The sequence below is a fragment of the Pezoporus flaviventris genome, unplaced genomic scaffold, assembly GCF_033815535.1.
Source record: "Pezoporus flaviventris isolate CSIRO_AGI_PZ_B2104156 unplaced genomic scaffold, CSIRO_AGI_Pfla_v1 ptg000070l, whole genome shotgun sequence".
Taxonomy (NCBI): Eukaryota; Metazoa; Chordata; class Aves; order Psittaciformes; family Psittacidae; genus Pezoporus; species Pezoporus flaviventris.
The window spans coordinates 4,336,578-4,408,666 of record NW_026892618.1 but is presented as its reverse complement, the minus strand read 5'-3'; the positions used below and the strand labels follow the sequence as shown (position 1 = coordinate 4,408,666).

The window sequence follows — 72,089 nt, the reverse complement described above, 5'->3', positions numbered from 1 at the left end:
ATTATAGTAATTTTTGATAATTTTCTGATTACACAGGATAGATTCAAAAGCAATGTCATATAACAATCTGTCCTCTTCAACCTGTCAGACAGAACTTTTGAAAAAGTAATGTGACTGTTCTTCATGTGGAGATGGGTGTTTTTTTGAGATGCATCAGCAATTTTTTTAATCAAAAGGTAGTAATTTCATAGTGAGGAATAACTTCTGTCTTCTGACTACAGCAATTTTGTTAAAGAGCAAATGCTCACTTAAAAAGAGCTGGAATTCATATTCCAGCCAGGCAGTTCTGAAAATGAAAGACTACATCTGTAAGAGAATTTGGGAACCTGAACGCTTAAACAGGCATCCAATGGGATTCACAAAAACTGCAGAGCAAGCAGGTAACTGACAAGCAAAAGAAATCTTACTGGTTCCAGTTTGGATTCACTTGTACCTTTTAAATATTACATGATATTTAGGAAATATTAGACAATACGCAAACCCCAATTCTCCTTTTGAAAAAAGCCAGTAATATACCTACACCTGGTTTATATCATGTACAGGATATGACTTTCATGAGTTAACCCTTTTAGTGATTATATGAAAATGGGTTGCGAATGTGATTTGTCATGCAGTTTCTCAATAGGATGCAGGAATGCAAACTATTTACATCTTTCTAGAAATATTTTCATTTACATTTTGCAACTTCCCTTTTTAATGTTGTTTGAAAGGAAAGATTCAAGCGTCTTCATTGCTTTTAATGTGCTCCTGCAAACTACCTCAACACTGCTTGAAACAGTTTGTGGCTCTTAATTTATTATCTATGGCAAAAATCCAATTTTTATTCCAGTATTTTTTTTTTTTCAATTCCACATTTAGAAACTTGAACAATATTTTGTTTGACATTGACTGACCAATCTATATTGTAACAGATGTTTAATATGGTCCTTTCATGTGAGCCATTCAGTATAATCTCTGAAGATGGAAACCGTTCAGAAGGGTACATATAAAAATCTGTTATCCTAATTACTTATGCTGTAAGTGAAAAAGCCAAATTGATTAGCTTACACTCTATTGTGATTTTTCAAAGTCTCATATTTAACACGCTCTTTCTTAAGTTACTCTAAATTTGAGTTAAGGGTAAGGCCCAGCAGCCTTTCTTATGACTCAAGAGTATGTAATACTTCACTTCAATGGAATCACCTGTAGAATATAATGCAGTTTACTGCCAGGAAGATTATTAGACTCAAACTTTAAATGCCTTAGTCATGTTGAAGACTTGCTTCTGTAGATAGAGAAGAAAATCTGTTCTCTGATATCTGAGTCACAACATGCTTTCTGGATTACTTTTCCAGTGGACTTTCCAGTGTGGCCCAGGAAAATAAGAGTTGAAGTACTGGAAATATATCATTCCTAAAGCATATATAAGTATGTAATCTTAATTAATTTCTTATGTTACCAGAGGTATTCAAACGTACTTTAGAAAAGTGAAACTTAATATTGCCGCAGGAACAAGACAGGACAAATGGAAAGAAGGAAGGGAATTTTGTTATTCCCTGGCCACGCTTTTCATCCTGGAAAAAGGATTTGCACCATATAATAGCATTAAATCACCTGTTCCTGTGAGTAAATTCATAAAACCCAGGCTATTAGTAATGGAGATTGCAGACAGTAAAATACATTGAAAAGATTTCTTTTTAAATTTCTCAGTTAAGTGTAACAAAATTGCTGTAAAATATTTTGTCTGAAATACTCTGTCCCATGTTATGCAAGGCAGGAAAGTGTAATTATTTTTATGGATTCCTCCTCATTTAGCTGTACAGGGCTTTTTCTTAGGAATAAAGGGGTTTTCCTTGCAGAAAGTATTCTTTACCTTTTAAAAACTGCTGTGTATAAATGTACTAGTGAAACCTGGCTTATAACAGCTAGCATATATAAAATGATTTAGCAAGCTCATTTCATTATTTCATTTCACATAATGCCATTATATGATTGGTTATTATTTCACAAACAGATGGCATGTCTAACAATGGTGTTAGAAATCTAATAGTTATAATAGAGGCTTAATTCACATGCTACACAATAACAAGTGGACTCAGCTCTTCAGGGAAAAGGTAATGGAAAGATTTAAGTATGGTATTCAAATCCTGGAAACATAAAGTTCTAAGGATATTTATCTTAGGAAGCCTTGATTAATCACTAAGCCTCATTAAATATTTCAGGGCAAATGAGTTACCTTACATTTTAATTTTCAAATGGGGAAAACTAAGCAGTCCTTAAACTAATGAACTTTCAAATGCTTCTATCAGTCTTCTAACAATGGCTGTAGGTTAGGTATCTAGTTGGTTGTTTGATATCATGAAATTAGATGTTTCTTTAGCCTTAGCTTCAGATGCCTTATTTACATTGAAACTGGGGAGTATGTTTTCCTGCTTGACTTGAAAAGAGGAACTGTATTTATGAAAGTATGAGGCTTCTTAAAATAAGTATGTCTTATGAAATTGGGTGCTTTTCATGTATGTATGTATGTCTGCCTGTCCTCACCTCATCACTTGTGAATCCATTTGCTGCTTTATATCAGATCTGAAAGAAGAGGAATAGCCCTAAAATGCAAAGTTCTTGCAGGTTCTGTGGAAGTAGCAAACTGAAGTGCTAGTGTCCATGCTGTTCACATGGGAGAAACTTGAATATCTAGCTAATGGGAAACCTTTGATTATTGCATTTTATTAGAAAGAAAAGCCATGGGAATAGGAAAATAGTAAAACCGTATTTGCTCCTTCAGGTGCTTCTTGATTAAAACATGAAACTCCATATTAACTAAAGCACATAGGTGTCTGCCACTTCAGAGTAACCCAGTGCACGCTAGCTTGTGCTGTTACCAGAGGAGAAAGCTTTGCGTTCCAGCTCTGTCCCCTACAGTGAAAAAAAGCCTTGAAAGTCCTTTTTTTTTTAAGGGGAATGAAAAATGTCTGTGGGAGATGGCAGGTTTTAGACACTTGTGGCATCAGATGAGTAGAAATAAAGATCTGAAAAAAAAAAAATTACAATTGAGATGTCATAAATACTATGTCACATCTGTAGTGGTCAGTTGTGGGGGATTCTGCAATGTGGTTTACTTACTGTATATGCAGACCAGCACACCCAGGGTGAACTAAATGTATGAGGTTTTGATGACTGGAAGAAGGTAACTCATTCTCTGAGGATTCATTTTTGTCTCCTGCCTTCCACTCTGACTATGCATTTTGCTTCAAAGGCTGCAAGAATATTGTGACTGATTTGCTTCCAGATGTTTGATTCAAAGCCTTTTCCCCTGGTAATTAGTAATACCTAACAAGGCTTAAAAGAAGACTTTCTAGCACTTGATTTTTAGTACTTGACTGGTTTCCCAATTATTTCTTTCTACAGTCGAATAGGTTATAGAATGCTTTCTTGGAAAGCATGATGACTTCTAACCCTAAATCTATGCCCAGTCTCAAATAATTCCTTCTTTCCACGAATTAAACACACATTTCATCACTGGGCAGACTGACATATGAGTCAACAAAGTTGTGAGCAAATATTGACATGCTACTGTCTTATGTTACATACTACATATAAAACCTTAAACAAAGGTTACCTTCTCACCTACATGTATATAAATGGAGATTACTCTTTTTCCTGGACACAGCTATTTGCATGGGGCAGAATTCAAGTCAATGAGAAACAGAAGGTTTGTTTTACTACTAATAGCTGTATTTTTGAGAATGTGACTAAGCACGTTATTCATAACTGACCAGAAATTTGCACAGAGCTAGCAAAGCTTTAAATGTGCACATATTTACAAGCTTTCCATACTGAAATGTGCATGTGTAAATAGTTTTGTTCCTCTGACCCCCTACAATCTATTCAGGAAGCGCCAAACGACTTTCATTGCACCCTAGAAGTTCAAGGACAACTCTCTGAAAAAAATGATGCTGGATGTGTTCAGAGGTGGAACTGTTCTTTCACAAGTATTTTTTTTATTTATTTCATAAGTATTTTTGTTCCAGACAGCACTATCATTGACACCATGCAAGGGTGGTTTTGCTCCAGAGCAGACCTAGAAAGAGGTATAAAGATTACTGCGTTCCAGTCACAGTGAACTTAAGGAAATCTTGTGTATATTTTTGTTCTGTTTGTTTTTTTCACTGATAGTCAATGTTCTTCTCATTACGCTGATGTGTGTATCTCATGGGATCTGCCCAGTCTTCTGCTGTGACCACCAGAACTGCTTAGTCTTGTCTCAGTCTCATATGTTTCCTTGTTCTGTTCCTGTCATGGTTGGTGTCCTTAAGTCATGGACTGCTGGCTACTGATTGTGCTGTTATCACATTATATTAGAAGAAGGTTCATGAAAAATACTGAATAGCAATATTACTCCAAGAAAGTGAGATGACAAGCGTTGACTAGCAAATAACAAACCCTTGTTTCCTTTCCCACCCTTTAAGTGACAGACGTTTTCAAATGTCATCACCAAAAACCTGTTTTTCTCAAGTCGCTTGAAAAGACTCAGAGATGGTTTATCACCAAGATGTCTGTTCAGGTGATTTTTGCATAGAGACAGAATACTTTCTGATCTTCTGGCAGACCGCCATTTCAGAGCACTTATCACTAAAAGCAGTGGACAGATCCTTGGCTAAACTAAGCATATTCCTGCTTATATTTATAGATGTAGGCACATTTAAACTGCATGAAGAGTTGTATCAATGCTTTCATTGCAGTTAAGTATCTAGCAAGAGCAAAAGAATTAAGTCTTTGCATGGGAAGGAAATTGCCCTGAATTACCTAGTGTCTGAATTTTTTCTCAAACAGATTATTAGTCTGTGTTCCTTACAGTATTTCACTTCAGAGCAGGGAGAAAATAACCCCTCAGCCTTATACATCAAGATTTCTTTTAGATTGTTCTTGGATACCATAAAATAATTTTTTTTTGTTGCCTTTGGGTTCAACATGAGGAGAAGTCATCCCACTCAACATCTGTCAAAATATTATCCTCAGACAAATCTGCAGGGCTTTCACCCAAAATTCTGTTCTCATATTTGCACAGCTCTGCACTTGTCCTTTCCTCCTAGAAATAATGATTGATTTAGCGGGCCAATTCTATGTTCTGTGTTTAATTAAAGCATACACTGTCCATCTTTTTGCTATACTGTCTTCCATGTTCTAGAGCTCTGTAAAGAGTTTATAATTGGTGTTGTAAATAAATTTCCCCATTCCAGGATCTTGTTTCTTACTATTAACCATGTTTTCTCACCTTCAGAACAAAGCTTTGTAAATCTACTCATCCTTTATTATAGACTTCCTATTTCCCTATCAAGGCTTCTGAATTTCCCCCTTCTCTGTTTTTTCTGACTTCAAAGATCTTTGGCTTTTATCACAGAACGGTTTGTGTTGGAAGGGATCTTAAAGCTCATTAAGTTCCACCCCCTGCCACAAGCAGGGACACCTTCCACTGGACCAGGTTGCTCCCTGTCCAGCCTGGTCTTGAACACTGCCAGGGATGGGGCAGCCACAGCTTCCCTGGGCAACCTGTTCCAGTGCCTCACCACACAATAAAGAATTCTTTCCTCATACCTAATCTTAATTATAACATTTTTTTAAATAAATGTTATTTATGATTCTTTTAAGTCTGACAGAGGAATTCTGCTGGTCACTGAAGACTCTTCTATGTTCATGATGACTATTTCAAAAAAATAATGGCTAGCTTTTTTCCTGGATAAACAAATCCAAAAGTACCTGGCAACTGTGAAGAATATGACATGACTGACATTCCAGCTATCCTGGGATTTTGCTTCTGTAGCTACTGTAATTAATAATTATGCAGTCATTAGGATTAAATGAAAATGTCACACCGATGCTCTTCTTAATGAAGTAGATTTTCATAAAGGTGACAGTGTGTCTTGCTTACAAGCCAATGTGATGACAGCCATTATTTCTTCTGTGTTGACTGGTGTGGTCCAAATTTTCTATGCTCCTAGGAGCAGCAGCAACATGTGCTTGAGTCATCTGGCTATATAATCAGAACATGAATATAATTATATACACACACACACTCTTGACCCATGAGTGCTGCTGCTGCTGCGGCACTCTCCCTGCAGCATCTCAGGCCATTGATCTGCTCTGGCTGCATGATGCTTCCAGGGCAGGGACTGCTTTTATACTGGGGTCTTACCCTGTTGTGGAACTGGAAACAGTTCCAGCCAAGGAAAATCCTGATCTAGGTTCATAAAATGCTTGTGTTGCAGTGACCTAACTGCAGTTGTGCTCATTAACCCTTTTCCTTCCCAGACACTGTGTATAAAACAGGCACTGGCTTCAGTGTATTTAGGAATCTGATTTCCCGACTTGACTGCAATTCTAATATAGTTAATAAAGTTCCTCAGAAAGCTGAATTACCCAACTAATGATACATTTATAGTATCACAGTATCACAGTATCACAGTATGTTAGAGATTGGAAGGGACCTCGAAAGATCATCTAGTCCAATCCCCCTGCCGGAGCAGGAACACCTAGATAATGTTACACAGGAATGCGTCCAGGCGGGTTTTGAATGTCTCCAGGGAAGGAGACTCCACAACCTCCCTGGGCAGCCTGTTCCAGTGTTCCGTCACCCTCACTGAGAAGAAGTTTCTTCTCAAGTTTAAGTGGAACCTCTTGTGTTCCAGTTTGTACCCATTACCCCTTGTCCTATCATTGTGAGATAATATTGAAGCTGTCAGTCAGCATCCAGTGATTCTGTATTAATTAAGAACTTAAACTGTTTTTGCACTCTTCTGTATGGCTTAAAATAGTGATTGTTTTAGTTTTTGTTTCAACTGCACAGCTTCTCCTGATCTACTTCTCATTAAAAGTACCAGTACAAATCCTTCCTTTCTTATCTGGCTGGCAGTTTCAGAATTGTCTGTTACATAAAATACAAACAAATTTTGCCCTATTAATATCAACCACCTACCTCCTGAACATCTGATTAATCCATCTCATCTGTGCCATTCAAAAAAATACCTATTGCCATGGCATAATTAAATGTCTTGATTAAATATAATTTGATTTCATTTGAAGGGAATTATTCTTTGTGGTGAGGGTGGATCTTAAGGAGCATTTAGGAAAATCAAGCTAGCTACTTAACAAGCTAGTAGGGGATCTAATGGTTGTAACCCTCTGAGAAAGCAGTCTTTACACTAAAGAACATAACCACCCTATGCACGTGGTTAAGGTGCATGGCTTGAGAAGAAAATATAAGTATGAAATGATGGGGGAAAAAAATTCTACAAAATGAGAGCATAGAGTCTTGCTATAAAATGATAAACCTGGGACAACTGCTGTGGTCACCACTCGTGTACCATTCACATCTGAATTTTTGGTTTATGTAAATAGGGTTATAGAGCAGTTGATACACATGGATGCTACTGCCTCCAGTAAAAAGACTGAATTAGCAGTAAAACACTTAATCCTCTTTCAATGAATTTATTGCTGTGAATATAGCACAAGAAAAAACATGATGAGTCTAAAACTCCTTGAAAACAGACGCTTAGCTATTCACTTTCCTTAAAAGCTGTTGCAAAGTAGCGTCTACCTGACTTTCAGTGATTTCTGAAAATACAGAATACATGTCAAAGGAGGAAAATAAGTACTTTTTTATTATGGCACTGACACAAAATAGTGTCTTAACATGAGGAGTTAATATAGCTGCTTAATATAGAGACATAATTTATCATTCTTAATTAGAAAGTCATTGAACTGATTTTCTACTTTTCTGAGAAAACTTGATAACTTCTGATAAACCTGGCTTTAATCTGTTCATTTTGATTTATTGTAAGGGTAACAGACCCTTTCAATCAGTGGTCAAAATGGGAGAAAATAAATATAGGCTAAAAACTGTAGTAAATTGTGGCAGATAATGGATTTGGAGGCACCAAACGGATTCTTACCACTTGAGAAATACAGATTGATCTGAAAACTGTAGCAAAAGTATTTTAAAATGAGACTCTTGGCAATGCGATTGCAAACCTGTTGGTGTCATGGGTATGTGACTGATTTCTAGCAACGTTTGCAGCATATCAATCTGCTGCATAGGCAGCTTCCCCAGTTTTTTCCAGACTACTTTCAGTCCTCCCCATTATACCATAGTCTTTGACATGGTGACTAATGACATATGTCAAGGTTGATCTTTTGCTGCCCTTCTGCCCTTCACAGAGTCTTTGCAAGACACTGAAGGTTCATTCTCAGGCTGAGAGTTATCCCCAAGGCCTTAGTCAAAATGTTTACGGATGGACCCAGTTCCAAGCACTTCCACTACTGTGAATACATGACATGAAGAACTTACTTCATACCAGCAAATACAAAAATCCCTTTAGTTCCTGCACTTCCCCAGTAATTCACACCTTCCACTCACCCAGATAATTTAATCTGTGGAAGCTTTAGGACTCTGTTTATCATCTCTCCCTTTTCTCACTTATTAGACAGGTAAAGTTATCTCTCTTTCCTTCTGCCTCTGTCCCATCACCCACTTAAGCCATTTAAATCCTTCTATTCTTTTTTCCTTCTGCTAAATCCCCAGGTTCAAGGTCCTGTGTGCTACCTCTTAATGTTTCTAAGTATATCCAACACTAAGGTACTGGAGTGTTCTTGCCAAGATTCAGTAAAGCCACTGAAGATAACATTTTTTTGCCCCTTTTCTGCTGCTTCTGCCTATGTAACAAAATGGACTTTGTGCTTTTTCCCAGTCTTCCTGTAGGTTCAGGATCACATCTATAAGGAATTCACCTATAAGGAGGTGAATAGGTCAGACTAGTAATCTGTTAAGTTTTGTTTGCCATTTTCAACACATACTAGTTTGGGGTTTTTTTTTAGAGGAACTGTATCATCAAATTAATGTTTTTTTCTCTTCTAATGTCAACTCTTGTTTTTTAGACTTTTTTGAGACTTGCCTTAAAGGAAAAACTAAAATAATGAGTCTTGTTCTACATCTAAACATAGTCATAAACCACTGTCATAAACCATCTGCTGTATAAGCCAGATCTTCACCTCTTCTCACAGGTTTCAATTTCATTGTCTGCTTTGTAAGAGTGTTAACAGGACATTATGAAGATGAGGCACTCAGGGAAACAACCTGTACTCAAACCCTTAGAGCTCTAAAGATGTGGCCTGGATTTTAACTCCAATTTGGACTTCTACAGTGTGCTAAAGCAATGCAGAAAACAAAGGGTACTTGTGCTAAAGCAATGCAGAAAACAAAGGGTACTTGGTGTAATGCAAGTTGAACAGGAGATGGTTAATCATAAGCAAGATATTCAGCAATGTATCAGCAGCATTGAGTATGAAGAAGAATTGTTTCAATGCCATCATCACATTTGTTTTCCAGGTTCCCAGTGCACCAACTGGTCCAAAACAAATGCCACTGAACTCCAAACTATTTTGTAAAAGTCTATTTCTTTAAATTAGGATAAGTTTTTGCCATTTACTGTAAAAGAGGGTATTTATGGAACCTGTTACCAGTATCACTACTACTATATAGGTTGCTGTGGCTTACTGCATGCTTCCCAGATACAGAAAGGATATTCTGCTGCTTCTGTGGAGGACAGTTACCTGCATTTTCTATTTCATTCTTCAGTGTTTAGTGCAACTTTAGATGCATCTATACATATAAAGTAGAAATTCACAAACCCCACTCTTCTCTGTAGGGCAGTGAAGACTCATTCTGTTGCCCTATGAATATCGGATTTTGTAAATTTCTACAAATACTCTTTAATACCCAAATTTAGTATCTGCCCAGGATCAGCTTTAGTATTTTCTGAATCTCTCCTCAACTACCCCAGCTTGTGAAGTAAAACTAAATAATGTGACTTCTGTGTTTGGTAAGTACCAAAAAATCTATCCTGTGATATGCTGAACTAAATTTCAGCCCATAAACCACCAATATTTTCATGCTGGAAAATCACAAGTGGAAAACTTAGTTGCTTTGATATGAGTCTTCTCTTCCAATATGTGCTTAAAATTTTAAATTATTTTATTGTGTTGCATAAGGAAACATAATTTGATTATTTACTTTATAAAAGGAATTATTTGGGGTTCTTTACAATCTGTTAGAATAGATAGTCTGGAAAATAAAAGACTATTTAGGGGAACTGAGTACAGTTCCGGTTACCAAATGACACCAATGATCAATCTAAGTTCATTTCCATACAAAATGCAAATGCTGTTTTTCAATCGACGTTAATTTTTCTTTTTCATTTTACTGTCAAAGTCTAACAGGACATTTATAGGAATGTATTTTAGTTTCCTCTCCTAGATTCAGACAATCTGCAATTAATCTAAGTAAAATATGCCCTAAAAATTCATCCTCTCACCATGTGTTTTCTGTTTAGAAATGTGTTAGAAAAGGACTAATCAGTAATTTCATAAATTCAGTGAAACAGATTACAAGATCTTTTATCTTTTTCCCTGTTGATTACAATTTGTCATGACTAATTTAATTTTGAGTGTCTATAACATTTTAGTGGCCCCAGCTTGTAAAAAATATAGTTTATATGACAATTTTTTAAAATTATGTTGATTATTTGTACTTACTTTGTACGCATTAAAATTATTCTACAAGTGATGGGTATGACTTTTCAAGTAGATTTCAATGCAGCAACAGAAGATGCTGAAGTAGTGTTTTACCCTGCCTTAGCCTGGGAAGGGCAAAGGCCAGAGCAGCCCTGTGACCACTCCAAGGGATGCTGTCTGCAAGGCCCACCAAGACAGCTCCAAGCTTGCTCTTTTCTGGCTCCTCCAGTGCTCTCACTGAGCTGTTCATAGAATCATGGAATGGTTTGGGTTGGAAGGGATCTCAAAGATCATTCAGTTCCAGCTCCCTGCCATGGGCAGTGATAACTTCCGCTAGACCAGGCTGCTCAAAGCCCCATCAAGCCCTCTGTTGTATGTGCTTTATGTAATTTCAGACATCTGGTAAGAAAAGAAGATCTGTATTTGCTGGTTTAAGCACGCCTTATCTTAAGGAATAAGGATGGGCACGATTGCATTCCATATTATTTTGTAAAATGCTGATAAATCTGAGAGCTTAGCTGACAGATGAAAGCAAACTTGCATTTGATAGATGTAGTAGTCTTGCAGCTAATACAATGAATGGTGGAATGCCTCCCCAGCTACAGATGGAACAGGCTGCTTCCTGCTAAGGTGAAATTTGTTTAAAAAGACAAGCAAAATAAAACCCTGCCATTTTCTGACTTCCAAAGGTGATTTACAGATCACCCACAAATTCAGAAAAACAGCAAAAATGCAACACTAAGTGCTTACTGACCAGGGGATTCCGTCAAATGGGAGGCCTGCCTATGTAGGGATTGCAATGCAACTGTTTAAAATGCATAAATTCAAAAATAACAAGAAACTGTTGAGACAGGGTAAACTACATGGACAGAAAATGAGTTGAATTGACTCTTTGTAGTACATCACCATGCCTTTTTGCATAAAAGCTTATAAGCTTTTATAGGCTTAGGGAAAAAGTTTGTAAAAGCAGATACAGAAAGTATTTTGGTTATTTATTACTTATGGTTTATCCTGGATAATTTATGCTGATTAAATGACATGTCAGTCAAACTTAGCCAGTAAGAGCAAGTTTATGGCTACCTTGAGCTACCGAAGTGTGGTACAAAATATTTTGGCAAATCTTGCTTCGACTTGCTATTTGACCAGGCATAAGACAGGAGATAGGAAAGATTTACTATTTTTATTCTACTGATGGGGAAACAGAAGCAGGTAAGGTGATACAACTTGCTCAAGATCACAGAGCAGGTCAGGGCAAGCATTCAGACATTGTAATGCAAACTGATGAGAACAGTGAGATTGCATTAGGAATATATACTATGTACTTCAGCTATTTGTACACAAAATTTCCCACAGTTTACAGCTTACTCATTGCTCACATTAACCAGGATGTTAGATATCACAGCTTACACAAAATCTTGTGCTTGCTTAGTCTTCAGTTATTGTAGTAATTCTGATTATTCATGTAAGTATTGTATTCTTAGGCAACCAATCACTTTTTTCATGCCCAGTCTGGGAATGATACTGAATATCCAACTCGCATAAAAAGTCACTTTGATTTAGGGTTTGTTTTGGGTGGTGGGTTTTTTTGTTTTTTTTTATGGCTTACTGCTACAGGTTTTTTCTTTCCAATCCATAGACATTTTCATGCCATCATTTAATGCCATTTAAATTCTTTCCTGTTCCTCACGTTTTCATCAAAAAAAATCAGTTATCTACTGCAGCACCTGTTTTCCAGGATATCATATTTTACTATTAATTTTGGCTGGCCTTGTGCATTGTCAAATGTTATTACTTTAAGGTAGGAGGAAGGTGAAGTATATCCATATTCCTGTAGTTCCTGTATACACAGCAATATTCAAGGTTAGGATGACACAGGCTGGACAGACTATAGCACTTCAGTGCACTACATCAACATGTGACTCATAGATGCTAAAAGCAGTTGGTTTGGGATTCTTTTTTGATTTTGTTTTTGTTTTTGTTTTGTTTAGCTGCCTAAAAATTGCAACACATCTTCCAGACACCCAGCTAAATCCATGCCCAATGAGTATCAGAGGTTGAGTATCTTCCTAGTTCTGTGAGGATGCATATTTGTGTATATATATGAATGGAAGGAAAAAAAAGATGCTGCAGCATATCTTGAAAGCCAAGGCCCAGGGTTTTGCCCAAGAGGCGAAACTGTTTAGTGTGCAGTCCTGGTGTCTACACTGGGAGGATGGTGCTCTCCTCTCAAGAGAAAGGAAGAAAAAGGCTATTCCTAAAGCAATTCTAAGCACTTAAACCAGGCCGTCTTTGAATAGCCATCTGGAGAAGCATTTTTCTTGACAGCGTAATGGTGATGAGCTATTCTACTACTATGATGATAGTATTACATAGTAGTAGATATAATCAGTTATAACTACATGTGATACAAAAGATATCCAAGCTATCAGGCATTCATATAATTATGGTATCTGTAATGCTGCTGCTGTGTTTTGCTCTGTTCTTGGCAGCTCAACTTGGTTGTACTTTGATTCATCACTTGCTGATACTCCAGCTTGGGTAAGCCTACCTACCCTGCCTCTTTATGCCTGAGCTGCGCAGGAGGCTAAGCTGCTGGCTGGTAAGAGCCTTAAGCGAGGCGGTATGGGTGCTTCTCCTGTGCCTGCTTTCTCTTCCCACCCATGGTCTCCTCCAGGCATGGGCAGCATGTCTCTTGAATTTGTCTTAATTATGCTTTTAGGATCACAGAATCACAGACTGGTTTGGGTTGGATGGGACCTTATAGATTATCTAGTTCCAGCCACACTGTCACAGACATGGACACCTTCCACTATACCAGGTTGCTCTAAGTCCCGTCCAACCTGACCTTGAACACTTCCAGGAATGAGACATTTTAAGCTACATAAATGACCATCTGCCACTGCTGGGATATTCAATATACATATGGATTTGCACAAAGGATGAGGATATGTGGATACAAACCACCTCCCCTCTCCCTTCTGTGGCTACAGAACAGATACTGTTATTTGAAAGAGGGCACAGGTTCTTGCCCTTGTTTATCAAGGAGCTGATAATTGACTTTTCTAACCCAAAGCACAATAGCCTTTTTTCTACCAAAGTGCAACTTGAATATGTTGTGGTTGCAGCTCTGTAATGACCTGGAAATTAATGCTGTCAGCCTGGAAATGGAAGCAATTTCCTTTCCAGGGGGAATGAGAACGTAGCTCCCTCCCCTCCCAGTCAAATGTTCCAGCCACTGCATGATCCTATCCAGGACCTTTTGATAAGCTTTGTTTCAGCGCAGTCATTCTTGCCTCCTTTGTTCACTGAGATCCAGTTTCACTAGACAGACAGTGCTCCTACCCAGATTACTGGGTAATGAGGCAGGCTTGAAGAAGGAGCTGAAAGCAACTTTTATACTTTCTGGCTGTATTCTTATGTAAAAGAACACTATCGCCTTCATCTAATGAAAATCATGATGACTGGGGGGGGAGGAAAGGAAAAACAAGCATTATGGATGGTCAGCTTCAACTGAGCTTCTGAGGAGCTCATAAAGTGACTCCTTTGGAGTCTCTTGGAGCCCCTTCCCGAAGTCCATTCCCATGTATGTGACAAAGTAGCCAGGCAAACTGTGCTTTACCAGAACAAGTGACTGATTCTGTACCCGATCAGCAAATAGTGAACGTGATCTGACCAGACCCTTCCCAGGTTATGCAGTGTTTTCATTCAGGAGCTGAGGAATTATGCCTGGAGGACTGGATGGGTTCTAACTGGTGTGTTGGAAACTGCTTCACAGAGAATTGCTTCAGAGAATGGCAACCAGCAGTGCAACATCCACATGGCAGTCACTGACTAGCGAGGGGCTCTAAGATCAATGCCAGGGACTCCAGCAATTCCAGCATATTCATTGCTAGCCTGGATGATGACATGGAGCACAACTTGTGGAGAGCATTGTGCTACACAGGAGAAATTGCTGCCATGGCACACAGCAAGCTTCAGTCCAGAGGCAGCTTCCTGGGTTTCAAAACTGGACCAGTAGCAACCTCAGGAAGTTCAATAAGGAGAGGTGCAGAGCCCTGTTTGTGGCACAGAGCATGCCCAGACATCTCCAAAGGCTGCAAAGCAACCAGTGGAGCACCAGCTCAGACAAAAGCAATCACAAACATTGAGGTGTATGCCAGGCTGAACATGGGCTGCCCTAGTACAGGACCTCCAGATGAATTTGTTGAAACATCTTATTCTGAGAGGCTCAAGATGAAAGCACACCTCACCCTAGACAGATTTTGGGACTGGATCATCAGTATCAGAGAAATGCCTTCGCCTAAATAGTTCATGTGATAAGACTTTCAGAATTTGCTTGGGATATTATAAAATATTAATGTTCTTATACCAAGTCTACGCTATCTTTATTTACCATCAACTTCACTAATTTTACCTGTCATAAAGTATCTGAATGAATTCATAATGATGCATGAAAACCAGTAACTTAAAAGTTAGAAAAGTAGTTGAAATGACTACTACATGTTAAGGGCCTCAGGCCCATCCTTGCAAAACTTCTATTTTCGGATGTGAATCACTGCCTACCAAAAGCTTTACAAAAGACATTTCAAGCTTGCAAGGATTTGGAGCTCAAGTCCTGTTGCGTGCAGCGCCAGTTCCCAACTGGCTGGAATGGGCATGCACCCGAACCCTAGGACCCACAGTGTGTCTGAGTCTTGCGTGAAAGAGAAGCTACAAACTGGTAGTAGCGCTCCAAACTACATACAAAACAACCCACAGTTTACATATGCAGGCTGAGATTTAGATGACGTGATCAGCCTCATGCTGCCTTTCTCATTGTAATCAATTACATTCTCTTGCTTGTCAGGGATTAACTACTTTCATACACAAATAACATTGTATGGAAACTTCAAAATAATTGAAAAACATGTCCTATTCTTTTCTAATAGCCTGAAAAAGATGTAGCAAATCATTTAGTGTAACAGATTCTTGTTTAACCCACCCCTTCAGGTTTTTCAGCGCCAGCACAGACTTTGTAACGCTACAGCTTTTTGTGCAATCTTTTTACTAAAAGTTTCTTATTTTCTTCACCTTAACTAATGTTTATGTATGACATAAACCTCCCATCATATTTTAAAACCAGGTGCTGCAACTCAGGCAGGTTAAGTAAGAAGGCTGCTACAACTTCAGACCACTGAACTGAAAGAGAAAATGGACAGAAAATTTTGATCTGTTTCATCTTCTTCATGTCTCTTTTAGGTCTTACCTGTCAGTCTTGTAGCCTGCAAGGTTGCAGCCAATTATATCATGATTGGATTGCTAGCGATGTCAAACTAAGTTACACAAATCCACAAAATAAAGTTTGGTTCTTACCCTGATACCGTTTCATTAACTACAACATTGCACAATTGTATCAGCAATATCTGACCCTCAGCTATAATAATTCACTAGGATGATGTCATCTGTCACATTATGTGGAGGAGGTGCTATGCAAATAAATTTGCATAGCAAATTGCCTTCCTTGCTTTTGAAGGTTGACTTCAGGGGCTTAGTTTTTTCTGTACAGATGAAAGATCCCAGCCTAAGTGTCTGAGCCTGTTCATGACAATCTCATTTTTTTAAGCCCTTTGAACTCCTAGGATTTTTTTTTCTTTTTTTTTTTCTTTTTCTTTTTTTTTTCTTTATAAATAGGATTAATCATCAAAAGTATCTATGTGCTTTTGCTTCCTAATAGCAAATCAGAGAGTCAATACAAAGTCACTACCAACCTTCACCTTTAGATTGTACATACATTCTTTTGGGAAGAACTGTGCAGGTCACCTCAGATCTTGCAATATTTTGCCTTCTTTTGAGTGGAAGACTACAAATCATATCAGTAATAAGGCTGCAATTACATTGTGGGCCTGCTGCATTACTTTTTTCCTACTTCTTTTCCCGTCCTCCCTCTCCTACCCCCATCATTTCCACAAGTACTTAACGCTCCTCCTGCTAGGTGTAGAAGTGATACCCTGAAGGGAAGCTTTCTGGGGGTAGTTATTTTGTGTCCTCTGTCCCATGCTAAACTTAAATTGTTGCCATCAGTTTGGTTGTAGAATTTATTGTGTATTGGTGTGAAAAGATTACTGTTTTTACAATTATTACCTAGAACTCCATTGTGATTACATTTAAATATTTCTGATTTTAGCAAACCGTGCTATTATTCCTCCCGCTGCGGCATATTTATATTGGATCTTGTGAAATCTGACAACACCTTTTCATGTACATTGGGTTTTCATTTGCATCCTGGTCATAAAAAAGCAGAAGCTGCACTTTCTTCACCATTGCCCTATTTAATCTATTTTTTTTCTTCCCCTTCTATCATCCACCAGTCTAATGTTTGCAGCCCAAGATCTGTCTCTTAAGGTGTTGAATCTACAATTATTCCTTGTGGGTGTTGTACAATTTCTTTCCCTCTGTCAACCTCTGTTTTGTTTCTAATCAACTCTGCAGACCAGGAATTTGTCAGGCTAAATGTTATCTTTATTTGTTTATTGTTAAAATAAGAATAGATTTTACAGTTTAGAGTTTCTCAGAGCTTGTATTAGCATAAGTTTTGATAGTCTTGAGTTTCCACAGTATTTCAAAATGGAAGGATGGTGCAGCTGGAGAAGAAGGAAAAAGCCTAGAGATGACTATTTGCCTAAGCTGCATGGTTAAAAAAAACCAAAACAAAACAACCACACAACTTTTTCTTACTACTGATCTTATTTCTGTTCTTCCCCCACTCCCAATTGCTTTGCAAAGTTCGTAATTCACTGCTTCCAAAGGTTCTTCAAACTTGTTCTACTGGTTTTCAGAAGCAGGCAGACTTGTTTTCCTAAGCTCTTCAGTAATCCAATTGAATTTAACGCAATTTTTCACTTTGCTCCTACAAAGAACCTCGGGATGCTCCTTGAAGGGCCCTAAATCATCCCGCTGTATCCTATGGATGTATTCAGTGTGTGCTCAACAATACTTTAATTACGGGGTATACGAAACCATACAGAGCCGTGCTAAAATGAAGGCACTGTTTAGCAATCATAAAGACCTTGAGCCAACAGTTAATGGCAAAGTGCCTTATGGTGAATAATGCAGTCAGCTCTGAAGGGAGCAGATTTTAATGAAAACCCTTTCCTTTGCTTGCTGTCACATGGCTAAAATGGACAGCTCTTAATCCCTTGTCATGGGTTGACAGAGGCAAATTCTACCCTCATTTTTATCATATTAGGTCTGCGTTTCCGAGGGTCTGTAGGGATCTACAACTTTTAAAGCCTGAGTGTTGCTATTGGCTGTAGCGGAGCCCTGGTGCTGTGGAAAAATGTGGGGATGTTTTATTTTTGCTAGTGTGTAGTGCCAGAAGCAATGAGGGGGGGTGAACCCCGTTCAAAACTGCTCATGTATTTAGTGAGGCTACGCTTCTGCTGTCGGCATCCTGAAATTCTGCCTGAAATAGCACGGTTCAGGATTAAATGAGGAAAGGCGCTGGTGCGGCATAAGGGCAGAAAATCCGAGGCCTGCGCTGGGTTAAAGGAAACACGGCCCTTAAAAGGGCCGCCGTTTCCACACCACAGTTGGGCTGGGAGGCGAGGCGGCCCGCGGCTGGTTTAACGCCCGGGCTTCTCCAGCCCCAACCTCTCCCTTCCAAGTTCCACCGCTCCCGACCGGAGCCGGGGCCGGGGCCAGCTCCCCACAGCACAACAAGGCGGGCGTGCCCGACCCTCCCGTCGGCGGCCGGAGCCGCGCTGCCGCCCCCTTCAGGACCGCGCCGGGACGGTCGCGCCGCCGCGGGCGCTGAAGCGGGGGAGACGAAGGCGGGACGGCCCGCGGAGCCCGGGACAAAGCCCGGGTCGCCGAAGCGACTGGGTGGTGGTGGTGGGGCCGCCGCCCATCTCCCTCCGCCTCGGACTACTTCGTGCCAGATGTTGGAAGGCATCTGGCTCATCCGCAGCCGCACGCGCTGGAGGGGAAAGGGGGCGGGGCCGGGGAGGGGCTGGGGCGGGGCCAGGCCGGGTGGAGGGGGGTTAGGGAGGCGCCGGGGAAAGCACCGGTGTGGTTGAGCGGTGGTGGCGGAGGAGGAGAGGGGTGGTTGTGGGCCTGGAGCGGCGGAGCTGGGCGCCCAGAGGAAGAGGAGGAGCGTGCTTGAGCCGCCGCGGGGAGAGCCTGCAAGGAGCAGCAGCTGCCGGGGCTACGCCGGAGGTGAGCGAGCTAGCGAGCAGCGGGGAGAGGCCCCCTCGCCTGGCCGCGGGTCATGCCTGGTGGTGTCGGCGTTTATGTGGGCCGGGCTGTACCTGCCGGCTGAGGTGAGCATGGGGCTGACACCGGTGCGAGGCGTTGGTAGCGAAGCGGCGGGTGCGGTTCACGGGATCTTTGTGTGGAGCCCGGCGTGTGTGTGCGCTGGGGGTGGGGAGCGAGGACAGGGCGTGTGTGCTCCGCGCCGGGGGCACGGGAAGCAGGGAAGGGCGGGCGGGGAGCCCGCAGCTGCTCGCCTGGCTCGGGAAGGGGATTCAGGGGGAGGCAGTGGGGCAGCCGGGGCGCTGCCGAAGTGACTTGTGAGCCGAGTGTGTGTGTCTGTGCCTCGCTGAGAGGAGCCCGAGCTCGGGGGTGAAGGCCAGCCTGGGTAAAAGGGTTGATTCTGGGGGTCGGAGCTCTGCCGGGGGAAGCGGAGCGGTGACAGGGGAGGGAGGTGCCGGCGGTGCGGGTGTTAAGTCGCGACCCTGGGGCTGCCGGGCGCCCTGCTGCCGGCGAGCCCGGAACAAAGAAGTGTGCGAAGAGCCGGCGGCAGCGATCCCCTGTAAAATAAACTTCAAAAATACCCCTCAGCCGGCAGTAGAAAGATGAGGGGAAGAGAGGATTCGGTGGTGAAGCTTCATTAGGAAGAATGAAGGGGTGTATTCAGTTCTCCGCAGGAGAAAATGCAGGATTCCTGTGGTTTAGAGTCCACTGTCGTATCTGTTTATTGCCATGGGTTTTTTATGTGTGGCTCATCCTAACTTGTCACAACAATTGTCTTTAAAACAGCTTTTAAGATTAATTTAGTAGCAAAAATAATGAGTCCTTGCTTCGTGCTTTGTTGTCTGCGTCTGAAATTGACTGAACTATGACTTGCATGCACGGTTAAAAGTGCTGTCTTCTTTATTTCAGAGCTCTAGGGGAAGATATTGTCTCTTCTGACATCTTTCGATTAAGATACCTGAGAACAGGTTCAGTAAGAATCCAAGTGCCTGGAGAAGACTATTACAAATGTATTGAAATGGGAAGCTGTAAACATTTTTTTTTCCCGTTCTCTGTACTGTGTAAGGAACCTCACCCAGATGCATGAAGTCTGCAAACCTTGCTGTCCAGACTGGCCCTTTTTTAGTAAGTGGTACTTAACCACATTTGTGAGATGTATATAGTACTCTGAAGAAAAATTGCTTTCTCTATAAAATTCCCAGAAGGAACATTTTGTTATGGACAGTTTTTTCTGAATGTATATCCAGTGAGATTAATGCCCAGAACTGAAAGGCATTTAGTATACACTGAAAAGTTGGCTTTCCCTCAATTTTTCCAGATGTATTGTCTCCCCTGTATACTGGGAACACACACCACTGCATAAACCACAGATGCAGCCATGGAGCTGTGTGAACTTCTGAGCCACGTGAGAAGCATTGCTGAGTGTTGGTATCAGATGCTGCTTCACGATGTCAGCTGAGCTGTGATGGTGTTACGTTGACTGTAATGAAGCATACAAATGGAGTGACACCCGTCCTGAGAAGAGGCTGTTAAGTTTTGTGACAACTGATTACCCTAACCGCTGTCAAGTTGTGTGCAGAAGACTTCTCTGTGCAAGACGAATGAGTGTCTCCCTGCTCTGAGATGTTGAAGGTGTACTACTGCTGCTTATGACAAACCAAAGAGAAGAAGCTTTGTAAAATGGCTCAAACCAGCTTACTGCAGGGAAAGCAGTTTTACTGTAGGGAGTGGGTTTTCCACAAGCTTCAGCACTGCCTCCAGGAGAAAGCTAACTGCAGCAGTAGTGTTGCCAGCAAACCATCTCTTGTAGCGAATTCTGGGAATAATACTGGTGTTTTCTCTGGGAAAGGAGCTGCCTGGGGTGTATTGCTGGTAGGAGGGCCCGGGAGTGGGAAGACCGCCCTCTGTACTGAGTTACTCTGGCCAAGTTCAGCTGCAAACCTACAAAGAGGCTTACATCGTCAGGCTCTAGCCTTCCATTTCTGCAGGGCCCAAGACTCTGACACACTGTGTGTCGGAGGGTTTATTAGAGGTTTAGTTACACAGATCTGCCGCAGTGGACTGATCCAGGGATATGAGGACAAGCTAAGAGATCCTGCTATTCAAAGTCTCTTGCAGCCTGGGGAGTGTGAGAGGAACCCTGGTGAAGCATTTAAAAGGTAAAAACTAAATAAATTTTAAAAAACCCTTATTGAAAATAAAACCCAAAGTAAAAAATGCTGGCTTCTGTTTAGGTCTTCCTCCCGAAGAGTCTGTGGTTCAGATGGTTTAAAACATATTTGTTTCATGGTTTGTTATCTCTGTCAGAGCTTGCAGACCTACCATGGAAAAAGTAAGTTTGTCCTTATAGCTGACAAATACTTGCTTTTTAAGCAAAAGTTATTATAAGGGTGAATTTATTTACATTGTGTGTTAATAACCTCAGTTGTAATTGTTCTTTTAGAAAGACTTTAAAGTAGTTGACCTCAGAGTGCAAGATACCTAGTTAGTAATCTTCACATGCCAAAAGGTAGGCCAATTGTTCTTGTTAGACCTGAAACAGACCTTTCAGGGCCCTTGCAAAAGCTTCAGACATCATGCTCTAAAAGGAAACTGGACTAATGGATCTCTGGGTCTTATCCAGCACATCAGTTTTGTGCTTGTCTAAAAATACGTGGTAGGAAAATGTCAATTAACTCCTTATGTTACTTCTCTCAGTATGCACAGATTACATCAAACCTTCCTTGCTACTTATTTTATAAATACCCCGAAGTGTTGAGAGGATCAGAAATTTATCAGGAGGGCTCACCCTGTTCCTTGGAAGGCTTGTCAGCTATCTAAGATGAATGAAGTTTTTTATTTTTTATTTTTTTGTTTTACTTGGTGTTCCCTAACAAACCAAAGTCTCTTGAGTGTGTCACTGGGAATTTTCATTTCTGTAAGGATACTAATATGTCTGTAAGAGTGTATAACCCTAGATGGCTCAGAACAGTCTGCTGTCTTGAGTGCAGCTTTCCCAAGCACGTGTCTATTTGGTCTTTATTCCTTTGGGTCACAATGGAGGAAAATTCAGAAAGGAGAAGGCTTGTCTCTAGCAACAGAGCTTCAACTGATTGCGTTGCCAGTATACAATTTCACTGCAATGTTGGTTAAACTAAAGTTCTTTAGGTTTGTATAGAGATACTTTTTGCAGTACTTGAGGGTTTACTGGATGGTGTTTGCAGTATAAAAAAAATCCTGACCCTTTTTCTTTTTTTTTTTCCCCTTACTACTAACAGTATGTAAACAAGTACTGAGGTTGAGCTGTAGTGCTTGCTTACATTGTCATGGTGGTGTAAAAGAGCCTTCTGGGTCTGATGGCTGTTATGTCCTTGCCCACTGAATAAACAGGATGTGTGTCTACATTGTTCTCAGTGTAGTGTCTTAAAACAAAGTCTAAACCAAGGCTAATTCTGGAGTTTTTTTTGTTTGTTGCTAAGTGGAGATGTGATGTGTAGCAGCTATATAGGTCCTAATTTCAGAAGTATTAAGCCCTCTCAATTTCTAATGATTTAAAACTGAGTGAAATTAAGGGTCTATAAATTGAGTAGGAGCCTGGCCATCTAGCTTTAGGCAGTCTTTGAAAATCAGGGAAGTGGATTAATCTGGTGAGTAAGAGCCTGTTTATGTTTAGAAGTCCATTAGAAGGAAATCTTACTAATTTGGTACAGGCAAGTTCTCTCCAAGAGCTGGAATCCTTTCTCTGTCCTAAACATGATTGCCTTACTGTGACGAGCAGGAGTTGGGTAAATGTCTTTAGACAAAAATGCAATATAGAAATATGAAAGATATTTGGGAGTCAGTCAGCCTTTGAGATAGGTACTTTTTATGAACACTGGGTTCAATGATGGGTTGGTTGAGTATTTAGGTCAATATACAGCTTTCTTGATTTTTCTACTGGAAAAATAAAATATGACACAACATCTGGTGCTGGTCTTTCTCAAATTTTGCAGCAGTGACTGTGAACTCTTACTATGCTAAAATTACTTACATTGTAGCACAACAGTTTCAGTGAAGATTTTTCTTTCTTTATTTTTGGTTCTTCATGTATTCCCTTGCTGCCCACCTACCCTGATCTCCTGCTCTCAAAAGCAGCTGTGGTAGATTGTGTTCATTCTCACGTTTCAGATTTGAGGGAGGTGAGGTGTTAGAGACAAGGTGTTATACTGGGAATATAAGTTTTCAGCACTGTGGAAGGGGACCAGGAGATGGCTGTTGACAGCAGTTCTGTGAGCTTGTTCTGCTGCCTGTATGATACAATCACTGTCCACAAACCAGAGGAACTTGGGAAATCCCTTCCCACCATCAAAAACCTCAATCATGTGTTAATTGAACTTTTTAAAATATATATAATGCATGTGAGAAATGTTTAACAAAAATGCAACTTAGTATTTTTTCATGATTTCAGAGACTTGGAGCTGAATGCTTCACTATTCTTGTCTGGTGTGTTTATGCTTTCTGTTCAGTGAGAGCTGTTGTAATGTGAAATGAGTTCTAGGAAGACTTAACCGTCAGCTGATTGCCTTTCATATTGTGTAAAGGCACTGAAACAGCATAAAGTTCTCGTCTCAATCTCCATTGATTTTTACCTTATTTTAACTTACTTAGTAGAAGGGAAAGATCTTTCTTTAAGGACACTGTCAAATTTTTGCTCTGCTTTGCACGACTGCTCTGGGCCCAGCTTGTATTCATGGCCTAAAATGGAATGACTTCTCTTCAAAAGTGCTGAACAAGATTACACCATTCTATTTTTGTGCTAATTGTTCTAGAAATAGTCAGAAAGAAAAACTTTTAAATGGCATGTAACATGCCAGCTTATAAACAACATAAATTTCACTAGTTAAAATAGTGAATCTTTTTCTGAAGAATGCTTTTTAAATAAGCTTTCAGCAACTGATAGTCATAGTGATACATGTGCAGGTGATGACGTGTAGAGTTAAGACTTTTCTCCTGTTTGGATGTCTTCTCTTAAAAAATTCTCTTGTATTTTTAATCTTAACATGCCCTAAAAATTCTTTCAGGGGCAGGTCTTACAGATTTGAAGAGCTGCAAGGGGTGATCTGTACAAACAGATTTAACAAGCATTTGTTGCTGCACTGGCAGCTGAGAGAGAGAACTGATACTTGCAGCACCGCTTCTGAGGCAATTTTCTTCTCACATGTGCATTACTGGAGCAGAAAGCAGTCTTAAATGTAAGGGAGAATGCTGAAGCCTCACTTTCAAATTTTAGGTGAAAGTGAAGCAGAAAGCATAAAGTAAATTGCAGTGTTACAAATTCCAAAAGTAAGAAAAAAATGTGTTAAACTGAAAGAACTGTATTAAAAAAGTCTATTAGGCTATTCTTATCTATTTAAATATAAGAGTCAAAATCTGAATAACCCAAATTTTGCAGTACTTTCTTTAGGGTTGCAAATAGGGTTTATACTGGTTTTGCTGCAGCAAGTTTATACCTCCAGCGGTTAGAAGTACAGGCACATATTAGTTATCCAAGGCCATGAGGACATAGAGGAACTCTGGTATAAGCCAAGAAATTTGTGCAAAGTAGTCTGTAAAAAGACATTTACCCTTACGATTGCGGTTTACCTTTTTCGGACAAAGGAGATGTCATTAAACACCTTCAGACAGCAAAGAAAGGCACATAGTTCCTGTTGTGCTGGTTAGAATTAGTGGTAGAAGGCAGAGCTTGATAAATTCACAGCCCAGAAAGTGAATTTTACAGGAAGGGTAGACCTGAGTTTACCCTGCAGATTAATGGCTGTGAAAGAAGTCAACTCTGAGTTTCAAACGCATTCATAACTAGAGCTCCTGAGCCAGTTTCAGAGAATTCAGAGATAGAACATGTCTGTTAAATAACATTGTTTTTCAACTTGCACTAAACACGTTTAGTTTTTGTTGGTCTTGTACAAACTTAAATCACCCCAAAATGATAAATTTCCACATCTCCCAGAAGGTTGATGCAAATGAAACTGCTTTACTGTCCCTCACAGCTGAAATCTCCTGCTGTCTTCTGCATGTCTTTTCAAGAAACTTCAAAGCTTGTGAGACTTCTCACATACTTATTTCTCACATATTGAATTTGGGTCAGTGATGTTCAAGTGTGATTTACTTGCAAAGTGTCCTAGAACTTTATTACTAAAGTATTTCTAATACAATTGCTTTAATGTAAGATGGTCTGATCAAAGAGACTTTTACTGGGGAGAAAATGATGTTATGAATTCAGATTTCCACTTACTTGCATTGCTGGAATTGCATCTTTATGCACGTAGCCATCCCTGGTTGGTAGGGAGCCAAGAAAAGAACAATTTAAAAAAGAATAAAAAAGAACTGCTGAACAAATTTCAGCATAGAACTTCATAGAATTTCTCTCAAGCTGATGTTGCATCTTCTCTACCAAAGATGAATATAGAGGAAACTATGACCCTGACAAAAAGGATACCTAAGTACAAAAAGGACACCAGATTTCTTTCTTTTTTTATGCGCACTGGTGCTAAATTCAGTGTTGTTCCTTTTACGGGTAGTGCTCTGTAAGGGTGTACTAAGTATCTGTGGTATAGCTCCTGTGTGTCTGTGTGCGCAACAGATTTGCGTTGCAACGGAACGTGACCAATAATGTTAAGTGATAGATAAAGTAAAGCAGTTTTATAGTTCTCTAGAATGCACAAATATCTGTAGGCTTGATGTAAAACGTGTGAGAGGTCGTATAAAGTTTTATGCTGACTGTGAGTTTGAAGCAGGGGTTTATGTTGATTAGAATTGAAAGCTGCCTTCTATGAGTCATTCATTTGGACAGCATTAAAGTACAACAGATCTTGTGCCAGTAGCTGTTATCTGTGTAATGATACTGCTACCTGTTTGGAGGAAAGCTCCAAAGGATCGAGCGTCTAGTGTTTTGTGTTTGGCAGTATGATAGAAGTCTCATTAACACCAGAATTCAGTGCAAAAAAAACTAGGATTGTCAACCAATGCTAACAAGCATTTCCTCTCCTCACTGCCCCACCCCCGGTCTGGCCCTTCAGCTGCATTTGCTTTCCATGCAGCTGATTTTTTTCTTTTTTTCTTCCCTTTCTCTAAAAAGAGTAGTGTATCGTCAGAAAGTTGCAGACTGTAGGTGATTGAGAGAGCTTTTACCCGTACGTAAATGGTAAGGGGCAATGAGTCTTATTTCAAGTTCTGAATTGTTTGTCTGATAATGTAGAAAAATGCAGGTTTGTTTAGCAAATATTCTGTGACTCTTGTCTGCAGTACTGAAATACCATTTTTCTTGCCATTTAGTTAGCATAGACGAAGGAACAGGTTTAGAAATTGAGTTGTATGCAATAACAGATGAAATGTGAAGAAGCTGTTCTTTTTACAACTCCTTGTACGATCTTTGAAGCCAGTAATATAATTAAAATTATCATGGATTGTGTGGGCTTCATTGAACAATAAATTAGTGAGCTTTTCACTGTTTCAGAATAGCTCATTCTTAATCATAATAACTTAAGTGAGTTTTGAAGTAATTCTGAGAAGTTGAAGGCCAGGTTCTCTTTAGTTCTTGCCTTTCTCTTTTTATTATTTCCCTCTTTTAACTGTTTACTGCATTGTCTTTAGCTAACAAAGTTTCAAATCAACTTTAATTAGGGTATCCTAACTTTCATAGGTTTAGCCTTTGATACTTTACACTACGAACTTTGAGTTTTCCTTGCCAGTGAATTAGCCACAGTACATACTTCTGCTACTGGTTTGGTGTGTTTTTTTTTTTGCTTTTTTTTTTGTTTGTTTTTGTTTCTTGGTGTTTTTTTTTTTTTTTTAAATGAAATGCATTTAGTAGAAGTTTGGGTTTACCATGAGTTCAGGAGGAATTGAAATAAAAGATACACTGAGAGGCAACGCATTGGTGATGTTTATGGATACCTGAGCTTGGACTACTGGAATCTTTGTAAGCTGCTGGGATTTCTTTCAATTTATGACACTAGTAATTAAGTATTAATCTTTTTCATAGAAAAGAAATACCTTGAATTTTCTCATCCAAGTCTGAAGTGTCTGGAAGTTATCTACATCTCCTTTCTTCTGAAAAGGGCTGCATTTCTCTCTGCTTCTGCAGCTCCAATACAGTCTTGGTAGCTGTAGCTTTGCAGCGGTAACAAGGAGGACGTGAACATAGATCTTGTCAGACGCCATAATTTCACAGAGCTGCAATTGGCAGAAACTAAGCCAAGGGCTAACTGTATCCTGTTTCATGTGAAGAAAGATCTGAATGCATAATAATTAATTTCCAAGTCCCTTTAAAGAAGAAAGTTCTTAAACTTTCAGTGTGTTTATTCATTTACCACGTGTAAAGTTCAAATGCGTGACTGATTTTGACCTCGAAAGAGAAGATTGGAAGGGAACCTCAGAAAATCAAGTCCACCATCACCTTTACCAGGCAGAAGAAGCCAAGTCTGTTGATTAGAGATGCTTGCTTCATCCTCTCTTATGCTTCACAATGCTTATCAGAAAAAAATTTCCATATGTCTAACCTGAAGTTTATTTTCTTGCTGTAATCTAAGCTTGTTACTATAGAGACTTGGAGATTAGATGCTTTCTTTCCTTTTGGATAAAACCTTTTACATATTTGAATAATGCTTTATTCTCTTTTGTCTCATCTTTAAATAATTCTGACTTGCTAGTCTTTCCTCAGAGGTTGTACCTAAGATGTGACATTAAAAAAATCTTTTAGCTAAATACAGGTTTCTGAATTTAAAAGGAATTTTTCCTAGCAATGCTTCAGATGTGTAAATATACAACATTGTACTTCTGTAGTTTCCCAGAATTTTGTACATTCCTACATCTTTCACTTATGCTTGACTAGAATCCTGAAGCTAGTTGGATCCTAGCCCAGAGAAGCTTGATCTGGTACAAGATTGAATTTTACTTTTAGTAGGAGCCACAGCCATTTTCAGCTAAAAACAAGCTCATTTCAGTTAACAGCAAGCTGGTGCATGTTAGGTGCCTTTTTGGTGACTTCCTGGGGTGCATTGATGGGTTGTTCAAGATCTCAGCAACTACAGCATGCCAAAGAAGTGCAAGCAGTATTCTAGTGAGGGAGGTTCTCCATGGTCTCTCCCATGTAGTCTTGTGCCTGTTTGTAGACTCAGTTTGAGATTCTGCAGACGTTGGGTGTTGGAATGACAAGCTCTTGATTCTGCATGATTTAATGCTAGATTCATGAAAAGATCCTAATTTCTCTGCTTTTTGAAAAACTTGAGGCTGTCAAACCTAGTCATGCCAAAACATAAGGAGTCCGTGCCTCTGTTTTCACTGTCAGTACTATGCACTCAATCATAATGGAATAATTACAATTTGATTTTAGTATCATATTTCTGGTGATGAAAGTTTGCGTCAAATAATACGTACATTCAACATGAAGTGGCTGAGGTATTTTTTTAATTTAAAAAATCTATTCCTGTGGATTCCATCAGAAAGACTGGGCAGTTTTACAGGCTTTAGCTCCCTTGTAGACTAATCCTCCCATATGGAGTCTTACACTTAGTGGTTGTGTATTGAGAGATATAAAATATTTAAAAGCTATGTAGACAGGCTATACAGCACAAAGCCTTTTACAACTCTATAAGAAGCAGCTCCATGTAAGCTGATAGCTGCAAGATGAAAAGATCTCTTGAGATTTAATGAAGAAAAGTGGTGCCCAAGCCAGTCTGCATGAAAGAAGCAAAGAACAGTAAAAAAAAAAATAAATATTGTGTTGAACCCTAATACTGTCTCTCTTGCAGTGGTGTACTGTGATGATGTGAACTACTACAAGTGTATTGATGCTAAATGTGTGGTAAAATGCTACTTGTCTTCAGTGTAGCTTACTTGTTACAGTAGCTCAAGTAATTATAAATACTGTTTCTGTGCTGACTTTCACTTTTGTGTGATATTTGTTAATTTATAAGTATTTATGTATTTTTCATGTATATTATAGAGACTTCTAGTAAATACATTTGTCTACATTTTAATTATTCACTAACATGATTTATTTTATACTCAAAAGTGATAGAGCCAAAACACTGACTGAAAATCAGACCAATTCATGAGTGAGATGAGAAACTGTTTGTTTTGCACAAGATATTAAAAAGAATCTGCCACTTCAGTTTGTATTTCCAGCTCACTGAAAGTGAAGTTGCAGGATGTAAACTAGTGTTTCATAAACTCACTGTCGTGAGAGCATCTTGATTCTGATGGGGCTTCTGTTTCCTAGTATGTATGTGTAATGTGTAACTGATGCTTTAAACTTTCAGCTGATGTTGGGTTTCATAGAAGACATTATGTTCTGGTGCTCTCTAGATTATTAGAAAGTTGAGCATTGCCTGAAACTTAAGTACTTTGTGGTATGTTTCTCTGTAGGCTTTTCGTTTAAATCCATAGAGTTAACAGGTCACATAGCAACAGTTAGTGTTTCTGCAAGAGCAAGTTGTGTGTTCTTCTTTCATTCTATGGAAGTACTGCATATAGACTGAACATAATACCATTTAAGGTTTTAACCTTTTCAGTTTAAATTACCATAAGAAAGTTTCCCTAAGGCATTTTAATAATGTCAACTTACATAGACCTTTTTGTCTTCTACTTCTATAGGCATTAACATTTTGCCTTTAATCTATGTGGCTCAGTCTTAAACCTTACAGGTTTTCCTGTAAGCTGTTTAGTTAGGTGTAGCTTCATGGCAACTCTCACTTGTTAATTATTTCCCTTCCCTCCAGTTTTCTATGCACATGTTCATAGCTTGTGCAGGGGTTTAAGTTTCTTTTCTTTTCTTCCTTTTTAATGAAAAAATGAAAAGGATTTGGAGGATTGTGAAGTAGAAAGGACTTAGTGTGTCTAATATACTGGGGAAAGATAGGATTGAAATATCGCCTCCTGAAAGTGTTAGTGAAGCAATGCATTGAAGAGGTTTCAGTTTCTTCTGCTTGATGATGTGTACAATACACAAGGAATGGTGAGAAATCTTCCATCTTTGTCTAGGAACAGCATTTACGGCTCCTAGAAGAATCACCGCTCAAAAAGAAACAATTTGGAAAAAAGGCAAGTGTGATGACAAAAAACCACTTAATTATGTTGAGGTAAGGGTTGAGTCATAGATGGGTATTCAGAGGTATTGCAGAGGAGTTGCTGCAAAGAATGAGTGGGTGCATAGGTTCCTAGTATACTTGATGACATCAAAATGTGATAGGATAGCATGAAAGAAGAACTGATAATGAGATCAAGAAGGGAAGGTAAATGGGGAAATTTATGTAGCTGATGAAGTGAAAGGGGCAAAACAATTGCAACCAAAGTCCTCTCTTATGTTGCATGTTTGCAGACGCCTTCACACAAAGCAAGGACCAAGCAGTCTTTGTTGTTGATAGAAGATGATGCTGTTGATTAAATTGGCAGGAGTGGGAGGAAGAATGGGAACAAAGGATCATACGTGAGTGGACTTGCAGTTCATGGCCCATTAACAATGTCTTTTTTTGGGGGGGGGGGGGGGGGGAAGTGTAGTTTGTTGTTTGGTTTTTTTTTTTCTTTAGTGGGTTTGGTTTTGGGGGGCTTTTTTTGGGGGGTGGTGGTTTTTTTCTTATGTACTTATAAGAGTTAGTAATACTGGTGCTTGGGAAAGGAGAGAGAAGCATCTGGCTGCACAGATGCAAGCTTGGGTGCTAAAGATCTGTGATATCTTGTAGATACCACAGTGAAAGAGATTAAGAGGAAAGGGGCATGGCAGCATCCTATTTAAGGTCATTTGAAGAATAGGCTGGAAGAAACAGAAAAGTGATCAGAAGCTCTAGGTTGGTTAAGGAGAATACCAGCATTATAGAGATGACAGTAATGGGCAACTCTAAATGAACCTCAGGAGGAAAATCTATTAAGAATTGGATTACACCATGGTTTACATCTTAAAGCAGTTAATTAATAAGTCTTGGTTTAACTACATTAGCTCTCCTGCAGCAATGGTGAGCGTGATACGGTCACTGAGCTATCTGTCCTTTCTCTGCATGAAGCAGAGTTCAACAGGACATTGGAAAAAAGCCCTACAGGTAAAGTGTGGCTAATCCATTATAGGAAAATCGTGTCATGTATGAGTTACCCTAAATTAGCAAAGAAGTATGAACTCTTCCTTCTCTAACAGGTGGAAACTTAAGTAGTCAATAATGCAGTGAGTTTAAGTAGGAAGAATGTTAACCAGCTCTTCTCTGATATTCCCTCACTGTTGCAGTGGTGTACATGATGGTAGTGGTACCAAGACACATTAGTCTTGATTAATCTAGAAACACTTTGATGAACTTTCTAAACTTTTTCTCACTCCATTGACAGTAGCATGCACCAGTTTATTTCCAGTTGCTTTATTCTGTATTGGAGCATTGCCACTTCCCTTGCTTCAGCCTCATTCACTTACTTTTTCTTAGAAAATGAAGAAAAAACACATTATTTTTTCCCCAAAAGGTTGTAGCAGATACTGTACATTCACATTAAGTTTGACTTTTATGACTTCAGGTGTATTTTTTTTCCTTGGTACCTTGTTGTTTTAAATTATGATAAAGTTGCCATCCGCAGTAAACATTTTATATGTAAATTGTTGGGGGGAGAGGAGGAGGCTTTTGTTACTTCTTCCGTTGTAGTTATGTCTAAAAATAAATCTTACTAAATATAAAGCTGTAGAATCAGTTCCAAAGTGAAATGCACCACTGCTGTAAGATAATAGAATCAGGTTCACATGGTGCTAGCCTAACAATGTGTTTTAAAGTAAATTACAGAGAAGATACAGAAAGGATCAACAGGAGATTTACAGTCAAATTAAGAGCAACTGTATCTGCTTGGGGCTGGGGAAGGAAAATAATCCACAAACCAGAAGGTAACTAATACAGACCAAGAGTGACGCATGAGGAACATATGCTGTGAATTCTTCTTTGGGGAGTTTGGGAGAATAATTTTGAATGGGACACATGAAAGATACTCCATCTGTTGCCTCTTCAGCCAAGATAATGCAATGAAAGGTTAGGATAGTCCCTTTACTTGAGAAAATAAGATTGAAAAAGATACATGGCAGTGCAAACATAGGAGGAAAGCTATCTTAAGTGCTTGACTAGTAAGGTAGAATCTTAACAGCTTTTCTTCTGGTATTTGTGCAGAGGATTTTCTGAACATGAGGTTGGACAGTATAATCCTGCAATTAGTTCAACAGTTGAAGTGTGGGGTGCTTTGTGATGATGTGCAAGAAATGAGAAAGGCAGGTAGAGAGTAACTAGATCAGGGTATGATCAAGACTTCAAAAGGTATATTGTTTGTCTTGGTTTCCTAAAGAAACAGCTTACTGCTGAAATAACCTCTTCTTTGTGCTTTGTGCTTGGATTTTTGCTGAGTTCTGGTTGTTTTTTCTTTTTTATTTATTATTCTATTTTGGAATCAAATGCATATGACAGATTTAATTAATTTGGGAGTTAACTGAACTGTAGTAATAAAGGTGACTGTACCATGTGCATTGTGCTATTGTCTTTTGTTACACACATGGAATAATAGAACATTGGACTGGCTGGACAGTAGGCTAGAATATATCCTGACAAAAACCACATTATTAAATACATTCAGTGCAGTTTTCTACCAGTCTCATCTGTTTGGGGTATTTTTTTGTTTCTGTTTTTGTGGCTAACATTTCTCTCATGTCAACAATATAATTGTATACATAGAAAGCAATATCTGTTACTTCAGTTACATTTATGCTCTTCATAAATGCAGGCAGAGGGAACGGGTTTGCTTATCTTCAAAACGTGAAATGATACCAATGAATTCAAATGCCTGTAAAAGCTACAAGAATTTCAGTTCAGGTGTAAGCTGGTGTGTTCAGAGCTGGTGTGTTCAGATAACACTGCTCATAGAAGAAGAAACGTTTTTGTCTCACAAATAATAATTTTTGTATGGCTGGGGAACCAGGTAGTTAAAGAAAGCAGAAGAGACTATGTATTTCACTTGCTGTAAGTTTGGTTCTGTAAATTATTTAAAACTAACTTTAATATACTCTGTTGCATATATAAACTTGTTAGTTTTCTTATTGTCGTACTCCACTTCTACATGTTGCATTTCAACCACAGACTGCTGAATATTTACAAAATAGGTTGTTATCTTAACTTCACAGGTATAGAAAATATGGTGCAGTAAAGGTAATTCTCTCATTTCATCTAGTAATAGTTTTCAGTGAGTCTGATTTGATGCTTTCATCTCCTGCATTTGATGTAAAGTGGACTTTCTTTGGCACCCCCTAACTTGATCTTTTGTTTTTCTTAAAAAAGAAATTGAGTTGTGGAAACAATGAGAATTTCATTGATGCTTAATACAAAGAAAAGCAGTGTTTTGTTGGTGGTGGTGTTTTGGTTTTTTTTCCTCTAATAAAAGACAGCTTTTAAACTACACTTGGTGGCTGATAGATTCCAGGAGTTAATATAAATGAGACCAGCTTAAAAGAACTGGTGGTGGAGGAGGAGAGGAAATAAGGTTATTCACGTAGGGTCATGGGATGGACAAGGAGGAGGATAAGCGAGGTACTAATCAAATGCCTTAGGTATCTTTATACTGATGGAAAAAAGGTATGGGGTAAGCAAGCAGAACTGGAAATATTAGTACAGAGTCAAGACTGACTTAAATGCTCTGAAAGATCCGTCAGGATAACTTGTAAAACTGGTATGTCTAAAAAAAAAAGAAAAAGTAGGTTGGTCAGGAGTAGTTTTGTCTGCTTGTAGTTCTAGAATAAAGAAGTTTAAGCCATTGAAAAATCTGTGAATAAAAGATATACACCACACATGGGACCTATTTAAAGGCTTGTTGTTACCTTTTATGGACTGTAGATAAGACTACCTACTGACTACCTTAATTAGACCATACGTGTATGTAAGAGTTACCTGCTATGGCATAGTAATTGTCAGTAACAGAGAGATTCCCACACCTTTAAACTGTGTCTTTCCTAAATACACGTGCTTTACTCTACCAAACAAGCAAGATCAAGTAAGCTGAACTTCTTTAAAATATCAAATGGAATTATTCAAAGCATAGAATTTGAACAATAATGTCTATGTAGCTGAAAAATTGGAACAAAACCAACAGGAAATGAATATCAGCTGGGAAAGCATGATATAAGTGAGACTGTCAATGACCTTATTTCTAATGTCAGAGGACAAAATAGCTAGTGGGAAGACATGAATTTGCTTCAATCAGATTGGAAAGAACCAGCTGAGAAAATCGTAGACACCTTTTGGGGACAGTGACTGAAATGATTTTAAATACTTGATGTTCAGAAGAGGAGGAGAAAGAAGGGCAAAATAAAAGCAGTGGATTTGGAGATACTGGTGACCTCAGATTATTTGTGGCTGAGATTTTATGAAGACAAGTATAATGAAATTAGCTGGAAAGAACACTGATGTCTCAAAGCAGTATATGAAATGTCCATTATAGTGAAACTGAGCTATTCATCGTGTGTATTAAGCACTAGGAGGAAGGCTGCAGAAAAAAAGTAGATCAGCTACTGAATGTGAAAACAAAAGAGTGAGGTGTGAATAATGGCAAACTGAAAGTTGAAGGTGCATTGGTCATGTTTGTTTGGTGATAAATAACTTCATATGTACATTAGCAGGAGGAAGACAGTATCCACCAATTGTTGGTCTGCTGGTCCCTGGGGAGGAAAAACTCATAGCACTGGCAAACCTAAAACGTGCAATGCTTGATTATTTGCCCTTTCTTAAAAATAGTCATTTTGCAGTCAGCTAACATAGTTAAAACTAGCAACGAAGATGTAGGATTACAGAAAACCGTAGCCTAGCCAAAAAAAACCCAAAGCAAAAAACAAAACAAAACCAACAGAAGAATAAGCAACATAGAGTATATGAGATGTTTTCAAAATGTTCAGCCTATGAACTGTTACTGTCATGAAAGAACAGGTTATCAGGATGGGTGAAAATTCAGACTTGAAAGAAAAAGATGTGTATTTAGTGCCTTGCTTTAAAAAAGGACAGAAAGGTGTGGGGAATTAGAAGTGTGTCAATTGAAATAAAAAAATGCCAGAACAAATAATTAGACAAACTATTTGCAAGCCACTGGAAGGTAACAGAGTTGAAAAACAGCTAACATGGCGTGTCATGGCTTGGTTTTGACAAATCTATTCCAACTTGTTTTTGTAAGAGACAGAGCAATAGTGGATAGGAGATAATCATAAATGTCATTTTGACTCCAGGAAGGCTTTGATGCTTACATGAGACTTGTGCAGACAGACCATGTGCAAAGTAAACTATATTTGGCTGCGTGCAAATAGGGTTGAGTAACTGTACTTGGAGAGTAATTATCAGTAGTTCATTTTCAAACTGACATAGTACACTGGGTTTCTTAGAGGTATGTCTTGCCTCTGCCTCTTTTGAATGTGTTTTTTAGAGGTCTGGCTGAGTTGAATGGAGGCAAATGGTTGTAGATTTTGGATACTACTGTCTTCCTTGTTATGACCCTTGTGTTATCTATGTGACAGTTTAATTTGCTAGGAAACAGGTTAAGGAAGGTTAGGCACATGGGGGAGAGGGGAAGACTTCCCAATTATGAGAGTATTGAAGCCCTGGAATACATTGCTTGGGCAGAGTATTGATCAGTAGGTCTTTAGGAATGCCTGTGCTAGTGTATCTCTGGGATGACAGATGTAGAACTGATTTGTCTGTAGGCAGGGAAGTGGACTAGATAACATTTTCACTAAAAAACAGAACTAGGAAAGTGTGTGTAGAAAAAAAACTACTATTTTACACTGCATGTTCAGGAAAATATTTGCATTGTTTCCTGTACCGTCCTACTCTTTGCCTTACGTAGGGACCCAGATTTTTTTTTTTTTTATGTCAGACTAAGTGTTTAGAACATATTGTGTATGTTAGCACATATGGCAGATATATTCCATTTAAAAATACATAGCGAGAGTCAACCTGCTCATGGTAGCAGGTGTGAATGGGTTTCAGATACAGTTGTCTGTCCTTTTAACTGCTGAGTTGTTTGCAAACTGTTCTAGTCAGTCCAACTACTGCATCAAAATATTTGCTCTTAAGGTTTCTAGTAGACTAGTAGATCTGCTGACAATTTTTATAGACAAAAATCGCCTGTATATTTGTATGAGACAGCCAGAGGTCTCTAATCAATACAGAGGTGTCCATCATGCTCTGTTCGCATGTGACTGATGGCGCTGGTTCTAGGATAAACTCTTCTTTTGTCTGTCCTGATGCCCTAGAGCTTGCTTTTGTGCTCTCCTTGTGGGGCTGGAGGTCTACAGATCAAAGTCAGGTTGCTACAAGACATTGCAAAATCAGGTACTGTATTGCACAAGACTTGCCTGCTGTTTCTGATTCACTGCTGCTGAAAAGACCAGACCCTAGATTCACATCACTGTGCTGTACCTGGAGCTTTCCCAATAGGTGATTCTCAGGGCTTTACATTGTTTGGGGTTTTTTGTGGTTTTTTTGTTCCTTCTCTCCTTTTTTTCTTTTTACCTCTTCCTTCATAAAGCTGAGTCAGACTGCTAGAGCCAGTTTGTCTTTCTGTCCAGCCTGTAAATAAATAATTTACTAGAAACAATAATCTGTATTATACTACAGTGCATGAGTGTAATTCCAGTATTGCACTTTGTCAGAAAGTCATAATCAGTTGCAGTATACTTTTATCATGTTGACAAATCACAAAATGGATACTCAATAACCTGCCATTGGCGCATACACAGGTGTGCAGACATCAAATTGGGTCACTTCACCTTCTTAGCCATATGCTTTATCTTACGTTTTTTTTAAGTGTAGAGCTGTTCTAGGCTTCCCAGCCCTTGTATTTCTCAAATATTTCACCATTAGCTAAAGGTCCTGTGTATATGTTTTTCAGGATGTTTCTACAAGTGATAAGTAAGAAATAAAGGCCTGCATTATGCGTGTATATAGTGCCAAGAATTGGGGTGATGATACAGAAAGCAGCTATTGGACTTGGCCATTAGAATTTCCCTTTTAATCATTAGCCAGAATGCATTAGAAGGCAGGTAAATAAACTGTTTACTGTCAGTCATCCATAAGACATAAAGGCCTTGTGACAGGACAAAGTAAAACTCACTAATCTACAAACAGTATTGCAAGTAATTTGTAAAGATGCTCTATTTTTTCTTTCGGTGTGACTACAGCTGCCAAGAGTCTTCTCAGAAGGAGGGTAATAGTTCATCACCTGAGCAGCAGGAATTGTGAAGATTTTTGCTAGGTCTGTGTGTGATTATTAGGCAAAAATCCCACAACTTCCTACGTTGCTGGCAAAAATTAACGCAACATTATGTAAATATAGTTGGATTATTTACAGTTTCACTATGTACTTCATTTTCTGTATTTTCTGATACAACATAAATGGAAATGAGTGTCTTAAAAATCACGTGGTAAAGTTCTGAGAAACATCATGTTATAAGCTACCCATGAGAAGGAAGATGCTTGTTTGCTTTTGAGGTTAATATTTGAAGAGTTGTCTATTTTGTTATACACCATTTATTGTTAGACTATATACATGCACAGATATCTATCCAATATATATATAGGCATATTCCTCTGTTACTTTAATCTTCAATAATTCTTTTAGATCAAATGTGCAAGTGGGCAGTTTCCTTAGAACCTCTACAAGATCTCTTACAGAAGACAGCTCTGTTTTGCCTCTTTCATGTAAGGTGAATTTTTAATAAAGTTCTATTGCAAATTTTTGCCAACAAAATAATAAATTCAGGTAAACTTTATCATAACCTTTGTTGCTGATAGCAGTTGATCACCTCTATCACGTTGTTAGTAATGGCTGAAGTTATTCATCCAAAGTATTGTGAATACATATTTTCAGCATGTGTTTATAATCCTCAGTAATTGCTTCAGTTCTAAGGAACTACAGTTCTTTTGGAGTTTGCAGCTACTTTCTGTTATTCCATGTGATTGCCTACTACTGTTTCTTGTGACTCAGAATAGGGCATTAATATTAACTTAGTTGTAAATATTACATATGAACTGTTTCATGAGCAATGAATATTGTTTTCCTTTTTGAAATGTAAATAGCCTTTAGGAAAGAAGATATTCTGTGGGGATCTTGTCAGGGAGGTGCTGGTGAACTCAAGTAGGAGAATGCCAACTTCCTAAAAACTCCCCAAACCAGAGACAGATGAGATGAAGTAGGGGGTAAGGACAACCTTACCTGACATCAAAAACATCACTCAGAGCATTTAGCACCATTTTTAAAAATCAGTTTGGGATGTTTGCCTTTCTTTCCCGGTACGCATGTCCTGTAATGGTGGTTTTACCTTGCAGCGCTGCCAATGAGATACAATCTTGACAGCATGCAGCAGTGAAAAGTTGCAACCCAAACAGGATCCAGCCACAATCAGAGTGGTAACATTGCACATGCTCCAGACAGGACAAGGACACAGCGCAGTCTGTTCTCTTGGTACAAAACAGAAACTTAACACCATTTTGGAAGTTCAGTGTGGGCTTGGTGAAAGTAGCTGCAAAGGTTGGAAGAGGACAGTAGGCTTCACTCCATAGCCCTGTTGAAAATGTCACTGGTTTGGTCTGTGGATGCAAAATCAGTTTCTCATTCCACCTTTGTGAGAGGGCAGGGTGTGTGCCCAGTTTCAGAATTAATCCTTAAACTGGATCTCTAACTCTAGTTTACAGAAATTGTTTCCTCTGAAGAAAAATGTTTGGAGGCATCTAATAGTTTAAAATTAGGAGGAAGAGTTAATCCCTCAATAATAAGGAAGCAGGGTGGGGATAGGCTAATTTAATATGCAAAGACTAGGACTATGACAAATAGCTGGTGAATTTGCTCAAGGAATCTGATGTAAAAGCATTTGGAAAAAAGCAGGAGGAGAAAAACAAAGAAGGCTATGTGTGGGATAATTATATTCTCTGTTTTTTTTAGAATCTTGCTTTGAAAAGAACAGAGTTTGTAAATTCCCAGTGCAGGCCTCTGGGATGGATCCAAATGGGATCAGCAGCTGTAACTGAACACAAGACCTAAGCTATAAGCTATTGTGGAGAAGGTGACTCAAAAGGCAGTTTGAAGAATTGTCATACTGATGTAGAAAAAGAAACACTAGAATTGTAGTAGTAGTAGCTGTAGTACTAAGTACTACCTACTTTTTGTAGCAATAGTTAAGCTGTAGCAATAGTTAAGCACATTTCCAAATCAGTCATTGCTATCATGACAATTAAAGTGTTGGGTATTGTTTCATTTTCTTGCTTCTGGCTTGCTTAGGAGATGAGTTTTATACATTTGTTCTGTGTGTTTGTCAGTCGTGAAAGCTAGCAGCTGGGGATGGAAAAAGGACCCCTTTTAGGGATAAGTTATGTTCATGCTGTAACATCTAACAATTTAAATGGGGACGTAACTGAATTTCCTGTACACCAGAGACAATCAAATATGAGGAACACATAAGAAACTATGATTTATAACTTATTTTGCTCCTAGAACCACTCAGTTGTTATTTGTAGGGTGTGTGTGTTTGGGTTTTTTTTGCCTTTTTTTTGCCCTTTTTTTTAGCAAGTATGTGCATTTCACTGTACCTTTCTTTCCAGCCTTTGTGTACAACACCGCTGTCTTTCTACTTTGTTCTGTTTTGTCTTGGTATGTTTGTGGGTATCTCAAGGATAATCATAAGCAGAACTTCGACAAAGCCTGTATATATTCCTTTCATGTGTGGAAATTCATGTTTGCATGGGTTAAGTCAACTCAGTAGCAATCCTGAAGAATTCTGTGGGATGGTTCATCATTCTGAGAACTCCTTATTTGTTAGTGAGCATGTAAAACATCTCTGCTCTTCATAAATAAGTCATTACACTGCCATTAAGATGGATGCCATCATTTAAAATACTTAAATGTGCTGTTTCCTAGAGAGATTTTGTATTTTTACTAATTAATTCTGCTGTTTTAAATCATGATTTCTATTTCAGAAATTTTCTGTCATGATGACCACTTTTATGTCTGTATTGAGCAGAAAAGATACAAATCTGTTACCTTTTCAGAAGGTAAAGGAAATCAACTCTTAATCTTTTGAGAGGCACTTGGCAGATTAAGCAATCTGTTACAACAGTCTGTACATAAATCACCATTTGCAGAAGTACTTCATGACATTGCTAATTCTGTATTATTTATGTAATTTTCCTATGCAAGCAAGAAATTGCAGGGGAGTGGAATTACTAAGTCATGTTATGGTGGTTAACATGACTTCTCACAAGATAGCCCTGAACTTACTGTCTCTAGTAGTTTCACTATTATGTTACTTGGTATCTACTCTGAACCCAAGAGATACAAAATGTCTAGGAAGATCAAACATTTATCAAACGTTTCTAAAGGCACTTTAAAAGAAAGCCTGATCTCTGTCTTGATAATAATAGCAATATTGCTATAAACTGTGAGTACCACTGGGCTGTGGTACAAGTCAGAAGGTAAAAATGGCACAGAAAAGGTGAATCTGACATAACTGCTTACTATCCAGTATGAAAGCTGAAGGGTATCAAAGGAAACAAGGACGTATTAGATTTTAAACTATGAAAACGAAGAGTTTTTAAATGCAGCATGTAACTAAGCTGCAGAAGGCCTTGCCACAGAATGTTGTGGATGCAGAGACTTAAACCAGTTCATAGAAGATTTGTACAAAACTCTGGAAGCATGCTAAGTAAAGGGATGTTAAATGCGAAGACCAGATTTCTGGTTCAGAAAGTCCCAGGAGCACTGTTTGCTGCGGTCCCTGAGAGTTCTGGGAGAATGCAGTTTAGTGCATGACCCCAGTGCTCACAGTTTGCAGATGTGACAGTTAGCTTTCTTGGTGTGTTCCCAACAGGTAAATACCAAAAAAAAAAAAAATGCTGTCAGATGCCTTTATAATAGGCATTCTGTAGGCATTCTCTTAGGGTCACACAGATTTTAAGTGAAATTTTAAGTTAAGCTACCATTACTCTTTCTTCATATCTCATGGTAACATTAATACTTCAAAAGTAATTTCATATCAAGAACTATGTGAAAAGAAAATTGGTTTTGATAGAAGAAGAAATAGTGCAGGGAAAATGCCATGATATAAATAGCTGAGGGGGCAAGGCACCATTCCGGCGAGGGAAGGGGTGGAAAATGTGGTCATTTCCCAACTGCCTCATTTCATTGTGGGATTGGCATCATTTAGGAAAGTAATTTTAACCTTATGGCTACTTTAATTTCCTGTTCTGTAAATTGGTAGCTGCTTAACTTCCTAGCTTAGTGAACAGTGATTTTAGTTGTACTTCAGGCATCTTCTGAAAGAGTAACTAGCTGTGGAAGTACCAAAAAGCTCTCAGTAGTCTTGTGCATCTGAAAAAAAAAAGGGGGGGGAGGGGAATGACAGGGAACAGTACTAGGGATTTAAAATCCATCTAATACTGCATACTTTCAGAACACAGGTCTTTTGTACTTCGGTTTATACCTTTGGGGAAATTTCTCCAAGTGTAATAGATTACCTGTGCTAGATTCTACTGTGTTACTCTCAGACATTGAAAGTTGCACCACTCTGGTTTCATTTTGATTTTTCTCAATCAGAAAATGTGGAAAAAACCTTCTACTAACAGGGCTTATGAATCCTTTCTAAAATGAGTAGTGTTATTCCATTAACAGGGTAGACTTGTCTATATTTCGGTTTGAATGCTTGGTACATAATAATGTTATCTTCTGAAGATAAATTTGTTCAGTAAAACTTGAAAAAAATTATTATGGTCTTGCGTAAATGAAAAAAAGTATTTCCGGTGTGCATGCCTTCTGGACACATGCAAATAACAAATCTTAAAAAAAGAGTAAACTGTTAGACACTTTTTTTTTCTCACCTCCTTTAATTTTCTGAATCATTTTACTGTAATGTCAAAGTTTGCTTGTGAAGTATATTCAAAGATAATTTAGACAGTGAAACTTATGGGCATAAATCATGATGAAGTTTCCCAAGTAACAGTATTGTAGCCTGGCAATACTGGACAGACACATGGCCATTGTGTAGTAGCTATGTAAAGATACATAAATGCAAAGTTAAATATATTTTTAAGGAGTATCATTAAGGGTGGCAACCATACATGCACATGTGAGATTTTTAGCTACACGATCAGGTGCATTGGTATAGATGCTAGCATCCTGACAATGCAGAGAATCCTTTTCTAGTAATAAGAACTTGGCACCTTCAATATAAATAAATACATCAAAATAACTACTCAGTCTGCTACTAAATTAATTTGCATTTCATTTGTGAAGGCATGGCAGTAATTCTGTTCTTTGTAAGACTGTTATTCAGACTTCACTCTGAACTTTGTGTCTTTTATTTCAACTTTTGTTTTACAACCAACTATTGTTTGCTGTTAGTTTCTGATAAGCAATAGCAACAATTTTGTCAGAGACAGCTGTAATTAAAGTTCTTAAACTTTAAGGCAAGTGGCTTCTTTCTTAGTGAAGCATCACATTTGCAAGTCTTCTAATCAGCCTTGAACAACATCACATCATTTTAAAGTGTTATTAAAGTTCATTAAGAAGTAATATTGTCTAAGCAAGAATTTCATCACTGACTGTTCAAACTATTTCTCTTTCTGTTAGTTCAGTCCACCTCAGTATTTTCTGTGGTAACTATTTAAAAAGCTCCTTAGACTGTTTGAAAAGGTAACTTGGCATTTTAAGTTGATCATAGCTTCGACTTGAATGATTGTATGATAGTCAACGCGTTGTTAAATGTATTTAAAATACTGATTTTGATTCACATTCCTTGCAGGTGTATTCTGCTCCCTCTCTTGGGAATGAAGCCCCCTCAGCAGAGCCTCTTCCTGCTTGTGGATTCTGTCGATGAGGGCTGTAACGTTTCTGAGGGTGAACAGACTTCTACGAGTTTGTCTGGCACAATAGCAGAACTTTTAGCTGGTCACTTTGAGTTCTTCCCTCCCTGGCTGCTTCTCCTGTGTTCTGCCCGCAAGCAGAGTAAAGCTGTTACAAAAATGTTTACAGGTGAGTACAGAGCATAAGAAATGTTAGCTACCTGTAACTAGAACGTGTTATTCACAAGACCCCATGTCATTGCTGAAAATACCAATGCATGCTTAGTTCTAAAAAATGGCAATCAATAACAATTCTAAAAAACACACATTCCAGTTCACTAAGGACTATAGAAAGCTTAAATCAGCCAAACACTTTAGAGGTAAGTTACATCTTTGCAGTACTTCTGCAAAGAATATGCTGCTTCTGTTTTGACTTTTCCTTGTGCTTTGCTAGTTTTAAAAAGCTTTGAAATAATGTGGTGATGTGGAAGTATGTCGGCTGTGTACACCCATTCCTTACAACCTCAAAAGAATATTTTTTTTCATCTGCCATTAAAATCTCTCCCCTCATTTTCAGAAAGCAGGGAATAATCTTTGAAGGTGGAAGTTGAAAGCAGAACAATGTAGATGGGGATTCTTGGAGTATACTTTTGGCAAAGGTTACACAGTAAAAAATTCTTTACAGCTTCTTCATCCAGGCTTTACTGTGTCATGAGAATATTTCTTCACTATAATGACATTGTTATTGGAAGTTCTCTGAAATTTAATAAAGGGCAATATCTAGACTGGATTCCAGGCCTATATATAAAGCCTGTGTGTATTAAGGCCACAATTAGGACAAAAATGTGATTATAGAGCATAGACCCATAGGCTTGCTCTTTTCCACAGTGGCAAAAGGTCAATGGGATAATTGCATTTAGGAATGAAGCACTGTATTGATCAGTGGCAGACATGAAGATTGGTATTTGGGAGCATGTGAGAACTAAAGGAAATGTTGGGGAAGCTTCACAGGGCTCCTTTGGATGTTCCTATGGGAATAGTTTTGTCAAAGCTTGGCTGATTAGATAAGTTGTCATTGCCAAAGTAACAGACAAAACTTCCTTCAGAGCAGTTCGATTTTCTTTCCATTGAATCATATAATGTTTTAGACGAGTCTTAAAAAATTGCTGTTGTTTTCTAAGTGTGTTTCCAGATGGAATTCCTGATGGGAAAAATCAGCCGAACTAATGGATATGCCTTTAAAATAAATATAATTTGAATGAGTTAGTTTCTCCTTTCCACAGAGGATGACTTGATGAATAACATAAAGCTGATTTACGATATTAAAATCCCATCTTCACTGTGGAAAAGGTACAGCAGGAAAAGAATGAATCTCAAAGTAGTTGGATAGAAATTGAGAAGAAATTTTAGGGTCTGTTTGGAGGAATTAGTTTTATCCATTATGAAGGGAAACTGTGACATTACAGCCAATGTGACCATTGCCTGCTTAATACATTGGTGGATGATTTTCCTGTTTACAGCCAGTATTCAAGTTTGTGAAAGGTATAGTGAGAATGTGAGGAGCGTGGCTGAAGCTTTTGTTAAATTCAGACACATTGCAAGTTTGTGTTGCAAAACTTGAGATAATATTGATTTCTTTTCTTGTTCTAGCCTGACAAGGATAGACTGTCATTAAAGCTTGTACTAGGGAAAACTTTTCTTCTCCTTTATGGTATTTGAATGCTTACTTTTAGCTGAGTCAATTTATAAAGCTATTTAATTGGTGGGCACACAGAATTCAAGATCAGCAATAAGTATTTTTTGCCCTCATGACTGAAGAAATAAGTGGTGTATAATGGAATGCTGTTGTACTGAATTTCTAGTACTTCCAATTTCACAGAAAATAAATGTTTGCAACCATAATGATAATGTAATCGCTGTAAATTTTCATTAAATTTGTTTCTTTAACTTGGAACAAAAAAACCCTCAGTTTCACTCTTACTTAGGAAGATTGGAATCCTTTCAGGATTATTTTAGGAAAATGTGTCCCATCTGTATAGTTTTTTCTGCAAAAAATTTTGAAGTACAATATGAAGTATATGTTAACCAATATTAATTTGGTTACAGTCAGTTTTCACTTTAAATTTTTATGCAGTGAAAACTTCCTCCAGGTATCTGCTGAAATGAGAGCTAAACCTATTTGTCAGCAAGTCTTATCAGTTACCAGGAGCAGGATTACTTCAGTGGCCTGGTCCTGACAATGTTTTTTGGGTGTCCAGTACAGACAAGCCTCTGCAGGCATCTCCCTAGCCAAAAATAGTGGTGACATGGAAAAGAGTCCAGTCTTTCTCATCCAGTGGCATCTTGCCACTGCCAGTAGTGAATTCATCACCTCTGCTTCTCTAAGAATGAGAAAAGAAGGAGGGGTGTTTGTTCTGATCCTCTTTGCTCCTTCTCTTTTGTGGGCAACTTACTTAAGCAAGTTAAATAGTTGTGCCTGCATGTCTGCATCTGCTGCAGCTTGTGTTCTGGGCCCTTCTGTATTCCCAGATTCTGTAGTAGCACAATGTGCTACAGATTTTTGCCATTTCTCAAGATTCTCAGCTTTCATTAATTAGAAATAAAAAAATAAAAAAAAAAGGTTTTGCCTTTTGTGGCTGCAGAGACATCCTCAAAAATATGAACCAAATGCACAATGATTCCTGCATGAGTCTGCGGTCACCCTCCACAGTGAGAAGAAGCCAGCCAGTTGAGTAAAAAAGGAGGGGAACAGATACTGGTGTCCTCCTGCCGTCTCTTCATGTGCACTGTTACCAACTGCCATATCATGTCTCTGTTTTTCTTACAGACTTTTTCCCTAAATTTAACAATTCTCTGTCTTATGTCCTTAATTATCAAGATTGTCTCCCACTTCATCCCTAAGTCTTGAAAGCAAAGCACTTGTTCTTACAAAACTAAATTCCCTTTTAAAGATCCATCATATTAGTTAAAAACTTCAGGCATTTTAAAATCAGGCGATTTTATTTAGCTAAGTTTGAGTGAAAAGCAGCTAATTTGTTTAATAGCGTAAAGGTCGGTAGAGAAAAATTCATATGTGCAAATGTGCTTTTTATTGATTCAAAGAGGCTTTTTTTTTAATAGGCATTTACTTAGTTTCTTCTTTTGCTACAAAAATCAAATATCTGTGGCATCTGGCTTGATTATACCCCTCAATTACACACATTCGTCATCCAAAGAATTCCTTCCAATGTGAGATGCATGAGTGCACTGGTGTGGTACAACACATGCAGATGTCACACCTCAGGGAGCCCTAGTTTTCATAAAATTAATGTTAGATAACAAAGATGCTGGAAACTACAATAGGAAGAATCAAAAGTGGACATGAAAGGGTTCAGTTTAGCCTCAGAGGCAGCTTAAGCTTCGTTCACCCACTTCCCCATAAGCAAAAATAGACAATCTGTCATTCATTTGTCACCCATCCTTTCATCTGGCATTCAGTTCCAGACAGCCAGATACTAAGGCTGGTATTTAGCCAAACTTACGCTGTATTAGAAATCTTGGGACCATGTCTCTCTCATATTTCTACTGTTTCCTGGTTCTGATCTAAATACATGCGGAGTATTGCTTTTGTTGCACCCTTTCCTAAAATTAAAAATGTGGAAACTTTAGAGAAATGGAGTAAAAGTCAGCCCACCTTCCTGGAACACTCAAACCATTTGGTATTTGAAGCTACCCAGCTAGTCATAGTGATGAAACCCCACATCAAATCAGTGGCCTGGTTTGGAATTGAACCTTATCTGCCATTCCAGAAAAATAGATGGCATAAGACTGAGGAGAGACTGCTTCAGAAAAGAAAATCTAAATTGTTGTCTAATTTTTGGAAGGTAGGAATTTATTTGGGTGGTTTCATGTTACTTTAAAGTCTTTAATGGGAGTTGGATTTTTACTATAAAAGATCATTTTTATGTATTTATGTGGTTGTAAAATTTACTTCTGTAGTATTAAAGCTTTGAAAAAGTGTATTTGTTGTTCTTGTATGGCTTTTAGGAAAAAAAATAAATTATTTAGAAGGCTTGGGAAAGAAACTGTGAACTTTTAATTACTGTTTCCTTTCTGCTTATTACCACTTTTGTTCTTTTTCAAAGTGGTCTGATTGCCACTTTGAAAACATGATGCTAGGGCATTTTATATTTCCTTATTAAAAGCTGTGTGTACAGTTTGAACCTATTTGCTTTGTAATTCAAGAGGGAAGACTAAACTGTTTTGAGTGGACTGTTACCTGTAAATCTAGTGAAATAAACTTCTGTGCAATGACACGGACCAGCGAGAGCAGCAGATTTCAGTGTCGATGTCTCTTAGCATCTTTGGTACATGCAGTGAAATTTGTTGTGCATACTATAGTGCCAGTGCACTAAAAGCTAAGTGTTCTACTTGAATTTTCAGGTGCATCTTACACTGCTAGATACCTTACTCATTTGAGCAGGTGTGCATAAATGGGTAATTTAATATATGCTTAGAGTAGCAGTGTCAGCTATTAATTCAAAACCATTGCTGTGGTTTTAATAATTTAAATTATTTTAAAGCTAACAATGCAGGTAAATGAAATATATTAAAATGCACTTAAAACTTTTGTAATTTAATTATGTAAATATATTTAAAGATATGAAAGTAGAAGGATATTTTTAAGCATTTTCTGGAACCTGCTAGGTAATAGCTTACTTTTATTATTAAATTTTGAAAAGGTTGCCATACTGTAGAACTATTTATATAGCCAAGATACTACTTTTTTTTTTTTTTTTCTTTCCCTTTGAATGACCCTGGATCTTGCCAAGAAATACATTTGGAACTAATTTGTTGACAGAACTGCCAGGAATTTAATAAATCAAGAAAATCCATATTGGAGCTCCCATTGGGTTGAAAGTGATGTGTTGTAAGAATTTTAACAATGCAAAAAAGCAGGGTCGTGGGACTTCAACTTCTTTCTCCTGTTCTGCTGGCTTAAGTAGTTTGTGGGAATGCATCTGAAACAAAATGAGCTTTCTCTTAATGTTTTGGTGCTTCTTGCTCATGAAAGTGACTTATTGTATATAGTGGGGTTGAAGAGCAAGTTTGCAGGATCTTTGTTTAAGAATGTAAAATGACCTCATTTGTTGGGGGGAAAAAAACACAGCTTTGTTTTCCTCCTTCAAACTAGCAACAAGAATTTGAGATTATTTTTTTAAACAATAGTTCTATCTATAAGGCCTTCTTTGAATTATTTGTTTATTATATTATGGCATGGTGCAGTGGTTAAAATTAACCTATTTCTGTTGAAAAGTCTGTTTCAATGGCAGTTTGTTAATCCCAGGCCTTAAAGAGCAGATCATGCCTGGGATGTATGAAGAGCTGAGTGTAGTGTGCTGCTTGCTATACAGACTGGTCTTCAGATTCAGTATAGAGGATCTTATTAACAAGGAATGTTTGGAAATACTGCAGAAGAAAAAAAAAACTGATTTTTAGCTGCTGTGAACAAAGAGCCAGTCAAATTGTTTAAATTACTGACTTCTGGAGTACTCACTGTCCTGAAGTCTTCTGAAATTTATTTGTTTGGCTGAAGTGCTTAGACATTTGGTATATCTTAAGTAGAGAGCAGGGCAATATTTTAACCCTAATATGGAATAAAGTAATGATATAGTCTCATATAAAGGAACTTCCCCCCCCCAAAAAAAAAACAACAAACAACAATAACCAAACACACTAACCCTTTTACTTTTTTTTGAGGCCTTGGGGTTTCTTTGTATCCCATCCAAAATAGTTTTGTTCACTTTTTGGGAAGCAAAATGAAAATTGGTATTCAAAGAACATACAATATGAGTAAGTTCTTTACTTCTGAAGCGCACATACTGGGCCAAAGATGCTTAAACATTTACCACCCTACAAGCTTTCATGGGAAGGCAGAGTATCAAGGGACATGAAGTGTTGTTGTCAGGCAACACCGCGCATTAGCTGAGAAATCTCAGGGTTGCTGTCTTGAGTCAATCAGAAGTTTTCCTGTGGGGAAATGAAATTAATTCCTGTAAGAATAGAAAAAAAAACCCAGTAATTTAAAAATAAAAATAGCTCACATAAGTACATATATATTGGAAGGAAGGATGTGGGCATGGGATTAATGGGAGAGATTGGGTATGTTGTGAGCAGAGTCACTTAAAACTAACCATGTTGAGGAGGAGTTTGCAGAGCGCTCTGTCTATTCTCATTCAGCCAAGTGACAGGTACAGAGAGATTCAGAGAGCTGGAAGGTGAGTGAATGCAGTGGTTGCATTTGCTCTGAATTGAGCAAAAGAGTTGTTCCCTGCACACCAGACAACCAAAGGAACACTTGTGTCTGTTTACAGTTCTGAGTATGTATACAACTGTGAAGGCATGCACCAAGCAATGTCCTGGTTTTGATGCCTCTGTTTTCATTTCTGTATCTTCTGAAGGATCCTAACCTAGAAATATTCACTTGAAGTGGAAGCTTGGGATCTGCAGGATCACAGGGCACTGTCCTTATTCAGTAAAGCTTCTTTTTTGGCTGATGTGCAAGAATTTAGGGCTTTACAAAGTTATGTACAGAATATTTTAATCAAATACATAGTAAATTGATGAATTATGCCATTCTACAGGTCAGGTTAGGACGTTACTTAAAGTTCATGGCCTTCTCATTCACAAATGTTAAAGAAAACAATCTTATCAGTGTAGTCTTAGCCTGAGAAGTGACTGTGCAAAAGTGATTTGATTTGGGGGAGAAGCATGATTTTTGTTTAGGTATTCTATTTTGGTTTAGGTATTCTGTTGATTCACTCCTGTTAGATTTGTAGTGCTACCATAATTATTAAAGGGAGAATAAATATTTTAGTAACACCGCCACAGTTTATCTGTCAATTCTAATCTGTTGTGTTTGTACAATACCCCTGTAGACTGAATAATTAACAGAGTGAGATTAATGTGACATTCGGAACCTCTGCTGAAGACACTAGGAAACAAAAAACACAGGTCTGTTACCAGGCGTAATTTTCAGTCAGAACAAGCTCCCAAACTGATCAGTTTGTCCACTGAATGTTTAAATACAATGAAAAATACAGATTTGAAAGTAACGTTCTTCTGAGTTTCACTTAAAATTATTTGTTCCATGGAAAAGGGGCCAAAATTGAATGTGTTGCTCTGTGGTTGCATTTTCTTCAGTATAGTTTGGAGGTTAGTAACTGCTTTAGTTTGAGAAGCAGAGTTGGGTGTTTTTATGACTAGCTGAGCTGACTGTAAGGAAATGTTTGCAATCTGCTACGCTAGAGGAAGAGATTATAGCCTGTTCCTGGAGAAGTGAGGTACAGTTCTGCCCTAAAACACAGTATTTTAAACTGCTGTGCCGATGACCTCTGTGGTTTTCCCATAGCTTCCGGAAAACTAGTGTACAAACAGTGCAATGTGTCATTAATCAAATAAGGTAGCTCTTCATCAAATGCTTAACTTGACACAACCAAAGCATTCTTTTAAGTGGCAGCAATAGCTGTGTAGACCATACAACTAAATCTTCATTCTACCTCATACCCGAGAGCCTTAAGGCCACTGAGGTTGGCCTAGGGACTTCTTTGGATCCACTGCTAAGAATAGCGTTCTTTGCTTTGTGCAGGGAAGATGTACATGCGCGCAGGTAGGGAGGAGATGTACACAGCATTGTGTGTGTGAAATAATTTCTCCTTTTCCCATAAAGAGTAAACAGGTTGGAAGAACAATGAGATCACATGACTGTGAGAAAACCTGTTTCCTTATAGAATGAGTCACTTACCAAAGAACCAAGGTGTTCATCTAAAACTCAGCCCTTATTACTTTAACTAGGTAATTTTCAGTACATACTGAAAAGCTGCTTTTGAGGGTGTCTCTCTGTTATATCGTAAAAGCTATCTTTTAAGAGAAATTAAGGTGATCAAGTTAAAGTGATCGATATATGTAGATCACTTTAACGTGCATATTTAGCATATTCACATTTAGCACATGCATCATGCATGTGCACTGGGTGTGAATAGCTTTTTCTATAATATATGGATAAAATAGTTGTCTAAATTTAAATAGCTGAAAATTATTTAGAATTCCATTGTCAACCACATTGGAGAAGGGATTATTCCTTTAATGATATAATACTACTTAATAAACTTACTTTGGTTGCAGTGCTGGTGGTTTTGCCTAGGTATTTAGTATTGTCCAAGCTAGGTGCAACGTGATTTTTAGTATTTGCTTCATTAGTAGCATGTATTGCTACTTATAGTAGATGATGATAAAAATGCATCTGTTATCAAAGTTCTTTGCTATACTTATTTACATTTAATACATGTACACACAAAATATATTATTGTGGGTGTTCCTTACCCAGAAATGTCTGCCATTTATTTATTTATTTTAACATTGAGTTATGCAAAACTTGATTAGAAATAATAATAATAATATATCCTTTCCTTTTTAATAGGCTTTCGAAAAATAAGTCTGGATGATCTCCGAAAGGCTTACATTGTGAAAGATGTGCAGCAGTATATTCTGCATCGTTTAGATCAGGAAGAAGCACTGAGGCAGCATCTTACGAAAGAAACTGCAGAAATGCTGAATCAGCTTCACATCAAAAGCAGCGGCTGCTTTTTGTATCTGGAACGTGTCCTAGATGGAGTTGTGGAGAATTTTATTATGTTACGAGAGATCCGTGATATTCCAGGGACGTTAAATGGCCTCTACCTTTGGCTCTGTCAGAGGCTTTTTGTGAGAAAACAATTTGCGAAGGTCCAGCCTATTCTTAACGTCATTCTTGCAGCCTGTAGACCGTTAACCACAACAGAACTGTATCATGCAGTGTGGACCAAAAATATGATGCTGACGATGGAAGACTTTCAACGCAAATTGGATGTCCTGTCAAAAGTCCTTGTTGACGGACTTGGAAATACAAAGATCTTGTTTCATTACAGTTTTGCAGAATGGTTGCTCGATGTAAAGCACTGTACACAAAAATACTTGTGCAATGCAGCAGAGGGACACAGAATGCTGGCAATGAGTTACACTTGCCGAGCAAAGGATCTAACACCATTAGAAGCTCAAGAGTTTGCATTGCATTTAATTAATTCCAATTTACAGTTAGAGACTTCAGAGCTGGCGTTATGGATGATATGGAATGGCACACCTGTCAAAGACTCGTTGTCAACCCTAATTCCTAAAGAACAAGAAGTATTACAGCTGCTGGTAAAAGCTGGTGCTCACGTCAACAGTGAAGATGACCGCACATCTTGCATTGTTCGGCAGGCTCTGGAAAGAGAAGATTCCATTCGCACCTTGTTAGACAATGGAGCATCAGTAAACCAGTGTGATTCCAATGGGAGAACGCTCTTGGCCAATGCAGCGTACAGCGGCAATCTCGATGTCGTTAACTTACTGGTTTCACGGGGAGCAGATTTAGAGATAGAAGACACTCATGGGCAAACAGCACTTACCTTAGCTGCTCGGCAGGGACATACCAAGGTTGTCAATTGCTTGATTGGTTGTGGGGCTAATGTTAATCACACTGATCATGATGGCTGGACGGCACTGCGATCTGCAGCATGGGGTGGGCACACAGAGGTGGTCTCTGCACTCCTTTATGCTGGAGTCAAAGTGGACTGTGCAGATGCTGATAGCCGAACAGCACTGCGAGCAGCAGCCTGGGGAGGACATGAAGATATTGTGTTGAATCTGCTTCAACATGGTGCTGAAGTTAATAAAGCTGATAATGAGGGCAGAACAGCTTTGATTGCAGCTGCGTACATGGGCCATAAAGAGATCGTGGAGCACCTGCTGGATCATGGTGCAGAGGTAAACCACGAGGATGTGGATGGAAGGACTGCACTGTCTGTTGCTGCCCTTTGTGTACCAGCCAGTAAAGGACATGCCTCAGTGGTTAGCCTTCTAATTGACCGCGGTGCTGAAGTTGATCATTGTGATAAAGATGGCATGACTCCACTGCTGGTAGCTGCTTATGAAGGACATGTAGATGTTGTTGATCTACTTCTAGAAGGAGGAGCTGATGTCGATCACACAGACAACAATGGTCGTACACCACTTCTGGCAGCAGCCTCAATGGGCCACGCGTCAGTTGTAAATACTCTCTTATTTTGGGGTGCAGCTGTCGATAGCATTGATAGTGAAGGGAGAACTGTTCTGAGCATAGCATCTGCGCAAGGCAATGTTGAAGTAGTTCGGACTCTGCTGGACAGGGGGCTAGATGAAAATCACAGAGATGATGCAGGCTGGACACCTTTGCATATGGCAGCTTTTGAAGGTCACAGGTTGATATGTGAAGCTCTTATAGAGCAAGGTGCTAGAACAAATGAAATCGATAATGATGGACGCATACCTTTCATATTAGCTGCACAAGAAGGCCACTATGATTGTGTGCAGATATTACTGGAAAATAAATCCAATATTGATCAGAGAGGCTATGATGGGAGAAATGCTCTCCGGGTTGCTGCTTTAGAAGGTCACAGAGATATAGTTGAACTGCTGCTCAGCCATGGGGCAGATGTAAACTACAAAGATGCTGATGGCCGGCCAACGCTTTATATCTTAGCATTAGAAAACCAGCTTACAATGGCTGAGTATTTTTTAGAAAATGGTGCAAACGTAGAAGCAAGCGATGCTGAGGGAAGAACAGCACTCCATGTTTCGTGCTGGCAGGGCCATTTTGAGATGGTACAGGTGCTGATAACATACCATGCAGATGTGAATGCTGCAGATAATGAGAAGAGATCAGCTTTGCAGTCTGCTGCATGGCAAGGTCATGTGAAGGTAGTGCAGCTTCTCATCGAGCATGGAGCTCTGGTTGACCATACATGTAATCAGGGTGCTACTGGACTCTGCATTGCAGCCCAAGAAGGGCACATTGATGTTGTACAAATATTACTGGAGCATGGTGCTGATCCAAATCATGCTGACCAATTTGGGCGCACTGCAATGCGTGTTGCAGCTAAAAATGGACACTCTCAGATCATTAAATTACTGGAAAAATATGGTGCATCTACTCTGAATGGTTGCACTCCATCTCCAGTCCACACAATGGAGCAAAAACCCTTACAGTCCGTTTCTTCTAAAATGCAGTCATTAACAATGAAGTCAAATAGTTCAGGGAGCACTGGTGGAGATATGCAGCCTAGTATGCGTGGCTTATCTAATGGACCTGCTCATGCCTTCAGTTCTCCTTCAGAGTCACCTGATTCTACAGTTGACCGTCAGAAGTCATCTTTATCAAATAATTCCCTGAAAAGCTCCAAAAATTCTTCTCTCCGTACCACGTCATCAACTGCAACTGCTCAGACAGTGCCCATTGATAGTTTCCATAGCCTGTCATTCACAGAGCAAATACAACAACATTCCCTGCCACGCAGCAGAAGTAGGCAGTCTATTGTTTCTCCTTCTTCCACAACTCATTCCCTAAGCCAAAATCATAACTCACCAAGTAGTGAATTTGAATGGAGCCAAGTAAAACCTAGTCTGAAATCAACTAAAGCTAACAGAGGTGGGAAACCAGACAACTCCAGTAAATCTGGGTCAGCTGGAAAGAAAACAAAACAAAGTAGTTCCAACCAACCAAAAGTGTTAGAGTATGAAATGACTCAGTTTGATAAACGAGTACCTATTGCCAAATCTGGGACCAGTGTGCAGCTTAAATCAATGCCAACAGAGACACAGTGCAAAATTTTGGTCCCTCCAGGTCAGCAAGAAGTTGGTCGATCTCAGCAGCAGTTCCTAATTCACCAACACAGTGGAGAGCAGAAGAAGAGAAATGGAATTATGACAAATCCAAATTACCATCTTCAGAACAATCAGGTGTTTCTCGGTAGGGTTTCTGTCCCACGAACAGTGCAGGATAGAGGGCATCAGGAAGTTCTGGAAGGCTATCCTCCTGCAGAGACAGAACTCAGCCTTAAGCAAGCCTTAAAACTTCAGATTGAAGGTAGTGACCCAAGTTTCAACTACAAGAAGGAAACACCATTATAAAAGGTAACCTATCCAAGCACAAACAAAGCAAATGCTTTCATCATGTGCATTTTACATACACTAAAATCACGTTTCATTGTTGCTTATATCATAATTGCTTTCTTAATGAGAACCATGAATGTTAAAATCTTAACCTGGCAAATATTTGTTTTGCTGTTGTTTAAAAGCATCAACCGTAAAGGAATTGGATCACCATCATATTTTCTATTGCATTGTGATTGCTTTAATCATACTACCACCACCACCACCACCACCCCCCGTCATTCATATGTGACTGAATAAACCAGCAAGTTTCATGGAGCATTGATTTGGAATTTTCAAACATACTGACAGCTGGGAATTTTAATGTGTGCGATTTTCAGATACAGTAATTATTTAATTTACAAAAACAGATTTTCAGAAAGCTTCTGAAGATTCCTGTAAGTTACAGGCAACCACTTATGTGGATTTGGATTTTAAATGTGAAATCTCAGTAGCATAATTATCTAGAAATTTAAAAAGTTAAAATACTAAGCTAAAGCTTTGGATTTATATTTCTGTAATGGTGAGGGTAACCTTTGTATAGGAGAGATGGCATTTTTCAGAGCAGGATTAGAATCTATGTTATGGTACCAATTTTCTGACCCTTCTGTAGTTCTTAATCATTGGAGTTCATTTAGATTTCTTACATTCTCTCCCATACTGCATTTTAAGGGAATTTTGTGTAGCTTTTTCAGATGTAAAGTGTCAGTGAGTCAGCTAAAACAGAACTAATTTTCTCCCTCTTTGACGTTTATCTTTTTGAGGGTATTGGGAATGTATTAATTAATGTGTTTTCTATTTGAATTTCAAAGAAGCAGCATCTTTGAAATGCATGCACGTCTCTTACTGCTTATTTGCGCTTTTTTTGACAACGTATTTTTTTGTTTGTGTAAATGCTGCTTTTTTGACAGATCAGATTGCTGCTCCTTAGAGCAGGAATGTTCTTGCTAACAGACTATGGGTTTCTAGGACAATTGCAGCTGGTGCAGAATCCACAGGAGGCTTTCAGCTGTAAAAACACATATTTTTTTTTTCCCCAAAATGTCCTGGAAATGGTTTTCACTTTAAAGGACTGCATCTCTCTAGATGTATCTGGGATCTCTTGGGAACTGCAGAGTGTTAGAATATTGTGCAGGACTGTAAGATGTTTCCTTGGTGTTGGCATTTTGGTTAAACTAAAATGTTTGAAACAATACAATGTTTTAAAAAACTTTATACTAGAACCTGTGCATTAGTAAAATAAATACAAGTACTGGGGAGTTGTCAGATGAGCTCTGGGGCAGGCAAAAATGCAGAGGCAGTAGAACAGGAGCAGCCACAGAAAGGAATAAGCAGATGAGAGAGCATGGGCCCTAAATCTTTTATAAGTCAAAAGGGTTTCAGATTCCCACAGTTCTACATCATGTCTAAACAGGATTTAAATTTGTTTGTATTTTTTCCTGGCTCCATAAAACATATTAAAATACATAATCAAGAATTTTATTTCCTAACTCTTATGTACCTGTACGTGATATTTATTGCTTGCTTTCATGTTGCACTGTATTGTAAATAAATCATATGGTTCTGACCTAGGATATATCGATTTTGACCTGACCTGTCATCAAAAGACTAGTTTTAATGAATTTGCCATCATTGTTGGTTTCAAAATATAAACAAAGCAGGAAAAAACAAAATTTGAACACTCCACATATAATTTTAAAACCAAGTCGGGCTTTTGCCATGTCTAGAACAAATAGTGCTTTATTGAAAATTCAGTAGTACTGAATTTTGTCAAGTACTTGATTATCCAAGTGGCTAAGCATATGAGGTGATGGATAACTAAATGGTTCCTTCTGCTTTTTCTTGATTTTTCACCTCTTCATTTTAAGCATGGAAGTTTAAAACAGTTTTGTGTGGATTATGAATTGCTTGGTGCAGGCTATAATTTACCTCCTTTATTGCCAAGTCACGAACACAAAAACAGTAATTTCCCCTGACCAGTGAATAAGTCACCTGTGGAGAATCATATCGGAACTACTCCACTCAAGCACTGGAGGAATGGCTTTCATTCCCTGGCTGCCACTTCCGAGCTCAATTCGGGAAGCAATCTTGCTGTGGGGACATTGTAGCTACTTTGGATGATAGAGAGAGCACAGGGGATCAATCACGGGATTTGAGTTAGGCGGGAAATGCTTTTTGTGATTGGTGTGTTGTTGTGTGCTTTTAACTTCAATTAGAAATGATATAGCTGTCTTTTTGACAACACTGGTCATATTATGGAGTCTTTCAAACTTTAATATTTTTATTTTGTACTTTCAGGCCAATTCCATGATGCTATGAACAGAAGTGCTTCTGGTCCGAATGATTTATCAGCTGGCTGGGATAAAAGCATACAATGCTTGTTTAGTCCACCTAGAAATTCAAGAATGTGATTATACAGTACAGTTACCTTAATTACTGTAACGTGCCTACATTTTCAGGCTGCCTTCTCAGTATAACCCTCTGTGCTTCAAAAATTTATTTTGTGTACTTTGTATTTAATACACAGAATGAGCACTTTTTTTTTTAATTGCAGAAAGATATATACTGTATTTCTCTGACAACAGCTGAAAATGGTAAGAACAAGGAATTCTGATTTCCTATTCCAGAATGCTTAGTAGAGGTGCATGTGCCACAGTGAACTGTGTATGGAAAGGCAGTGCTATTTGTATTTATTTTCCTGTGGCTAAAGAAAATAAGCAGTTTGTCACATTTGCATTGTTGTAATGTATGGTCAGTTCCCTGTGTTCTTCAAAATTTCTCTCCACAAATACAACTCTTGTAACAGTATTTTATAAATACTGTACTTGTGTGTTCTGTCTGTGTAATTGCTGTTCGATGGTAGGAGTCAGACTGCAACCATCTGCAGTATGTTTGGGATTTTTTAAGAGGCAAAATCCACTACCTGGTACTGCAGCTCCAAATCTGGATGGATGCGACCACTGAAAGCAATAGGCAAATTTGCTCTTGGACACTTGATCATAAATAGCCTCTGTTATTGTTACAGTAGTGAGGTAACCAAATATGGGTATGTTTTAGGTGCTAAAGTAAAAGGTCTGATCCTGCTTTCATCTATATCTTTAGACATTAGAAACAGCTCTTTCTTTTTTCCAAGGTAAGGGATTGTATTGAGAATGTCAGTAAATGAACCATGGAGAATACAGACACTTTGTTATTGAGGCTGAGAGAATATGCATTGAAAGTACAGTGGAAGAGCCAAACGGTTAGTAATAGTGTTGTCTGGGGAGTACAGAGATTACTGAGTTAGCCTTGTCCTGAGACAATAACTCTTTTAAAGCACAAACTTGTATGAATGTGGTTACTGCTTCAGATGGGTTAGGTAGAGCCAGCGTGAGTGTTATCTGTACCTGGAGCAGTCTGGATAGTCCATCTACGGATAATGGAAAGCTGGTTTCCCACTCTTACAGCAGAATTTTGCTTATATGAAAGAGAGCAAAATCAAGGCCATTGTTGTGAAAGTGAACAGTATGAATTTTTCCTTTGAATGTGCACATCTTACTTGCACAGCTCTGTGAGTGGTAAAATGAAACGAGTTATTTTCTCCTACAAATGCAAGTTATATTCTACTATTCACCATTACACAGCCTTGCTCTTTAGAAAATAAGCCTATTTTTGTATGAGTATTTCTTCTAAAGACTTGGGTTTCATCTTTTTCATACTCAAATTCTGATCATTCCAGAAATAAGATGATAAAAAACTGAGGTTATTTTTCATAGAGGATTAATTAGATGTATGGCTATCCTAACTTAAACTTCAATAAGCGCCCCCAGATGTGTACGTAATGCATCTTCTGAAGCACTAAAGGGCTCCATGTCATGTTGTTACGATTATCAATCATCAGAACATTTTTTTTTTTTAATATCTTGCACCTCCATTCTTACTTCCTTGCTCCTAAATGTAAAAAAAAAAAAAACAACAAACCAACAAACTTTTATAGTCAGGCATTCAGCCTCTAGTAAAATTAGATGTTAAAGGTTGACACACGGCAATATTGATTATTCTGAATGTTTCATGTGTGGAATTACTTGTCCCTGTGGGACAATTATAAAACAAACATAACAGAAGTCTGGCAGAATGGCCTTGAGAGGGTTGGTGGCTCAGTAAAGAGAAAGTACCAAACTGTTCTCAGCAAACTTGTTCTGAACCTTAACTATAGTACATTTGCAATGCAGTGCAAGAACACAATTTTTCTTAGTTTTTGATATATGTTTCGTTCTGCAGAAGGGGATCCCTGAATGCCGACATTTTTCTACTGACCTTTGCTGTCACTGAGGTTATATTTATTTAATTTTATTGTGTTGTTATTAATTGCACCTTGTGGACAAAGGACGTAAAGGTATGTCCAGTTTCACAAAGGGCTGCAACTTATAGATAGCCTGGTGGGTTTTGTGTGAATAATATTTACATTTAAAACACTTGTTGGAGAAACCTCCTATCCAAATCAGCAGAAATCAGACCTGTTGAAAATGTTTTCAGAATGACAGTTCCTAGAGATTTTTGAATATTGGAACAGAGCATGAATTGCTTTAAAACACGTACTTCCTCAGAAGGTCTGTGTAATTCCACATTGCTGTTGCGTGTGATTTTTTGATATCATCATTTGTGACGGGGTTGCATACAAAGAAATTTGCTGTTCCCCCAGTTGTTTGCTCTGTTCTGCTCTTTCAGATTTGTACAGTCAAGGGGAGGTAAATGGAATTGCATAGCCGTGACTCAGCATGGTTTCCTCTGGCAATGTCACAGTTCTCACAACCTAAAAAACCTGACTAAAATGTAAATCCTGATTCTCTCCATCCCATTTCACTGGCCCTTCCAAGGTCATCTCCACAAGACATCTGAAATTCTTGATGGGAGAAGTAGGGAAAAGGACTGGTTTGTGGATAACAATATCAATACAGTATGCATATGGAAAAACTCTTCAGAAGAGAAATGCGTTGAGAGGTACAGAGGCACAATTGATGCATTTTTGTCTTCTCTGTGATCAGTATTGAAAACATTACCATTTATTTAAAAAAGGTGTTTTCCCTCATCAGTTACTCTGCTATGCAAATATCTGTTATGCTTAATATTCCCCATCTGAACTCCTCAATTAACTTGGTTTGCAGATAGACTGTTTTTTCCTGGAGTGGGTTGTAAATAGCCTTTAATGTACATTGAATGAATTTCACATTGTAAAATTTTTATTTTATTCCTTGTATTATATTAAGCAAAAATCCCTGTGTATATGAAAGTGCATAATAAATATATTTGCTTTTCAGCAGACATCTTAACTGTTTTAATTTTACTACCTTGTTTCCTGGGACATCTCAGGAGAAGGTTATTAAACTTAAAGGTCGATTAGTGTAGTACTTAATGAAACACACTGTATGTATCCAGTAGGCAGTCTAGGCTAGCAAACCTCAGACCCTGACATAACCCGGGTTGAACAGAGCTTGGAGCAACCTGGTCTACACCCAGAAGGTGTCCCTGCCCATGGCAGGGGGTTGGAACTGGATGAGATTTAAGATTCTTTCCAACTCAAACCATTCTGTGATTCTATTGTATTACCCTGCTTATTACTCAACTGATCTTTTTGATAGTAATCTGAGTCAATCCTGAACATTTGCAAGAGAAAATTCATCTTCTTTTGATTAAAATGACCCTTTTATACTGTGTATTCCAGGAGGGCAAATAAATTCAGTATTTCAGTTGCTGCTAAGTTCTTTACCTTTCAGATGGTATTTGTTAATTACCTCTTCAGCGTTTCTTCGTAGTATTTCCAGTTTAAACAAAAGCTCACTTACCGATGGTGACTACTCATTTTCTTTGAACTTGCTATTAAAAAAAAGGAGAGAGAAGTTTTCCAGTTGTTGCAGTAATCCCATTTGCCTCTGTGATCTTGTCTGACTTGTGCTTTAGATGATATACTCATTGTCATTTCTCCGCAGAGTTGTTGAGTGTGAAGGAAGAGTTTGGTTGTCCCTTCTGCACATCGTGGTTCAAGTTTACCTCCATATAGCCCAGGTTACGCTGCTTCCAGCAGTTGGTGCTCACTGGTCAACTGATTTCTAGGTTAGGAGAAAGACAAATTGTTCGTACCTTTTGGCTTGTTTTCTGTGTATTTCTGTGGTTTCTCACTATAATTATTGACCCTCTTGTGTAAGTTCTTTATGTCTGAAATAACAGAGTATGTGATGCATTAGTTCAGTGGCTACTTTTCACTGAGGCAAAGAATCATTTTCACTGTATTTATCTTTGAGTAAGTTATATTACATTCCAGAGATACATTTTCTTCAGATAATCACTGTAATAATATTTAAATAAAATTATTCAGCACCTGTTTTTAATCTCTTATTCTATGGAATGTAAACAGTCATGTTGAATAGCATTTCAAATCTTCTGTGGGAACTTTAGAACAATTTGGCTTGTGTATTACATGTATTTTCCAATGTTGGCACAGTGAACTAAAACTTTTCAGTTGAGGGCCCTTTGAGAGACAGCAGTGAGAATTTGGCATTGATCTAAATCCTAATCATTTTATGCTACAAAGAGTCACAGAAAGAGGGTATGGGACTGAGAAATCTACTTGGCAAATAATTTTATTAAAGTCTCCAAATGTATATATAGGTAGTATATAAACAAATTGATCTTTAGAGCTAAAATCTAATTTGCTGGTGTCCCAAGAAGACCTACTGTTTGCAGTTCTATTCTTGCAAGTTTGTAGCAGACCAGCCAAGTCACAGAACTACAATTACAGGGAGATTTTAAGCTAGAGAAGTAACTTGTAATGGACTTGTGATAAAATCTTGTGCCTGCAGGAATTTAGTTTGCTTCCTGTAACATTTCTGATGAACTCAGAACACAGTAAAGGATTTTGTGGTTTGGTTTGGGACCTTTTTCATCTTGGTGCCTTATTAGTTCATCTTGGACTCCCCAGTCTGTTTGTAGTTGCTTTTTGGCCATGATCCAGTGTTTGCATAGGAGACTGACAGAACTACAGTAGCTTTCTGCCATTGCTCGTGTATCCTTGATAAAATGGGAGGATGATTCAGGGGACAGCCACGCCAGATACAGCTGATCAGAAAAATAATTGCTGCCACTTTGAATCTGGAAGGTTTGAAGCAGTCATCTCTGGTTAACAGTTCCTTTCAGTTGAAGCACTAATTCAGGGTTTATGTCTGAATCACTGTATCCCTATCCAGTGCCTCTGGGTGTATCACACGGATGTGCATTTCAAGTAAGAGTCAATCTTTGCTGAAGGACTTTATTCAGAGTACAGTCTGCTGTTTCTGGGGGGCAGAAATAAATTCTTCATGAGCAGCGTTTTGAAGCAAATGGTTTTACAAAGAAGCAGTGTGCAGCCTAGTTGCCTAGCCTGTTTGGGGAGACTGACATCTTTAACTACCAAGTCTACAACTGTGTTTGGAGCTGTTATTACATGTTAGTCTACTACAAAACTACTTCTGGTTTACTTGCTGTTGTCCTGTGTTAAATAGGCCAGGTTCCAGAAACCCTCATCCCAGTCTGATTCCTATTCCTAAATTTTATTATTCTTCTGTTTTTTTTAATGATGATACTTCACAGGGTTAAGGTGAGAAGTCTGACTCGCATAATGCGGGCAAGCTGCTGCTTCGGTAACAGTGGTTTTCCAGCTGTGGTCTGCAAAACCCTCATGATTCATGAATGAATTTTAAGGGCTTCATAAAAAGTTAACAAAAAAAAAGGGAAAAAAAAAAGCAAACGCATTATCAGACAATTTGAATTCTTAAGGGGGCCAAAGGCATTTGCAAATCAAAACCCACAACTCCAAAGTTTCAGCTAAATAACTTAGTTGGTTTAAGGCTAGAAATTTGGGATTCACAAGTTGATTTGGGAGCAAATAAAAATGCAGACAGTTGGAAAGCTGTCCCAGGCACCTATTGCAGTTTCTCCAGTCAAAGCCGAGCAGTTGGAATGTGATTTAAGAATACTCTTGCAGTTCTAATGACGTTCATTACAGACCTAGGACAAATCATAAGCACTTCTTGCTGGGGAACAGCCCCTCTACATAGGCTGGTATGTTTATTTTTTTTTCTGCATGCAAAGCTAGTATTCCCAAAAGAGAAGGAAGTACACAGAAAACTGTGGTCAGATTAGCAGCCGAGGAGTGTAATGGAAAGGCCAAACCAGGGGAAGTTAAAGTGGGTATTCATAATATTTCATTTGACCATGTCAAAGATTTTCCATTTTTTCCTGCTGGGATGGTGATGAAAATGTACATTGCCAGAGCTGTACTCAGAAAGGCAGTCTGTTTTATTTGGAACTGCCGGAGAGGACAGGAAGTTTTTTAAGAACCTTTTGAAAGATGTTTCGTGCCTTTAATAAAGGAGGTTGCCAGCAAAGGAGCCTCCTGGTTCTTGATGACATTAGAGAGTTCTTGGTGAAGCTGATACTCTGAAAATACCAAAACTCAAGAGAGTTTGAGGGGGCAAAACAGAGTAAGCTGCTGTGGTTTCAGGTCAGGGTTTGGGTTTTTTTCCATTTAACTTTACTTCATGTAACTTGTTCTCAGTCTGCATTTCCTAAAGGGAAATAGACTATTAAAAACCCCCAAATCAGGTAAGTAATAGAATTCTCCTCTTTCCATGATGAATTAAGGCTGTGAGCACAGCTGTTGAGTATTTGCTACGTCTTGGCAAGCATTAAGCAACCTCATAGGGAGACTGCTTAAAATTCAAGTCTTTATTCATAGATTACAAGGTGGACTGGACTTTTATTATGATCTGTTCTGTCTTCTTCCATTATAATGGCTGTTCAGTTTACCACTGTATTTTCCCCAAGTACAAAACAATCCAGTCTTATCCAGTAATATATATGGACAAAACGCAATGCCAATAATAATAATAATGTAATAATTTCTGGTTTATATATTGCTCTTATCAAAGGCGTTACTTTTTACCAATAAATAAATTTAAAAAAAGATTAAAAAAAAAACAACAAAACCTCTTTGTAGAAAAGACAAGAGGAATATTGAGTTAAATAAATGTTTTGCCTGTCAGTCACTTAACAAGCCAAAAACAAAGGCAGGAAAAGCCCCTGGGTCTCTCCCAGCATTTGGCAATTCTCCCACCTTGAATAACCCGTTGTCTGGCATTAACTCATCCCCTGCTTTTTTTAGTTGCTCTTTCTGCACTTGCAGCAGAGCTCGCTGGAGGCCATCCATGCAGCTGCGAGCCGCCAGCTCCAGGTCTGTGGGCACCTATTCAAGCTGGAGCTGGCAGAGACGAGTCTGCTCCACTCTGGAGGCCCTTTGGCTAGGACGTCTGTATGGGTGGGCAGAGGACTACCTCCCTGCGCCCTGCATCTGCTCTGCTGTCCAGGCACATGGGAGAGCCAGTCATGCTCATTGCTGCTACTGCAACCAGCTCTTTCAAAAGCTCCCCTTGAAATAAATAAATAGATAAATAGGCTTATCAAGGAACCTGACTGACAGCTATGGAAAGACTCCAAAGTTTTTCAAACTTTGGGAGAAGCCATACTGAGCATGCCTTCATGTTCTGGTGCCAGTTTTCTCTGAATGTAATACTCTGAATTGAATGGAAGATAAAGCAACTTGAATACTTCTGTCTCTGGTAGCATTTAACATCTTCCTCGTGCCTTGGGTAGCTGTCAGTTTTTTGACAATGGGGCCGTCTGTTTCTGAAGGCTGTCATTTGATGGTATGCATGGTGTTGAGAGACGAGATGTTTTTTCAGGCACAGTGTTCAAAGCATAGAAATTTTTCAGAAGCTGGATATGATCAAGCTGTCTGTATGCATCTTTCCAGTTATGCTTCTCTGAAAGGCAGAAAAGCTCCGCAACCATTGACATACAAGATTTGTTTGTGTGAAAGAAAACATGGTGTGGGGGGGAAAGGTTCACATCATCTCGGAAGTCTTCAAAATGCAATTCATGAATTCATAGAATCATAGAGTCACAGACTGGTTTTGTTTGGAAGGGATCTTAAAGCTCATCCGGTTCCAGCCCTCTGCCATGGGCAGGGACACCTTCCCCTAGACCAGGTTGCTCCAAGCCCCAACCAACCTGGCCTTCAACACTGCCAGGGATGGGGCAGCCACAGCTTCTCTGTGCAACCTGTGCCAGGTCAGCACCCTCATAGTGAAGTTTTTTCCTAATACCTAATGGCCACATCTAAACACTTTATTACTAGAGCAAAACTTGAATTTATTGGTGAGTTCATAATTAAAAGCAAGGGTCCTCATTTGGCTGCAGGAGGTGTTCATGGCAAAGCAGGGAGGAGGCAAAAGTGCCTTCTGGCTCCGTTGGAATGTTTGCCCTGGTAACACCATAGTTGATTGAGTCTGCTTGTCTTTGGAGATTTCCCACAAGGGGACTGGATGAAGTTGTTCTTGAAATGATTTTGTTAATTACTTTTTCAACATGTGAAATTAATGAACAAAGTTATTCAGGGACATTCTTATTTGCATGGGGCAGAGACTCCCGCCTTGAGTAGTCAAACTGATTTCCATAGCAGTACTTCAAGATTGCGGTTCCCTTCACTGGAAGGAAAGGCAGCAGAATCTGCTCCTAAATTGATATTATGGTGCATTTTGGCTCATGCTGATGGCTTGTTCACATGAAGCCTGCTTTTAAAAAGGGTAAGTCTTTCCCCTTTGTCATGATGGGATGATGAATTTAGGAACAGCAATTTCAGGACACATCAGAAATTCATCAGCCCCCAAGCTGTCATTAGCAATGACCCAATATCAGACACGAATAGAAGAGTATAAGAACTGGATAAATTTTTAATGATTTTTTCCTCTGAATGCTCTCCAGCAGTTTGTGGTTCAAGAATTCCCAAACCTTGATGGTGTCTTTGTCTTTCATATTTTTTATGTTGGTCAATATTAACTAAATCAGCCAGGAACAAGTGGCTGAGATGGAAAAAGCACATTGTGATTTTTGAAAAATTATTTAATAATTGTTCTTTTAGGGTAAGACCACTGAGCAATTAGCTGCTGAACACAAATTTTAATCGCCATACCAGAGCTCTGTATGTCAAAAACTCCTTGTTTTATATGGAACTAATGTGGAGCGCTTAATATTAACATATACAGTGCAGAAAGTAAAGATATTACTTGAGAGAAAAGGACTTCCTCATATCTGCTAAAAACCTGCTTTGCAACAAGCAAGAAAAAACATGCACTGCCCCTGATCATTGTAGGGAAGCTAGTAGGTCTTTTTGCATACAGACAAGACAATCCCAAGACTTGAAAACATTATTTTTAACAGTTATTGTTTCCTTATTACCAGTTAACAACATGAACAAACTTGAATATTGATTCCCTATCTCTTCAAATATTAGTCAAAGCCATCAGGTGTCATTAACGAGAGGAATGTGCATTCGGAAAACCGAGTGTTTTCAAAACTAAAAGTGTGCACAAAGGGGAACAAGGGTGCAAAGGAGCGTTACCATCATGTCTCAGGACCGCCATTCAGCACAACAATGAAAAGGAAAATTAATCTTGCTGATTTAATAATCCTGCATTTCCTAAGCTCTCAGTTTGCCAACCTCTATTCCCAGGATCAAGCTCTTACCCTGCTGGTTTTGTTTTACTCTGTGACTTTCATAGATCACATAGACAATGACTAGAAGTAGCCAAGTTGCCAAGTACTGTCAAGCTGCTTTAAACCTGATGTTCCCCACACTCCAAATCTACTCCTTTAGAAGGAAGTTGCCAAAATTGAGATAATACCATGGTCAAAGTATTCCATGGCTCCTGCGTTCCAATTACAGCAGGACCGCTAGGCTGTGGGCACCATGTTTTACACAGCAAAACCACAATCTCAGTTAAACCTGCTTTGTTCTTTACTTAGGCATCTGAATTAGGGGGTGAAGGCCTGCTGAGAGTGGAGTGGACAACAGAACAATGCACTGCCTGTTGCCGCAGCAGCACGTACCAACCTCAGGCAACATGCCTAGACAGGGAGGCAGCAGAAGTGATATAACAGTATTTGATTTTTGTTCCTAACAGATGAAGTTTTGAATGCTTCAAGGTACAAAAGGTTTTTTAAGAATGGATGTGGAAGAGAGAGGCTTTGTGTGGGTGTTTATTCCTGTCATGGATAGTCCAGGTGGGATTGCAGAATACTTTGTGTGAACATCCCAATCCATGGTGGGCAGCAGCAGTGGCATCCCAGGCTGGCCAGAGCGAGAGCTGAGCTTTTAATTACAAATGAGAGGTGTGAGTGGGAATACAGCCTTCAAAAAGAAACACAAATAGCTCATTTTTAATATGGCAGAGAAATCATTAACATTCAGAGAAAGGTGGCATACTAGAAAAAATGCCACCTGTATCAAAACAGCTGGTCTGAGAACACTGTGCGTCCATCAGGGTAGAATTAAGGTAGGAACCAGGCCAGCACATTGTGACCGCTCCCTTAGGATGTGGACTTTAATCCGTGTGTCATTAGTTTGCAATTACATAAGGCTATTGAAGTGGGGTTCTTCTGTTTGAGGATGTTTGCCTAACTGTTGTGCAGTTAAGACGAGCAATAGCTTGTTGTGTGCAGCATGGCTGGGACCGCAGCCTGGTCACTGTGTCGAGTTCTGGCAGCTGCCGGAGGGCAGGAGCCTTCCAGGTAGGCAGCATGTCTGCAAGTACCCACTGCCTGGACCGCTGCTGCGGGAAGGGTTGGCTTCCTGGGAATATTAGAGACCAGTTGAGCAATCTGAACATCCATAAATCCATGGGTCCAGATGGGATGCACCCGCGGGTGCTGAGGGAACTGGCGGAAGTCATTGCTAGACCACTCTCCATCATCTTTACCAAGTCTTGGGAAACGGGAGAGGTGCCTGAGGACTGGAGGAAAGCAAATGTCACTCCAGTCTTCAAAAAGGGCAAGAAGGAGGACCCGGGTAACTATAGGCCGGTCAGCCTCACCTCCATCCCTGGGAAAGTGATGGAACACCTTATCCTTGGTACCATCTTAAGGCATATCAAGGATAAGAAGGTTATGAGGGGCAGTCAACATGGCTTCACCAGGGGGAAATCATGTTTGACCAATCTCTTAGCCTTTTATGAGGAAATAACACGGTGGATGGATGATGGCAGAGCGGTGGATGTGGTCTACCTTGACTTCAGCAAAGCATTTGACACAGTCTCCCACAGCATCCTCATGGCTAAAATGAGGAAGTGTGGACTGGATGATCAGGTAGTGAGGTGGACTGCGAACTGGCTGAAGGAGAGAAGCCAGAGAGTTGTAGTCTATGGGGCTGAGTCTAGTTGGAGGCCTGTAACTAGTGGAGTGCCTCAAGGGTCAGTACTGGGACCGGTATTATTTAATATATTCATCAATGATTTAGATGAGGGAATTGAGTGTACTATCAGCAAGTTTGCTGATGACACTAAGCTGGGAGGAGTGGCTGACACGCCAGAAGGCTGTGCTGCCATCCAGCGAGACCTGGATAGGCTGGAGAGTTGGGCAGGGAGTAACTTGATGAAATATAACAAGGGAAAGTGTAGAGTCCTGCATCTGGGCAGGAACAACCCCAGGTTCCAGTATAGGTTGGGGAATGACCTGTTAGAGAGCAGTGTAGGGGAGAGGGACCTGGGGGTCCTAGTGGACAACAGGATGACCATGAGCCAACACTGTGCCCTTGTGGCTAAGAAGGCCAATGGCATCCTGGGGTGTATTAGAAGGGCGGTGGTTAGTAGGTCGAGAGAGGTCCTCCTTCCCCTCTACTCTGCCCTGGTGAGACCGCATCTGGAGTATTGTGTCCAGTTCTGGGCCCCTCAGTTCAAGAAGGACAGGGAGCTGCTGGAGAGAGTCCAGCGCAGGGCAACTAAGATGATTAAGGGAGTGGAGCATCTCCCTTATGAGGAAAGACTGAGGGAGCTGGGTCTCTATAGTTTGGAGAAGAGGAGACTGAGGGGTGACCTTATCAGTGTCTATAAATATATAAAGGGTGAGTGTCACGAGGACGGAGCCAGGCTCTACTCAGTGGCAAACAATGATAGGACAAGGGGTAATGGGTACAAACTGGAACACAAGAGGTTCCACTTAAACTTGAGAAGAAACTTCTTCTCAGTGAGGGTGACGGAACACTGGAACAGGCTGCCCAGGGAGGTTGTGGAGTCTCCTTCCCTGGAGACATTCAAAACCCGCCTGGACGCATTCCTGTGTAACATTATCTAGGTGTTCCTGCTCCGGCAGGGGGATTGGACTAGATGATCTTTCGAGGTCCCTTCCAATCTCTAACATACTGTGATACTGTGATACTGTGATGTTCTGTCGCTCAGGGCTGTTCTAAGAGCTTGAGCCTCTTTCTAAACACGAAATGCAGCCAGCTTATGGCACACTTCACTCCCTGTTAGTTAAGATTAATGAAAGTCCGTGACTCTACAGGTACGCTCTCTCAGACGTTAATACTGTGGGATGCATGTGGGAATGCAGTGTGTGAACATCAACATACAGGTCAGCATATTTAGTAGCCCCAAGGCAACACCAGCTTTTCCTGACCTGCACTGGCTCCTACAGGGTGGATTAGTGCAGGCACCAAGCAGGCAGGAGGAGGCAGCTGAGGTCAAAGGTGCTCCTGAACTTACACAGCATCCTCAGCGTGAGGACCAAGTGAAGAGCCCCCACCCCACCCCCTCCACCCCCGCCAGACCCAAGAAGCTCCCACAGGTGCTGTGGAGAAAGTAGGGAGGCAGCAGCATAAGGCCACAACATGGCCAGGGTTAAAGAGCCCATGGCATGGGAGCTCAGGTGCTTTTCTCTATGCCACTCCCTTGCATTCCCTCTCCTGAAATGGATAAACATCCTGCCTGCTGTTGGATGGAGTCACTGCCAGGCGATGCTCCCAAGCTGGCCTTTGAAGCAGTGGAGACCTGTTGGTGCAGCTCCTTGCCTGGGCCAACACGCCCAGTCACATCTGTGCCAGCTCCATGCCTGCCAGTCTGGTTTATGTGACTGTCTGAGCAGTGGGACCTGGCTGCGTTGATCTCGGGGAGGTGGAGCTGCATGGGGTGCCCAAGGTGGTCCAATCACTGGTGAGCCCCTTCAGACACTGGTAGCCTGATGTAGGGTGAAGAACCATCTCATGTAGGCTTTGCACTGAGTCTCTTTGTCTGTTCCACCCATGTTTTTGTGGTTCACAAATAAAATCAGTTTCCAGCAGGAGGCATGTACCATGTTTAGCATGGTGCTCATTTCCAGTTTCTTTTTGAGGTAGGTAGTTACCAGTTTCTTGGCAGAACTTCCTCTCTATCATAAGGTTGTTCAGGAGAAGCCAGAGGAACGTATCTGCTTGTTTTACACAACACTTGAATCCCCAGGTATCTGTTCAGACTAACTTTTACTGGAAGTGAGGATCACTCTAAAGCAATCCAAATGGAATGTGATGGAATATTGCTTAGCTAACTGTTAATACACCAACCAGTCGTCAGCTGTCAGGGGGCGAAGGATCTTTATGAACATGGAACAGGCTGATTAAAAAGGAAAGCTGCTTTACACAGCAAGAATCTCCATATTGGTCTAAAAAAAAACTAAAAGAAAAGGAAGAAAAAGGAAAGAAAAGGAAAGGAAAAGAGAAAAGAAAAGGAAAGAAAAGAGAAAAAAAGAAAAGAAAAAAAGAAAAGAAAAAGAAAAAGAAAAGAAAAGAAAAGAAAAGAGAAAAGAAGACAAGAGAAAAAAGAAAAAAGGAAAAAGAAAAAACTCCTTCCATCCCACCAGACTGCATGCATTTCAGGAAGAGCAATTCAGCAATTTGTAAAACCTCAGGTGTAAACTCCTGAATGTTTTCCCTTTGTTTTTATTACTACAATAGCACCTTGTGAAACATTAGTGTAAAAAGATGCAAAACATTATTCTGAAAAGAAGAAAAAACGATAAACTCAAGCCCATATTTCACTGTGCTTCAGTATTCTGTTGTTCAATGTGTAGGTGCAGAAACAATGACAATCATTTATCATTTATTGATGGAATTGGTTTATTACTAGGCATTAGTAAAAGAGTTCTGTAACTGAAATTCCACTGAAAGAACACCATTTTCTTGCTGAGTTCAAAACCCATGAAAAAAGTACTCCAGGAAACATTCATGGTGCAGTTTAGTCTGTGACAAATTACAATGGAATACTGTTTGGACAGTCCTTGGTATTAACCAGATGCAGTGGGATTCAGGCTTCTCCATTGTACAAGAAAATGACTCATATATTCCTCTTTCATCCTAAGGGACAGATGAAAAACTGATTGCAGGCTCTCTCATTGCTGTCCTTTCATGCTGTTTGGCCCATCCTGTACTCAAGCTGTGTTCAATGAGAAGAAATGATGCATGTGCCTGAGAGATTAAGTATGTTCGGAGTGTAATCACTAGTCTGTCCCAGCTGTGGCACTGCACTAAACCTGCAGTGTATCCCAACACCAAGGAGAGATTACACAGAGAGCCCCTAGCCCTATGCTCCATCTTGTTCTTAGGCTGGTTTTGCTCTGTTAGCTTTGGAGGCTTTCTTAACCACACAGCATCAGACCCTGCGCTGGCAAACTGCTGCTGCTTTGATCTTGATTCTGTTTCAAAGATAAATATACTCTCTTCTCATAGACCTTAAATCCAGTAGTAGATTGGCCCAATGAAATAATGTTTATATTACTGTATTTTGAGAACTATAAATGCTGGTGGGACTTGAAGCCAAATATAACTGAAGTCAATATAGACCCAGAGAAATCATTTTCAGACTCATGCCAAAAAATTGTGATTAATTTCTTCGTTGTGGTGCAAGCTCGTTTCTGAGCATGTTCCCCATTAGCTCTTGTCCTGGGTTCAGCAGTAGCAGTAATTTTTCTCCTTCGTGGTAGCTGGTGCAGTGCTGTGTTTTGACTTCGGCCTGGGAACAGAGCTGATAACACTGGTGTTTTGGTTTGGCCAAGGACTTTGTGAGTCTCGTGATCTGCCAGGGAGGAGGGAAAGCCAGGAGGAAGCAGAGACAGGACACCTGACCCAAACTGACCAAAGAGGTATTCCATACCACAGCACGTCATGCCCAGGATGTAACTGAGAGTTAGCCAGAAGGGCTGGGACTGCAGGGTTGGAGGAGGTATCAGTCGGTGCTTGGTTGGGTTGGGGGGGGGGTGAGTTATCAGTCGGCTGGTGGTGAGGTGATGTATTCTCTTCCCTCGTTGTTTCTTTTATCATTATTATCATTGGTGGTAGCAGTAGTGATTTGTGTTATACCTTAGTTACTAAACTGTTCTTATCTCAACCTGTGGGAGTTGCATTCTTTTCGATTCTCCTCTCTGTCCCTCCGGGAGTAGGGGGAGGGCAAGAAGGGGGGGTGGGGGTGTGTGTGGAGTGAGTGAACGAGCCCTCTGCCTGGTTTTAAACCACGACAGCTCTCTGTGCATCCAGTGCTGTCCCTGGCACGCCCTGCAGTACAAATCCATCCTCGCTTCTGTTCTGCTGAGTGCAAA

General features: G+C 39.3%; 1 protein-coding gene across 3 annotated transcripts; it reads left to right on the top strand.

Moving 5' to 3' along the window:
- The first annotated feature begins 18,766 nt into the window (after window positions 1–18,766).
- On the top strand, window positions 18,767–59,924 carry ANKRD50 (ankyrin repeat domain containing 50). 3 transcript variants are annotated; one of them, XM_061472166.1, is made up of 5 exons: window positions 18,767–18,839; window positions 19,681–20,930; window positions 42,560–42,789; window positions 51,058–54,605; window positions 56,922–59,924. In XM_061472166.1, the coding sequence occupies exons 2-4, from the start codon at window positions 20,452–20,454 to the stop codon at window positions 54,600–54,602; spliced, it is 4,254 nt and encodes a 1,417-aa protein (XP_061328150.1). In that variant the 5' UTR covers window positions 18,767–18,839; window positions 19,681–20,451; the 3' UTR covers window positions 54,603–54,605; window positions 56,922–59,924. The 3 variants fall into 3 exon arrangements, with proteins under 3 accessions (XP_061328150.1, XP_061328151.1, XP_061328152.1); XM_061472167.1 differs by lacking the exon at window positions 18,767–18,839 and adding an exon at window positions 19,000–19,088; XM_061472168.1 differs by lacking the exon at window positions 18,767–18,839 and adding an exon at window positions 19,136–19,156.
- The last annotated feature ends 12,165 nt before the right edge of the window (window positions 59,925–72,089 follow it).

What these genes read in the sequence shown, in the direction of transcription:
- ANKRD50 (XM_061472166.1), top strand. Translation starts at nt 20,452, where the DNA reads ATGGCTCAAACCAGCTTACTGCAGGGAAAGCAGTTTTACTGTAGGGAG. An exon ending in CCTGGTGAAGCATTTAAAAG is followed by an intron (nt 20,931 to 42,559) that starts GTAAAAACTAAA and finishes CATTCCTTGCAG; the next exon opens with GTGTATTCTGCTCCCTCTCT. An exon ending in TGTTACAAAAATGTTTACAG is followed by an intron (nt 42,790 to 51,057) that starts GTGAGTACAGAG and finishes CCTTTTTAATAG; the next exon opens with GCTTTCGAAAAATAAGTCTG.